Here is a 72,089-nt window from a genome sequence, read left to right on the forward strand (position 1 = left end):
CTGAACTAACTATAACGGGGGAATTTCAATGGTTTTGTACGAGTGAAAAGTCCAGCTAACTATAATGCCCCTGAAACCTATGGTTTTTTCAGTGAATTTCTAAGGTTTTTTAAATGCTAATTCCTAACTATAACGTGCCTGAAACCTATGGTTTTTTCAGTGAATTTTAAAGGTTTTTTAAATGCTAATTTCTAACTATGGCTACAGAGATAGGACATGTGAAGAAAGAAGAAAAAACGCACAGAAAGAAAAAAAAGTAATGCAGAAAGAAGCAACAGAAGTCCTCAAAGACGAAGAAAAGTGCAGGAAGAAGGATAACGTGCAGAAAGAACAAACAGAAGAACAGAAAGAAGCCTTGTTGCAAAATCATCCTGTACCCCCAACTTTTTCAGACGGATACTGGTGTTAACTGAGTCTGACTAACCAGTCCTAGAGCCAGTGCTATGTTAAAAGACACTCAGAATACAGTGAAAACACCTACATACACTAGGTAACACTATGCGTTGGGGTCCCCCTGTGATCAGCATGACCTCCTCTGTAAGCCCCTAGTATATAATAGGGCAGGTGATTAAAACTACCTCTTAAAACGCGCCACAGGGCGTGTTTGCACACGTCATCTAAGGCCCCGTCCCCTCACTTCCCCACTGTGTAAACACGCCCTGTGGCCGTTTTAAGTTGGGAGATTAAGTCCCCTTGAATCCTGAGGGTCCCTAGGGTCCAACTAGACCACTAGGTACCTCCAGTAAGCGCCACAGAGCTGCGTTGCAGAGAGATGTAAAAAGGGGGACAGCCTAGACCACCTCTCTGTAACGCAGCACCGTGGCGCTTGCTGGAAGCACCTGGTGGGCTAGTTGGCCCCCAGGGGCACTCAGGATTGAAGGGGAATTATTTCCCCAACTTAAAACGCGCCACAGGGCGTGTTTGCACACGTTAACTCAGGCCCCGTCCCCTCCCTTCACCACTGTGTAAACACGCCCTGTGGCCATCTTTAGTTGGGAGATTAAGTTCATTTGAATCCTGAGCGTCCCTAGGGTCCAACTAGCCCACTAGGTACCTCCAGTAAGCGCCACAGAGCTGCATTGCAGAGAGGTGTAAAAAGGGGCACGGCCTGCACCACCTCTCTGCAACGCAGAGCAGTGGCGCTTACTGGAAGCCCCTGGTGGGCTAGTTGGCCCCCAGGGTCCCTCAGGATTAAAAGGGAATTATTTCCCCAACTTAAAACGTGCCACAGGGCGTGTTTGTACATGTCACCTCAGGCCCCGTCCCCTCCCTTCACCACTGTGTAAACGCGCCCTGTGGCCGTTCTAAGTTGAGAAATTAAGTCCCCTTGAATCCTAAGGGTCCCTAGGGTCAAACTAGCCCACTAAGTACCTCCAGTAAGCGCCACAGAGCTGCGTTGCATAGAGGTGTAAAAAGGCGCGTGGCCTCAGAACACCTGTCTGCCACGCAGCTCCCTGGCGCATACTGGAGATACCTGTTGGGCTAGTTGGCCCTCAGGGACCCTCAGTATTGAAGGGGAATTAATTCCCCAACTTACAACTGGCCAGGGGGTGCATTTGCAGAGTGCTGCTAGGAGGGGGCGTGGCCTCTGGTGCGATGCCGGTCTTTTATTTATTTTTTTAAGAAGGAGGGCTGTGTGGCCCCACATCTTTTTCTAATTTTCTGGCCCTGGGGACCCCATCCCCCAGGGCCTGCACCCTAATTTTTTTGTTTAAAAAAAAAAAAAATTGGCCCTCCCAAGGCCTTAATTGGCCCCGGGGACCCCAACCCCCGGGTCAAGGCCTTTTTTTTTATTTTTTATTCTTTAGGAGGGGGCTGCGTTGCCCCCCTCCTCAGGCCACTTATGGCCCCGGAGACCCCATCCCCCAGGGCCGGCCTTTGTTTTTTATTATTTAAAAAAAATATATATTTATAGAAACACTTAGGTACATACGGTTTGTCCAGCATGTCCTATCACCATGACGATTTCCGTGTTAATCATTAAAAGGCAACTATGCATAGAATGAATCCACATGGAATTTATTTACACCGCTAGTGAAGCTCTGACGTGTCTGACGCCCTACCGTGCCTAATCCCGGCGCCCCCGCCGGTGGGTACTCTCCAAGTAGACACCCTTGTTGTTTATTTATACAAACATGGGTAGCTATTGACGGGCACATTTAATGTACACGCACACCAAGCCATTCAAAGGGGATTCCACAAAAATTCGACCAAACTATGCAAGAAACCCCCCTCACGGTTAATAAAACACACATCCACCGCCGGATGTGTAATACTTTTTATTTTGCTCTCTGGAAAGGAGACGAACCTCACTTGAGAGTCACAGTGTGCTCCTGGCTGAGCCCAATGCTGTGTTACACCCACCAATGCCCGCCGAGTGCCTCACACCTCTGTGTTGTATTCCACCAGCTAGTGCGTATGCTATGACACTCTCTAGCCCATGTGCACTGTAACACCACCCTGTGAATATGTCGTGCCACACTTGCATTCGCACGGGTTATATTGCCGTGCCTTCCTCGATGCCTATGTTATAACGCACAGCGCTATGCCATACATATTACAATCTGGGATCCATATCTTTGTCACAGTGCATATGCAATGTTACACTCCCCAGCACATATTTTATATTACAACTTTAGAGACTAGTTAGGTTACACAACACTGCCCTGTGCATATTACACTCCAAGGCGCATATCGCATAGCACGAGCTAGTGCCTGTGCTATCTCGCGCTCTCCAATGAATCTGTCATTGCGCACAATGTATTGCATATTATATTTCACGCCCCGGTTCATCTTATATCACACTTTTTGGTGCATAGTTTATACCATATACTATATCTAGTTTTCATTTTCAATCGTGCTCTCAGGACTATGTTCTATATAACACTGCGTCCACCTACCCTTTTCACGGACATTACATTTTGCGATGGGGGTGGAGGGTCAGGGGGTGTTTCTGCCAAGTGAGCCCGGAGTCACAGTCACAAACGTCCTCTTCTTCCTGAATAAAAGTGAGATTATGCTGCATACTTGTTCATATTTTAAGTAGTTCGCACAGACACACATTTTAAAAACAATAAAGTTCCTAATACCCACCTTCTCTGAACAGTTAGCTTGCTGCCCCATCCACCTCCTCCCTATCCTCTGCTGTCTGAATCCATGGATAAAATATCACTGTTTAAAAATGCGAGAAACACGGAGTGCATACCACCCCCCATGTTGTTTGAATCCATGGATTAGCCTCCTCCCTCCTGCCATGCATGGTCTGATGTGCTGCCACTGCCCTCCATTTAGCATGATGTACCAGTCCACTCCTCCTGCCCTCCATTGCCCAATTCTATGGCCCATCATTGACCTCCTGCTTAGCTTCTGTGCTTAGCTTGCTGCCCCTATTCTCCTTCCCCCTGCCATCCGATGTCTTTGTGCATGCCCCTGCTCCATCCCATGGACCTGCCACTCCTATCTACTCTGCGTGTTCTGTTGAGCTGCCACTTCCCTCCCACCTGCCTAGCATTGTCAGATGACTGTAACCTGTCCCTGCCACCTCCACCCTGCCTGTCCACATGCCATGCCCCTATCCCCTTCCTCATGTCCTCCATGGTCCATTTTACTGCCACACCCTTCTGCCCTCCCTGAACTGTTGTTCTGCAACTGCTCCTCCTGCCTGCCCCGTGCGGTCTGTTGTGAGGCCCCTTCCCCTGAACTCTCTTGTCTGTGCCCAGGTCCTGACCCTCCCTTCCATCCTCCATGGTCCTTTGTGCATGCCCCTGCACTCTCCTTCTTGCCCATCATAGCCATTGTGCTGCCACTAACCCTCCTGCTTGCCATGCATGGTCTTCTGTGCTGCCATGGCCCCTCCCACCTTCCCTGTGTGGTCAGCTAGCTGCCCCTGCCCCCTCCCACCTTCCCTCCATGGTCTGTGTGTATGACATCATAGTCTCATTGTTGCTCTCCATGGTGTGTCTTGTTTCTAGTGCCCATACTGCCTGACCTCCATGGTCATCTTGCTGCTCCTGCCCTGCCCCCTTGCCCCAGCCCTCTTTTTCCATGTGCAGACCCCTATTCCCTCCCTCCTGGCTTGCCTGTTCCATTGTAGTGCCCCTGATCCGTCCCTCCTGCCCTTTATGGTCTGTTATGCTGCAGCTTTCTCTCCTGTCTGTCCATTATGGTCAGCTAGCTACCATTGCCTCTTTCCCCTCTGTTCTCTGTTGTCCATGTGCATGGTCCTGTCCCTCCCTATTGCTTTCCATGGATTGTTGTGCTGCACTCCCGTCCCGCATGCCCTGTGTGGTGTATTGTGCTTCTGCAAACCCTGATGCCTGCCCTGTAGGGTCAGTTTGGTGCACCTCTCCATGTCCCTCCTGTCCTCTGTTATCCGAGTCCATGTCCCTACCCCAATTCCTCCTGCCTACCATGATCCAATGTACCATACTTGCAAACATTTTGAACTTGGTAAGAGGGAGATTTTGAAAAAAAACTGGGGTATTGATTTTCCCCTTTGAGTTACATTAAAAAAGAGGAGATTGTAGACAGGAGACAGATCAAGTAAAGCCCATTTGAGCTTAAAAACATTGGACGTTTCCTGGCTGAAACGGGTCTGTTGGCATGTATGGTTGTACTACCACTGCCTCTTCCTTCTGCCCACAATGGTCTATTTTATTGCCACAGCCTCTCTTGCTAGTCCTGTATTGTTGGTTTGCTGCCCCTGCCCCCCTTTCCACTGCCCTCCATAGTCTGTTGTGCTGCCACTGCCCTTCCTGCCAGCTCAGTGTGGTCAAATTGTTGCCTCTGCACTCTCCTACCTGCCTTCAATTTTCAGAGTCCGTGCCCCTGGCCTCTGCCTCTCAACAGTATCCCAATGAACAACTAGATTGCTAACATTCTATATTTATTACAAAAGTATGGAACGCCTGACTTCATCTTGATGTAAGCAAAACTGTAATACCTAGAGTATTTCCTTTAGAAATCACATATATGAGAGGGTCTTATTTGCATCACAATTATGGTTAGTGCTCTAAAAAACTAAAATGAGGACATATTTTCTGAGTTTTCAAATAGCGACAAAGAACTTTTAAATTATTTGTAATCTTTATGTTTTTTATCCAGTTGACCACTTGATTAAATGTTGCACCTAGGGGAGAGGATGTGGTGTTACTTCCAGAGCTGCAGACTTTGCAACTGGGGAACCAGGTTGGAGTTTCTGCTTCAGCTCAACTTTCTGTGATTCTGGTCAAATCACTTAATCTCCCCATGTCTACAACCAGAATGAATTTGATCTTGTGTGATGTAACCAATGCTCATGTAAAACACTCTAATACCTGACAAGTCTGCACTATATAAAACTGCAAACACTAAAAAAATAAGTCGATTACATGCTTCAAGTCAATACCGACGCCCCTAAGTTGGCTGGCGTTTCTACTCCAATACTAATGTTTGCCGACGATACTCTTATAGTATCTAAAACTCTGAGTGGCATGCAAAGGGACCTGATAGTTTTTGTAGATTTTTGTAAAAAATATGGCTTGGAGGTCAATGTGTCAAAGACCAAACTTATGACATTCAACCCGCACCCAAGTTATAGGCCAGGCAAGCTTATTATGAATGACCAAATTCTTGAGGAGGTAAAAAATTTCATCTATCTGGGTATAAATGTGACTCAAAATAATAAGTGGAATAGACACTTGGAACTGTCTATGCTGAAACTTACCGAGATCACGGGAACATTGGTTAATGAGCACAAAAAATCCCCCACTAAGCCGATAAAACCCGTGCTTCAAGTTTACGAGGCAAAAGCCCTTGGCGCAGTGCTGTACGGGGCCGAGCTTTGGGGTTTCGACGTATTATCATCCCTAACAGTTGTCGAAAATAAATGTTTTCGTTGTATAACTGGTCTTCCACAAAGCACGCCTCTGGTCCCACTACGTTATGACCTAGGTAGAAAGGCCATCAAGGATTTGGCTAAACTCCGCCCGGTCTTATACTGGAGGAGATTATGGGTTACACCAGAGCTCAGGCCTTATGCAATGGGCATTATGGATGTAATGCAGGCCGACAAGTTCCACAAGATTGGGTGGCTTAGGAACCTCCGAGAAACCTTGCTAGACCTGGGACTGGAAGGCCTATGGAACGACCCAGTTGCTGCTGGGTTCCCCGCTAAGATGCTTTTGAAAAAGCTCTACTGGGAGCGGGTTAACCACAGGGTGTGGAGCGACTCTATTTCTCATACGATGACTAACCGATTCTTAGAGGCAAAGGCAACCCCATTTTTCGAACCTTATTGGGATTTGATTACCTTACCAAGAGACAGGAAACTCTATTTCCAACTTAGAGCAGGCTCCCTCCCACTTAGGGCTCTAACTAGCGGGTGGTCCGGTGCAAGTATAGGTACCTGTCCTGTCTGTGGTGCTAAAGAAGAATCTGTCGCCCATTTCCTCTTTGTCTGCCCTGTATATGCCAACCCCAGACGATTTTGGCTTTCTCCTTTGTGTAAATTACTGGGCACAAGGAGCTCCGCAACAGCTATTAGAGTCTTAAGCACAAGCACTTTCCCAGTCCACTCAATTGCCTTAGCCAAATACTTGGGATGGGCATGGTCTTTAAGACGTAATGCCCTTCGGGGTACCGAGGAGGCACCCTCGTAGGGCTCTACCCTTGGATGTCATCTGCCAAAAATTCTTAGCTTCACATATTGTTTTATTTTATATCTGCATTGTACTTCATCCTAAGTCTGCTGTAATGTTTAATTCTTTTCTTAAACTTAAATTTTAGCTATTTATAGAAAGTTTTTATACATTTTGTAGCAAATGGGATTTTTTTTATAACTCTGTTTTATGTACATGTTTGTGTCTTGTAAGAATCATTTTTTAATTCGAATAAAGACTATGATGATGATGATGAAAAAAATAAGTGTTTTGCACACTTCTGTCATTGGGCTACATGTGGGCTACATCTGGGTGATATTTGTGCTGCATTTGGGCTCTTTTGTCTCTGGTGGCCATCTTGGGAGATTTATTTGTTATGAAGTTTCCTAATTTCCTCATTTACTGCAGTCTCCTCAGTAGGAAATGCTTTCAGTTTTTACTTTGATTCCATCAAGAAGGTATTCAGATATGTCACACATTTGCCATAAACTCTGAATGTTAGCACTCTAGTTGCTCATTTGATCACTGTAGTAAAGCTACTGCTCACCACTGAAGTCTGCTGCTTGTATTAAAAGTGTATGTTTCAGTCTGCATGTCAGAATATTTTTATGAAATAGAAGAGAATTTGAGAAGTCAAAATGTGCCCTAATTTTTCTTTCTGCAGAACTATTCATAATTTCTATGGGAAAATGAACCCCCTCATTTTGTTCCATTGTAAATTAAATGTTTTAAGTGTTACCACTTTATTCCAATCAAGATGGCTTTAGGTGTGCCATACTTTTATCATAAGTAAGACTGTTAGCGCTCTAGTTGTGCGTTGGAACACTCTGGGACATTCTGTCATTGGGCTATACTTGGGCTACATCTCGGTGATATTTGGGCTACATTTGGGCTCTTTTGTCTCTGGTGGCCATCTTGGGAGATTTATTTGTTATGAAGTTTACAAATTTCCTCATTTACTGCAGTCTCCTCAGTAGGAAATACTTTCAGTTTTTTAGTTTGGTTCCATCAAGAAGGCATTCAGATGTGTCACACATTTGCCATAAATTCTGAATGTTAGCACTCTAGTTGCTCATTAGATCACTGTAGTAAAGCTACTGCTCACCAGGGAAGTCTGCGGCTGGTATTCAAAGTGCATGTTTCAATCTGCATGTCAGAATTTTTTTATGAAATAGAAGAGGATTTGAGAAGTCAAAATGTGCCCTAATTTTTCTTTCTGCACCACTAATCATAATTGCTGTGGCAAAATGAACCCCCTCAGTTTCTTCCTTTGTAAATTAAATGTTTTAACTGTTACCACTTTATTCCAATCAAGATGGCTTTAGGTGTGCCATACTTTTGTCATAAGTAAGACTGTTAGCGCTCTAGTTGTTCGTTAGAACACTCTGGGACATTCTGTCATTGGGCTATACTTGGGCTACATCTCGGTGATATTTGGGCTACATTTGGGCTCTTTTGTCTCTGGTGGCCATCTTGGGAGATTTATTTGTTATGAAGTTTACAAATTTCCTCATTTACTGCAGTCTCCTCAGTAGGAAATACTTTCAGTTTTTTAGTTTGGTTCCATCAAGAAGGCATTCAGATGTGTCACACATTTGCCATAAATTCTGAATGTTAGCACTCTAGTTGCTCATTAGATCACTGTAGTAAAGCTACTGCTCACCAGGGAAGTCTGCTGCTGGTATTGAAAGTGCATGTTTCATTCTGCATGTCAGAACGTTTTAATGAAATAGAAGAGGATTTGAGAAGTCACTCAAAATGTGCCCTAATTTTTCTTTTTTCAGCACTTATCATACTTTCTATGGCAAAATGAAGCCCCTCATTTTGATCCTTTTTAAATTAAATGTTTTAAGAGTTACCACTTTATTCCAAACTAGATGGCTTCTGGTGTGCCATACGTTTGTCATGAGTAGGACTGTTAGCGCGCTAGTTGTTCATTAGAACACTCTGGGAAGCTGCAGTAGAACACAAAGGAATCAACTGACAGTCTCTGCCCTTGTTGGATGTACATGTTTTACTGAGAATGTCAGACTTCATTCTCCCATGACTGAGAAAGATAATGTGAATTTACAGAAAATATGCTCTCAGTTTAGCTTATTGATCACCTTCCAAACCTCTGTGGGAAAAGCATGAGAAAATAGTTTTCTCTCAAACATGATTCATGATATCACAGCAGAAGGCTTTTTCACATGGTAAAATCACCTTAGAACACACCACAATTCCTAAAATGAGTATGGTACCATCAACAAATGATTTATAATGTAACTAAAGTCTTAAAATCTTCTACTAACTGCAAGGCTTTTTAATGAGGTGCTATCATGTATATTGATCCCAAGATGGTTGCCAACACTTCTTGGATGAAGTGCTGACAGCCAATCAGATCTCACGATGAGATGTGTGGTTAGGCTCCGCCCAGATATATATATGATTTTACTTTTGATTTTCTCAGGAACTACTGAACGGATTGACACCAGATATGCAAAAGGCACATCCCTGACCTGAGGACTACCTCTTTGCCAAATTTAAAGTAATTCTGTTTAGCCGTTTGGGCTGTACCTTGGACTAAAGGTCCCTATGGAAAATTGCATGGGAAAAACGCGTTTTGGGACCCCCCTTTTTTCTCAGCCCCCGCTTGACAAATCCCCCCGAGACTTTCAGGGTACAAGCGGAGCGGAGCGCCCCACCTATTTTGAAAATTTCGCGAGGATTCGTCAATCGGCGCCAAAGTTATTCCAAATAGAATGTTGCGTATTTCCTATGGAAACACGGTCCTAACTATAACTATCTACTGGCGACCGCCAGTAGATAATATATATTATCAACTGGCGGTCGCCAGTAGATAGTTATAGTTGGGACCGTGTTTCCATAGGAAAACTGAAAATTGTATTTTGAATAACTTTGGCGCCGGTTGCCAAATCATCGTGAAATTTTCAAAACTAATGGGACGCTCCGCTCTGCTCCTACCCTGAAAGTCTCGGGGTGATTCGTCAAGCGGGGGCTGAGAAAAAAGGGGGGTCCCAAAACGCGTTTTCCCCATGCATTTTCCCATCGGACCTTTAGTCGAAGGTACAGCCCGAACGGCTGAACAGAATTACTTGAAATTTGGCAAAGAGGTAGTCCTCAGGTCAGGCATGTGCCTTTTGCATATATGGTGTCAATCTGTTCAGTAGTTCCTGAGAAAATTGCAGTTAAAAGTACATAAATATCTATAGGTGCGCAACGTGCGCGCACCATGTGCGCACCATAACGTGCGCGAGCGTAATTCTTATTGGTGGTTACATGTCAGTCAACATTCAAATCGGTCGAAATCAGGAAGTGTCGTTCGCCATTTTGTGTGTTTTGTGTGTGACAGTGAAAAAGAAAGGTGGAGAACGTGAAAAGGGGGCAGGGTAGAGAGTTCCTGACCCCCTAGCCTTTGTCAGGGGGTCCCTGAAGGACCCTGAAGGGTGAAACAAACAATTATTTTTTTTCCACAAAAACGCGGGGTGCGCGCACGGTGAAAAATGTTTAAAAAAAACATTTTAAACGAGCCATTCCGTATTACAGGATACAGTCAATCTATAACTATATACATGGGTAGCTTATTGTAAAATAAATATATTAAAAATATAATAAAACATACATAATTTAGCATTTAAAAAACCTTACAAATTCACTTAAAAACCATAGGTTTCACACACGTTATAGTTGGGAATTAGCATTTAAAAAACCTTGCAAATTCACTTAAAAAACCATAGGTTTCACACATGTTATAGTTAACTGGACATTTCACTCGTAAAAAACCATTGAAATTCCCCCGTTATAGTTAGTTCAGATAACTATAACTCACGCGACCGCCAGTCTATCACAAGGATGATGTCATCAGTGATGTCATGAGTGATGCCACTGACCATGTCATGAGTGATGTAATATGTGACGTCATCAGCAGTGGATTGCGGGCGCGCGAGTTATAGTTATCTGAACTAACTATAACGGGGGAATTTCAATGGTTTTTTACGAGTGAAATGTCCAGCTAACTATAACGTGTGAAACCTATGGTTTTTTAAGTGAATTTGCATATATATATTTATATATACACCGAATTCCCAAAACAGGAGAGTAGACGCTGTGTCATTCAGTCAATTCAGTTTATTTGTCAGCTGTTAATGTCAGACGCGTTTAGCCTGCATTGCAATAACGTTTTTTCATTAATTTAACTGATAGTGCTCTTGTGACATGTAAGGACTACAAAACCATAGAAAATGAAGACAGACTTGTAGTTCACCATTAAATTCATCATTTGACACCAAACATATACCGAGCCTTGTATACAAATTCAATTGGTAGATGACATACCAGATGCATGTGCAATATATATTTTTATATATTTATGCATACAAGTTCACAAATATTAAGGCCTTAATTTTCAATATCCTGGTTTGTGATTTATTTGTTCGTACGCGCATTCTGAAAACATGATAAGGCTCTTTAAGCCTCAATATTGCTCAATGTAAAAGATACCATTTACTACCCTAGTGGGTCAAAGTACCATGGTCCGTCATGCGTTGCTCTCATTTTCATCACATGACCCCATCAATTTTTCTTGAATATTTAACGCCTAATTCCATTGTTTAGCTACGCACCAACCTTAGTTCTTAAAGGTAGTATAAAGTGTTGTGTTAGCCCTAGTGGGCTGATGCTCAGAACTATGCTTCGTACTGGAGGTGGTGGGCTCACCGAAACTAAAGTGGAGTTTATATATATATATATATATATATATATATATATATATATATATATATATATATCAAAAGAATCATCCAACTCCAATGAAGAAGAGGCATGCACTCGAGATAGGCAGGAATAAGGCTAATTTATTGTATTTCAGGTCTCCCTCGACCTCGCATTAGATGAGATACGCGTTTCGGCTGCGCAGCAGCCTATATCAATCTAATTGGCGACATCAACAATCCTAGTTAAATACCCCTACCCTTCATTTGAAAATGGATAGGCACAGAAGACAGACTATGTAGTTAAAATCAAATGCTGATTGCTATATTGACTGTTACACGTAAACAAGATATGTCACTGGCAAAACATTCTCATTGCCTAATAACTAAAATGCTGAATGCAACAAAATTATACACATGAATAAAAGCATAGTGCATTATTCTACATTGTTCAAACAAGCATTTAAACATAGTGCGCCTGCTGATATATGCCCTGAGAAGATATTATGATATCTCTCCTGCTCTTGATGAAAGCTTGTCATAATGACTAGCCAGGGTATTTGGGTATTTAACATAGTAGCGCCAACTCTCTGTAAAAACATAAAATGCCCTTCTTTTTTGCATTAGATCAAAAAATGAATTAAAATACGCTTGAATCGAATGAGGTCATGCTGCATAAATTATTAACAATTCTGTGTTAAGACATCTCAAATTTCAAATGAAAAAACCGTTTTGGTAACAGTATCAAACATGATTTTGATTGTCATTTGCAAATGCGTGTTTAAGTGCACTGAGAAACATCTTCAAATTCATGAGATTAGTGGCAACACTGCGGTGCTTTATTTACACAAAGTGTGTTTCTGTCCGACGCTAATGTCAGCCGCCGGGTGGACGTTATTTCTCCCAACCAGACTACAAGGCCCACAATCCATTTGGACGGCAGTGCAGAGTTCAAAAGCTGTAAATACATGACCAGTGCCAGAATTCGAAATGCTCCATATGTGTGCTAGAAAAACTGTTCTGGTAACAATATCGAACATAATTTGAATTGTCACTTGCAAATGCATGTTTGAGTGCACTGAGAAACACATTTTAATTCATGAGATTAGTGGCAGCACTGGGGGGCTTTATTTACACAAGGTGTGTTTGTGTCCGACACTAATGTCAGCCACCGGGTGATTGTTATTTCTCCCAACCAGACTACAAGGCCCACAATCCATTTGGACGGTAGTGCAGAGTTCAAAAAGCTGTAAGTACATGACCAGTGCCAGAATACGAATTGTCAATGCTCCATATGTGTGCTAGAACCTTAAACTAAAATCCGTTTGTCTTTTACATGATTGAGATTACGGGCAATGTCTCAATGTCATTATCCTTCAGCAGCGCGACATGGATCTGTGTAATGGGCACGTAACAAGGTCGGAGGAGACCGATGCACACAAATCAGATATGCCAAAACCGACCTCACCGCTTTTGCATCAGCATCCACGGTGCCCAGTCACCAGAGGACAACAGTATCCTGGGCAAGGCATTTCTTTTATATATATATATTCACTGAAAAAACCATAGGTTTCAGGCCTGATATAGTTAGGAATTAGCATTTAAAAAAACCTTTGAAATTCACTGAAAAAACCATAGGTTTCAGGCCTGATATAGTTAGGAATTAGCATTTAAAAAACCTTAGAAATTCACTGAAAAAACAATAGGTTTTAGGGGTGTTATAGTTAGCTGGACATTTCACTCGAACAAAACCATTGAAAATCCTCCGATATAGTTAGTTGTACTAACTACATCTCGCGCGCCCGCAATCCACTGCTGATGATGTCACATATTACATCATTCATGACATGGTCAGTGACATCACTGATGACATCTCAAATGACATCACTGATGACATCACTGATGACATCCTCCAGTGAATGTTGTTTGGTTCGCTATTTAAATATGTATTATATATATATATAGCAATTTGCATTGAAGAATGAGTGGATATATAAATATAAATATCTGGATGGAGGATTTAGTAGCAGTGTGATTGACTGTTTACTTGACTAATTTATAGTGTCTCACTAAATATATTTAATAGTGACTAAACTGTGTGAATATCTGTATCACTTTGTCAATTTTTGTGTAAACTGCTGCACCAGTTGGTTACTAGCTATGTGAAAGTCTATATTATTTATTGATTATTTAACTGAGTATTTGTATGGGAGAGTGAATGTGTGTGTGGTTCGGTGGGGGGTGTGTGACTGCCCAAAGATGTGTGAATAGTTGATTCAGTAGGTATCTGAAGTTAAAACTACATGTTATAACAGTTGTGTGTGTGAGTTAATACCTTTATGGGTGTGGGGATGAGCCAATATATGTCTCAATGGTACATGTCCAACAAACTAGAAAAATAAAAGCCAGTGTATGTGTCAGTTGTTGTATATAAATATGTATACATAAGACTCCGTGATTGTATGAGTGACTGAATGGATAACTGTATACTTGTAATGTTTTTATAACACACTAAGTATGAGTTATTATCTATATGAATAGATGAAGTGGTGTTTTTATAAGTGTATAGATAAGTAAAAGTAAGTATGATCCATTGTTTGCATAAGTGAGTAGGATGACTTCATAAGTGATTAGGATGTGTGCTGGTGTGTCGATATAGCTGTATGAGTATATTTGATAGTGTTCTATTGATCATTGACAGCATGTATGAGTGAATCTATAGCTAAGTGATTAGATGTGTGTATAGATCTAGGAATCACTGAGTGGGTGTTTCGAAACTTGTATTGGTGTGTCAATGGTTTTACATCTGTCACTCTGTATTTTACAGTGAGTGATGAAAGGTTATACTAGTGTATGATGAGGTGTATCTGATTGTCACGTGGATGATGTCATCAGTGATGTCATTTGAGATGTCATCAGTGATGTCACTGACCATGTCATGAATTATGTAATATGTGACATCATCAGCAGTGGATTGCGGGCGCGCGAGATGTAGTTAGTACAACTAACTATATAGGAGGAATTTCAATGGTTTTGTTCGAGTGAAATGTCCAGCTAACTATAACACCCCTAAAACCTATTGTTTTTTCAGTGAATTTCAAAGGTTTTTTAAATGCTAATTCCTAACTATATCAGACCTGAAACCTATGGTTTTTTCAGAGAACTTCAAAGGTTTTTTAAATGACAATTTTTTATGTATTAATTGTTATACTGATTTTTTTTATACTGATTTTCTACATTTTTTAAACTATTATTTTTAGATATTGTTTTAAAAATTACATTACAATACAAAATATACTTTCTCAGAATGAATTACTTTAGTTTAAATACTTTGCAAATAGGCAATAGATTTTTAAGTACAGTAGTTACAGTTGTTGCAAGGGGCAACACAATTTCAAACACAATGCAACATTGAGCTCAATGTGAATTTCTAGGCAAATGCAATTAGTTACTTTATGGATTACTTTTCTAACCACAGGACTGGATCCTAGATTCAGTCCTTGGACATCTCCTGTAAACATTTGAGTAAAAGCGTTTTGGTTACAGTAGTGATTTTTAAGGAATATTATTGTATTTTAAATGATGACAATTAGAAATATTTTCACATAGAATCACCAATGTTATCCTATGGCAGAAAATTCACTTAGCAGGTAAGTAGTGTTATTGTTACTTTTTCTTACTCAGTGGTGGATCCTGGATCCAGCACTGGTGAATCTCCTGTAAACAGTTGAAAGAATGAGTTTAAGTCATACAGACGATTTTTTAGGAATATTTTTAGTTTGTGAAAATAGACACTGAGAAACTTTTCTGGTGAAAACCACACAATGGATTCCTATGGAAGGAAATACAAGTTACTGGTAAGTACGCTTAGAAATACTTTTCAGGGTCGGTGCTGGGCTAAAAGATGCAGCACTGGGTTCTCTCCTGATAACAGGTGAGTAAATCGGAATTCGTAGTACGGCTGATTTTAAAGGAATAGTTGCACGTTTCAAAAATGGACACTTAGAAACTTTTCCGGTGAAAACCACACAATGGATTCCTATGGAAGGAAATACATGTTACTGGTAAGTACGCTTAGAATTACTTTTCAGGGTTAGTGCTGGGCTAAAAGATGCAGCACTGGGTTCTCTCCTGATAACAGGTGAGTAAATCGGAATTTGTAGTTCGGCTGATTTTAGAGGAATATTTGTGCAATGGTGAAGGAAGGGGGCAGGGCCTGAGGTGACGTGTGCAAACACGCCCTGTGGCGCGTTTTAAGTGGGGGAATTAATTCCCCTTGAATCCTGAGGTCCCCTGGCGGCCAACTAGCCCACCAGGTACCTCCAGTATGCGCCAGAGAGCTGCATTGCAGGGAGGTGTTCAGAGGCCACGCCCCTTTTTACAACACTCTGCAACGCAGCGCCGTGGTGCTTAGTGGAGGTACCTGGTGGGCTAGTTGGCCCCTAGGGGCCTCTGGATTGAAGAGGAATGAATTCCCCAACTTAAAACGCGCCACAGGACGTATTTGCACACATATCACCTCAGGCCATGCCCCCTACCTTCACCACTGTGCAAACGCGCCCCGTGGCGAGTTTTAAGTTGGTGGATTAAGTCCCCTTGAATCCTGAGGTCCCCTGGCGGCCAACTAGCCCACCAGGTACCTTCAGTAAGCGCCACGGAGCTGCGTTGCAGAGAGGTGTAAAAAGGGGCGTGTCCTCATTACACCTCTCTACAGCACAGCCCCCTGGTGCATACTGGAGGTTCCTAGTGGGCCAGTTGGCCCCCAGGGACCCCAGTATTCAAGGGGAATTTGTTCCCCCTCTGCAAACGTGCCAGGGGGCGCTTTTGCAGAGTGGTGCAAGGAGGGGGCGTGGCCTCTGGCCCGATCCCGTCATTTTTTTTTCCTTTTTTTAGAAGGGGGGCTGTGTAGCCCCCCTTCTTTTTCTAATTTATTGGCCCTGGGGACCCCATCCCCCGGGACCTTTTTAAAAAAAATGTTTTTATTTTGTTGGTAGGGTGGCTGCGTGGCCCCCCTCCTGGGCTACTACTAGCCCCCGGGACCCCATCCCCTGGGGCTGTCCCTCTTCGTTGGGGGCCGTGGGGGCGTCCCCAATCCCTCCACGGTCCCAGCCGGCTCCCCGCGTTCTGCGGGAGCCGGCATTGCTTTTCCACATGGGGAGCAGCTAACATGCTGCTCCCCATGTGGAAAAGCAATCAGCTTTGCTTCATTGAAGCAAGAGCAGGTTTCCCTGCTCTTGCTTCAATGAAGCAAAGCAGTTTGCAATGACAGGGCTGGAGCCGCGAGGCTCCCGCCCAGTCATTGCAACCTACAGTGTCCAAGGGGGTGGGCACCCCGGGACACTGCAGGAGCCAGCCCTGGGGGGTGGCGGTCCTCAGGGCCTATACAAGGCTCCAGGAGAGGGGCTGCGTGGCCCCCCTCCCACATTCTCAAGTTGCCCTGGGGTGTGGCGGTCCCCGGGGCTGGGGGGGCCTGAGAGCTCCCCCACATCAAATTGTTTCAAGCCCCGGGGGGTGGCGGTCCCCGGGGCTGGGGGCTCAGAGCCCCCCACCCATTTTCAAGAAGCCCCGGGGGTGGCGGTCCCCGGGGTTGTGGGGGGGCCATGAGCCCCCTGCATATACTATGTTAGAGCCCCAGGGGTGGTGGTCCCTGGTGCTGGGGGGGGCCTGAGAGCCCCCCACACCAAATTGTTTCAAGCCCCGTGGGGTGGCAGTACCTGGGGCTGAGAGCCCCCCCACCCATTTTTCAAGAAGCCCTGGGGGGTGGCGGTCCCCGGGGCTGCGGAGGGGGCCGTGAGCGCCCCGCATATACTATGTTAGAGCCCCAGGGGTGGCAGTCCCTGGGGCAGTGTGGGGGGGAATGGGACCCCTCCACACTTATTTTTTTATTATGCCCCCGGGATTTGGCCCCCTGGGGGCAAATTAGCATATTCAGCGCGGGAGTCCACGCTGAATTGTTTTTTCTATCGGGAGGATGCGCTCATCCAGCGTGCATCCTCCCGTTTAAAAATAATGTGGGACCTTGGGGGTCCTTGTGGGACCCCCTGAGCAGGCCTAGGGGGTCAGGGTGATTCTACCCTGCCCCCTTTTCGCGTTTTGCATCGTTTTTTGGGAAATTTCTTGTGCCTCGGTTTTATCGAGGCACAAGATGGCTCCCAACACTTCCTGATTCAGAGTGTTGGCAGGCAATTAAAATTCAGCTCGTGATCGGGAGGGTGCACGGATCCTCTGAGGCCATAGATATATATGTACATTTAACTCTAATTTTCTCAGGAACTACTGAACGGATTTACATCATTTGAGCAAAAGGCACGAATCTGAACTGATGACTACCTCTTTGCCAAATTTGGTGTAATTCCGTTCAGCAGTTCGGGCTGTAGCTGCGGCTAAAGGTCCTATGGGAAAATGCATGGGGAAAACGCGTTTTGGGACCCCCCTGTTTTCTCAGCTCCTGCTTGACGAATCAGCATGAAACTTTCAGGATAGGAGCGGATCGGAGCTGGCCAAAAGTTTGGAAAATTTCGCGAAGATTCGTCAATCGGCGCCAAAGTTATTCCAAATAGAATGTTGCGGGTTTCCTATGAAAAATAGGTCCTAACTATATCTACCTACTGGCGACCGCCAGTAGGTAATATATATATATAACGTCTTTTTTTTCCAGTGAATATTTATAAATTTATAGATCAAGGTCACGTGTGGTGACCGAAACGCGTTATGCCAAGTTGCGGGAAATAAAGCATATACACAAATGCAAATTGGAGGCCATTCCCAACTGTCTTTTACAAGTGGTTGAATGTTGGGAACAATCGTGGAATATGTATATGTATCTATATCTATCTATCTATCTATCTATCTATCTATCTATCTATCTATCTATCTATCTATCTATCTATCTATCTATCTATCTATCTATCTATCTATCTCTCTCTCTCTCTCTCTCTCTCTCTCTATCTATATATATATATATATATATATATATATATATATATATATATATATATAGTCACACACCTAGAAAATCATCCATTTACACACTTATACACCCACTAATTCTTCCATAGGTCTTTCTCTATATATATTAAACATATTAAAACTCTACAGAAACACAGACTCAATGGATGACGTCATCAGTGATGTCCTCAGTGATGTCATTTGAGAGGTCATCAGTGATGTCACTGACCATGTCATGAGTGATGTAATATGTGGCGTCATCAGCAGTGCATTGCGGGGGGGTGCAAGTTATAGTTAGCTGAACTAACTATAACGGAGGAATTTCTAGGGTTTTGTATGAGGGAAATATCCAGCTAACTATAACACCCCTGAAACCTATGTTTTTTCCAGTGAATTTCAAAGGTTTTTTAAATGCTAATTCCTATCTATAATTTATCTCTAAAGCTATGATGTTTAATGATTTCCATTGAATTTCTAAATTTTTCAATTTCAGTGTGTCAATTCCTTTAATTAAGTTTTTTTTAAATACTTTTTTATCACCTTTTTTTAACTTATTTTATCAATTAATTCTTTTAAAAATTAAAAAATATTTATTTTTATTGGGTTTTTAAAAACAAAGTGTTCATTTTTTAAAATATTTTTTAAAATATTTTTTAAACTATATTTTCAAAACTTTATTATTTATTTATTTTTTCCATTTTTTGGGGATCCGCACACCATGTCCAAGCGCTTTTTTTAAACTTTAAGCCATGTTGCACAGTACCCTGTGCTGCTGTACAATACTTATAAAATACAGCACAGGTGATTGGGGGTCAAGCAACACAATGGAAAAGAGTGGGAAAGACATCAGAGAGGAGAAGGAGGATTGGAGGGTGGTTTGGGTGTTGCTACAGAGAGCAGGAGGAGGAGGGGAGTGACAAACCTGTAAAGAAAACAACACAGGGGGGTTCCTACAACACGAGGGAGGAAGGGTGGATAATACATCAAAGTGCAGGAGCAGGGCGGTTGCGGGGTTTGGGTGTAACCACAGGGAGTGGAAAGAGGGTGTGGTGTGCCACTTCAAGGAGTAGGAGGAGGGTGGGCAGTTAATGACAGCACAGGGAGCGGAAGGAGGGCGGGGGTGAAGGAGAGGGACTGCAGACGCATGCATTGGCGAAAAGTATAAAAGGAGTATCTGCCAGAGCACATGGTCAGAGGAAGGACACTGGCCACAGGAAGCTGTATTTGGTCCATGCTCCACAGCAGGAACAAAGGCTGAAAGCCAAATAGGAAGCCAGAAGCAAGGAGGATGTGTTGACCAATAGGAAGCAAGAAAAAGAGAGTGTATGGGAGCCAATAAATAATAAGTAAAGGTAAGTAATAGGCAGGCAAATTTAAAGATTTGTTTTTCTTTACAACAGATTTTGCAAACACAGCAGAAACGCTGTGCAGGAGAATCCTAACAAACCGCAGAAATACAACCATAATCCTCCCTCCCTTTGACCACTTTTCGCCAACAGCCGCTTACTTCCACTTTCCTCCCAACCCACTCCTCACATCACATCAGGCCTTCCACTGCCTCAAATATTCCCTCACCTCCTAGCCCTCCTCTGCTCCCTTCCAACCTTTCTTTCCGTTCTGGACTGTATCCGGCCTATCCTTTGACTCTCCTTGCTCCTTCTGGCCGTCCATCACTCATCTCTCCCCCGACAGGTTCACAGGGCTCCATGAGACCCTGGGAACCGGTCGTGACAGGATCGGACCTAAAATTAGGCCTCATTGCTCTCCTGCCTTGATTAGATGCCGACGGCTCAGCCCCATTCTCCCTCTCTATCCCCAGTTTCTGTCCTCTGGCGGGTGTCAGACACGAGCTGTCCCCAGTGCCCTGTAAGGGAGCAGTGGCGTCATTAGGGGGGTGCGGGGGGTGCGGACCGCACCGGGTGACACCAGCACATGGGGTGACACCAAAATGATGTTAGTGAGTGTTAAACACAAAAACTTGTTATTTTGTTTTGCATCAACCCTAGTGACGCCGCTGCTTAGCCTCTGCTTTTAAATCCAGGAACCCGTTACCCGGCCGCGCGCCGGCCAAGATCATTATCCAATCAGGCTGGCTTAGAAATACCACGTCGGCGTCCGGACTTTGACGACATCACTCATGTGACGTGCCTCCCGGGGTTGGACCCGCCGTTTTCATCATCAGCCCACTGCCCAGTGACCACGCGCCCATGCGCCCACACTACACGTGCTTAAAATTTAAGCACTGACTGACTGCTGTTTCTTTGTCCAGATCACCACCACCAGGTAAGGAAGCGAGGTGGGGTCAGGGCAGGGCGGCGGAGCGCGACTCCTCTGTGGCTGGGCGGGGGCCTGTAAGTAGCAGACGGCTGTTTGTGTAAATTATAGTGGCTGCACTTGTGTAACTTCTTAGAAGCCACAGTCAACGTGCACGCGCAAAGTGAAATGTGGGAAGTGGTATCATGCTCAGTGCTGCGTCTTCTATGCCGAACACTTGCTGCTACATGCAGAAAGGAACCAATGCGGTTCCCTTCTGGTTCTGGGGAACAGGGGGAGTGGTCCTCCGTGCCAGCTGTGAAATTATCGCAATGTCACATTCTACTGCGTATTTCTAATTTATGTTGTGCAACCTCTTAGTTGGTTGTAAAGTCGCAGGATAAGGATTTCATGTCTGGCAGGATTAAAGAAGCCCCGACTTTTTGGCCAGCGGCCATTTCATGCTGAAATGTGTAAAGCTGCACGATAGTATGCAAAGTTAGACTTGCAAGCAGAAGAATGCAAAAATGCGAATGCCTAGAAGCCAGGGCTGTCTTAATCTTAAGGGGCTAAAAATGAAATGGGACCACTTGGCAACTGATTGCATTTTAACATGTGTAGTTTTAGTTTTCCCATAGTTAACAAAGGTTTTTAACAATGTAAATAAAAAGTGGTGACTATAAAGATGTGCTAGGGCTGCCCCAGTGCTTCGTTTGTGATTTAAAAAAATAAGGGCCGGAATAAGAAGCGATTGGATGTAAGGGGGCAGGCCTTACCTACCTCCTCCACGGAAAGACCCAAACACCTCTGCTAAGTTCTGCTTGTCGATTACACAAGCAGTCTGGCTGAGGAGCAACATGAACCCTGTCTGGGACGGCGAGTAATGGGCCTCCAATTATTTCCACTGTGATTTGTGAAAGCAGAAGGGCGAGCAGTGTGCTGAAAGGTTAAAAATCTCTGTTTTGGTGGTCCTTCTGCTTCCATGACTTTGGAGAACGTAAGAGGGACTTAACTGTGGTAAATTGAGACAGCTTCAGCTGGTACCTGACCATGAGGGAGGTGGCAAAGAGTCTCATTCCCCTGAAATACGTGCTGTGGTACACCACTGGTACAAATTCAGTACTGGAGTCCCTTTAATAGTACCACACATTTATTGACGATGGATAGCTGTCAAACGTCCCCAAGTCACATGTGATACGTTCAGCCAGTCCAGACTTTTTAGCCAACAGTATTTTTTGAATCCATGGTCACACTACCAACAGAATAAAATGCCAGAATGCAATGGGCTGTCAGCTAAAAGCTTGAACTGTGTGGTGAGATACATGCCATGAGGCTTTTGGCTGTTGTGAATACTAGACCATTAAAAGTACCACTAAAAATAGGAGGTAGAGTTCCTTTACAGACACTTTCAGAGCCAGGGAAAATGGGTTATGCAGACACAGAGTGGACAGCCCCTGTAAGGGAAGTACACAGGATTCTAACAGGGAAGGAATTTCAGAGATATTGATTTTGTGTTATACTAGCCATGGTTTTGCAGTATGGCCTTTTCATGCTATTGGCAATCAACGTGACTTTATCGTGACTACGAGGTTTCCATCGCAGTTTTTGATGGTGTTGCAGAGGTTGTGTTCTGGTCCAGAGTTTTAAGAGTTAAGTGATTATAAGTTTCATTGAGGAAGAGTCATTTTGTGAAGCCCTGTGACAAAAGTGGCTATCAAGGAGGCCAATGCAAGAAGGAAGACTTTAGCAGAGACCCCTCGACGAGAGTAACCATTAATGTCTCTAGTGTGTCCATATTAAGTGGATGATGCAGACTCTGTGAAGAAGTTTCTTTTCAAGTGTACAGTGGCCTGTTGATACTTAAACTCTACCACCCAAAGCGTAAAACCATATCCCGAGGGCAGCGGCCAACGTTAGACTCCATCACTCAAATCCACCATTAAAGTGTCCAGACAAAGCCCCAAAGACTGGACTCAGGGAACTGACAACATTGGCATACAGTCCACACAGCACAGTGAATGGGCTCTTGGTCCTTACTCTTGAATTATGACGCCGTGGATATCTGCACCCGTTATTTGGCACTGGCGGACTCGGAGGAGGTCAATCATGGGGTAAGTCGCGAGGGGGTGACACCATGAGTTACCCGCACCGGGTGACACCAACCCTAGTGACGCCACTGTAAGGGAGGACAGGCTCACCTTAGATCTGACGTGTCCCTCATGCACCAACTTATACGAATGGGGCAGTGTTTACCCCCTCTGCTTGCGCCTTGCAAGAGCAAAGAAATAAAATGGACTTGGTTGTTTAGTTAAAAAAAAAAAAAAAGCTCAAAACTGGGGCGGGTGTACCCCTTAAACTCCTTCGCACCGGTGCCATTACACGTGTTGCACAATGGAGAGCAACAATCCCGGTAGCTGCATCACGCCCTCCCACCCCATGTGATTCTTTTCAGCAGTACCTTGGCAGGGCTGTGTAAGCCCCGAAGAAGTGCGCGTCTGCTGCAGCAGCGGCCAGTTAGCGCCAAGACTTCGGCTGAGCGCGCGCCGCACCACCCCGCCAGCGACAGCTTCCGGCAGCGCTCTCAATACTTCTTTATCCAATTGAACAGCACGAGGTTTTTACTGCACCACACTGACATTGCTAAGCGAGTTTCAAACTGTGTAGGCGTCCTACAACAGCGCCCTGTCATCATCGCTCCGGCAATTCAGAAGCGCGAGCTTCCAGTAGCAAGGCCCTTTTGCCAATAGCGCAGTAGGGCATAGCCGAGGGAGCTTTGTTAACACCAGGAGTGCCCGCCATTTATACCCATTTCCTAGCAGTGGCCTCGTCTGCATTTTTCCTAAATGCGTTTCTATATTTAGCCGCTTCAAGAGCTCCATTTCACCTCCAGCCCCCCTTTCCAGTTCCCCCCAGTCCCCATTCTCACTGGGGAGTAGATGAGATTGCAGAACAAATGCGTAAGCAATTGAGTGCATTATGCATACATTATTGCCATTTCATTACCCAGGCAGCGCCCTCCTCCTGTGCCTGGGGGTCCCTATAATAGGAGGGAAGTGTTTAAATGGGAAACGCGGAGAAACGGAGATGTAAACAGTAAACGTCATTAATATTTTATTTTGTGACATGCCACTGGGATAACTGGCAACGGACGGGTAAAGTCTGTGTCGGTGAATGCGGTGGTAAATGAAGTGCGCAAACTGCATCCCGGGGAGTGGTCATGGACATTTAGGTCCACATTGTAAGTGGGCATTTAATACCAATTACCACCCAACTCGGTATAACCGCATCTGTATGCGGGACACATCCTCCACGTCAACAGTGAAGAAATGTGCTTTAAAATAACACTCAGAATTACGAAATCACGCGCAGAAATATGTGTGGTAATACCGATTTTCACACAACTACGAACACAAAAATGCATTTGGGTGTTGTCACACTCAAAGCACCCCTTATGAAGCTGCGGCACTGCTCCCATCCCACCTGGGCCAGGTAGTGCTCCCTTGGAACTCATGACTACGGTGACGTACAAGACAAGGATCTGAAGTCCATGCCCTGGGACTACTCATTTTGAATGTATTTTCACTGCATGAACACGTTGTCTCTGCTATGAGAAGCCTTGATGGTAGAGTTGTCAAATCCATTTGGGTAGGAAGGTTTTCCATGTTTCCTGTCACGAATCGCTTTAGCAAGTGACTGATGGCCCCATGTACTAAGCCCAAGTTGCAAATAGAGGCAGCCAAAGCTCTGGCTTGGCTCTAAGGCCCAGGTTTACAAAAGTGTCAAACAACACTCAAAGTCTATGTGCTGTGTTGTGTGAGAGGAGGAGAGAGCATCACAGCTCTCCATCTACTAAAATATTACACTATACTGCTCCCTCCCTAGTGCTGGTGCACTATTAGGCTGCCAGGTGCCACACACACCTTTGAACCTTAGTGCAAAGGTGTCTGCATGAGTATAGTATAGGTTTTGCACTGGAAGGGTACCCCGCCAAGCATATTGTGGCCTCAAGACTGTCGTAACACTGCCAGGGATGTCTGATCCCTGGTGGTTGCGGTGATTCCAGGGCGGCCCGGCCACCCTGGTCATAACAGGGTGGTCAGAAGACCGCCACTGCCATGCCCCAGCGGATCTGGCGGTCTGTGGTCCACCAGACTCGGAATAAGCCCCTAAGTGATTTGCCCAGAATCACAGGATATTGCGCCAACTCTGAGACTCAAACCCAGATCTCCAGCTCCTGAGTTGGCAGCTCTGGCCGCTGCACCATCTAGGGTCAGGTGATGTCAGTGAGACAGGAGGTTTCAATTTCTAGTGCCACTTAATGTTGGGCTGCACATCAGAATGCACACTGGCTCTGTGCCTGCATTGACATCAAGCCCTGAAGGCTCCTTGGCACCAGGATGCTGACATTCTATTATGGGAAGTTGCTTTTCAATATTACATTTGCCCTAAGCTGGATATGTTTTTGTGTTCAGGGTTAGGACTGGAAAAGAAGGCAACAGAAGACAAATGTCTCCTGTTGACTTATTGCCAAATATCTAGAAGGGGAGGCACAGGGGTCAAGAATTAAAAAAAAATCCTATGGCTGAAGTGGGCTGACCCAGCATATAGTAACAAACAGATATCTGTGCTGTCAAGCCAGTCTTGAAAAAACTGCTTGCTACAAGCAAGCATGTGTTCACTAAAACAATTCTAGGCCTGCTGGTGCTATATCTTATCCTTTGATAACACTTTTGATAGTACAAAATAAACAGAGTCAACATTATAGACCCATCTCGCTACTTCCTGGGGTCAGTTACATCTTGGAAAAATTGATAAATGGTGTTCTCTCTGACTTTCTGGATTCCAACAATTTACTGCACTAGACACAGACTTGTTTTCGATCTGGTTGCAATAAAGAGACATCCATACAGCATTTAAGACTGGATAGTTTGCAGCAATCCAACCCTCAATTGACACAGCTGGTATATTGAAACATGATGAAATGTGGGGCTTATTAAACATTTTCGCCAGAGCTGGTATTGGTTCCCAGTTTGGCTCTGATCAGCATACAGCATTTCGCAGCTGTTTCTATTTTGCAGTGAAGACAGAAAAGGATGGACTGAAATGCGGCCCTGACTAATTTCTAGTGGCTGTTTAATACAAGCATTCTGTCCACCATTTTTTTGTTTACTTCTGTGCGAGGCCCTAAGTGCCATGGGTATGCCCAGAAGTGGATCCCTTGCTAACTGTGCCAACGCAACCACGCTGTACCTGGCTGAAGATACCCAACTAGGGTGAAACTATTCGTGGGTTGCTTGTGTTCTGGTTTGGAGAGGACGTGGCTTGGCAGTGCGGGCGAGACGGTCCATGCTGCAGCAGGATCAAGCCTGATTTTTATATGGCTGGTTCTAATCTGAGGTTGGATGGTGATGAAAAAAACGATGAACGGGGATGCGGATCCAAGTAATTATCAGCGCTGAGATTAATTCAAGCATTTCAAGTATCATTTTTTTGTTTACTTCAGTGCGACACCCTATGTAAGACAGGTCTGCTGATCAGACCTAAACTGGGAACCAATACCAGCTCTGGTGAAATTGTTTAATTAGCCCCACATTGCATCATGAACCTATCCTCGGCCTCTTTTTCTAAGCGAGCCTTCAAACTACTCCTCCTCCTTTTTAATAACAGCACCCTAGTAAACCTTTCAGGGACATTGTCCAGATATTGCTTCCCTACTAGAGCATATATTTCTCGATTTAACGAGAGGAGGGGATGGGGAATCCTCTCCAATCTCCCCACTGGATTCACTAGCTTTGACTAGCTGCTGCGTAGAAGTATCAACATGTTCTATTACCTTTCTAGTCTTGACAGACAACTTGTTGAGGGTAGACTCTAAAATACCTTTGCGGCCCGTGATTGCCCTATAATACTAATGAGTTCTCTCTGTTTTCCTATTAAACCTGGCAGACTGTCCATCAAACCTATAAGAACTAATAGGGGATGTATTAATATGTACAGAAATAGTTAGGAGAATATGGTCACCAAGAAGGGAGTCAGACAATTTCAAAATGTATGGCATTCGTATCGCCACTGAATTTTATTGGACAGCAAACACGCCACCCCTACCTTTGCATGCCCCCTCCTTGATGGTGCTGCTTTACAATCTAAAATAATATAATTATCACAAACCAGTTACCCCACACACCAAGTCTCCTGGAGACAAACCATATCTGCCTTTAACGAACTTAAATAATACGACTTCTCCCTACTATACTTTATTCTTGCAGCATTCCAGGATAGAATTTTTAGCTCATTGCTAATTCGAAGGACGTTGTAGGTAACAACTCTGGGAGACACTAGATAATGCACCAGGTAACCAATTTCATTTGAGGGACTCATCTCGAAAATTCCTTGGGTGGGGAGTGAAGAAGATTCTCTAATAGACATTTGTCTGCCATGTTTCACCTTAAATCAGTCACAGACCCCCCACTAGGATAAGAGGATGGGGGAGGCAGAGGCCTTTTATCCTCAACACACAACCCATCCTCTTCTAAAATTGAATACTGAAATAACATCAATCCCCTTACATTGCAAGCATTCAGAAAATCTTAAAATAAAATTTGCTGTAAGTCTAGAATAAAATATTGCCCTTGATATAATACCAGCTTCAAAAGGTAAAAGGGAACCCAAATTAATATTGCTATCAGATTCTCAATCTCTGAAAATATTTTATTCAAAAAGGACCTATTTAGAATTAAATCTGCATCAAACAGGGGAATGAAATCCAATGTTTAAGTATCCACATTACACCATAAAGGGTCTAACCCTTCTTGCAATAGAGGTCTCCTCTCTATACCAGTTTCCAGGAAAGGAGCAGTCATTGGATTCAACGAAGATGGTATATAAGAGGGATCTCCACGATCTACTACTTACAATGCTGCATGTAGGAAGGTGGATATCTGACTATGGTTACCCCCAACGTTTGGCCTAGTGTCTAGCTGGTTTTTCGACTTAGTTGGCCTGAGATCCTGCCATTCAGGGTCTCAGGCTGTCTGCTCTCGCTTCAAAATGGACTCCATGTACCCTAGGTACATTCCCAATTGGTAAGGATCACCTTATTGGACCCTGTACAGTGTACCCTAGGTACCCAGGGCATAGGTGTACCCTAGGCCTCCCAGGGGCTGCAGCATGTATTATGCCACCCCTGGTCTGGCCTTCCAATCAGACACAACTGGCTGATCAATCAGCTGGGGCAAGGTCGTGTAATCACCCCTTGCTTAGATATAGTATGCCTATATCTACCCTTATATATAGACACATGTGTACCTATCAGTCACTCCTATGGCAGGCCTTAACAATCCTGGAGGCAGAGTGCTTGGTAACATGTGAGATGGTGCTCTAGCATGAGCTGAGCCTGTCTGCAGCTTTCGGAATCATGTCCTTATAGCTGTTCTATGATATAGCCTACCATATACTCTTAAAGTGCCTTATAATCTTAAACGGTTATGGTAACTATGGTTTGGCTTTATCAAAACATGTCGTGTAAGGTGTCTAACACTTTGGAATAATACCCCCATACCATTTCTGGTGATGAGGATATTATTCCTCCCTTCTAGAGGGAGAGACATGTTAAAATCCTACTTTGCTGTTTAACTCTAACCAAAGCCTCAGCATCACAAAATGGATGCTGCTGCCACAGACACAAGTCTGACCTCCTGCTGCTGGGAGTGATCCCGGCCAGGGAGGCTTGGACAATAGGTTTTCTGCTTGGGGAGGTGCTAGCACCTCCCCAGACAGACTTTAGTGTATTGGGGCAGGGAGGGCTGAAAGGAATGAGACATGCCTGGGGCACACAAGGTGTCCCATGCATAGTCGAGTTCAAACCGGTGCTGGGGCACTCCAGCCCCAGTCCTGGCGCGAAACTGGACAAAGGGAAGGGGGTGTAACCACCCCCCTCCCAGGTTCCACCCATAAGGCGTGACCTAGCAGGTATCCCAGCCCCCCAGATTAGTATAAGAGTGGGAGTTGGGCCTCAAGACTTTAGATTATCCTGAACCTGCAACTTGAACAGAAACTCTGGACCTTCGACATTCGACGAAAGAAGAAGACTGAAGAATCTCCCTTGTGGCCAAGGAGTGGCTACCCTGTGCAAACAGGCACCATCAAGAGACTACCCTTTGCTTTGCTCCAGTTCTACGAGGGACCGACTGCAGAGCCTGACCAGAGCCTTGACTTCCAGACTTCTCCGACCCTGATCCACATCCACAGCCGTGCTGAGATCCGTGGAGGCGACGAGAGACGTGAGACCGGCTACCTGGGAAAAGTGGCTAGTATCTTCAAGCGCAGCTTCTGAGGCACCCTCGAAGTTGTGCACAGGGGATTGAGAAGCCCCAACCCCAAGCACCATCTGCACCGAAGATCAGCCCCCCACACTCCCCGAGTCCTGCGTGGGGCCCTTCTGCATTTTCCTGCTTGCCGCGTCTGTCCGGTTGCTTGCCCGCTGGCTAGTGGCCTTTGAGACGACGCACCCTGAAATCTTCAGCGCTGGTTTGGCTCCTCCAGACTGGCTCCCGCTTCTCTGAAAAGAAGAAGCACCCCAGACCTTCCTGGTCTGCACCAGAAGCAAGTCCTCCGTTCTTCGTGGGTTCCGCTTGCCAAGGCTTGGTGAGTCCTAGTCCAACTTCGACGCCGCCGACAGCAAGAGCCTTCGTGGGACAGCTTGCTTCCTGGTCGTCCTCGACGTTCCCTGGTCCTCGTGGCTGCAGCGACAAGCTTCACCTTCACCTGCAATCTTCACGACATCGCCTGGTTCCTTCCTGGTTCCACGTGGTCACTGGCTAGTGACCTTGACTCTGTCCCCTCTGCTTGCAGGTATCCTTTCTTCCTGATCCCAGCCTTGGGATCCACCGGACACTCTTCACTGACTGCCTGTCAGCATCTTTCTTCAGGCATCCATAGGAGTCGACGATGAAACCCGACGCAACTTCACCCCTATGCACCCGCAGCCTGTGGGCTAGGTAACTTGGGTACTCCGGTGCTCATCAGGATAGTGACTATCCTAGTGTCTAGTTTTCCAGTCTCGACTTCCTAGCTACTCCGGAAGTGTCCTAAATCTATCTAATTCAAAACTGTACTATTTCTATTGATTATACGCATTACGCGTGAGTGTTTCCACTCTGCACCTGAATCCCGTGGGCCTCCCACTTCCTAACCTTTGGTAGTATAGTGTAGCCCCAGCGATTCCCTAGGCCTAGGCCTATCCTATTTCCGTGACAGTGGTCCTTATACCACTTACTTAGTATATGGTTTGCGTGGCCCCTATGGCCTAACTGTATTACTTACCTGTGTGACTTAATGTATGTTTAAATAAGACTGTGTTGTACTTACCTCTAATCTCATAAAGAGTGCTGAGGGTTTGTCTAGAATAAATACACTTTATTTTGATATATATCTGTTGTGGTGTCCTTTCATTTGGTATTCAAGGGATTATATATGGTATCACAGCTGGCTTCACATGCCATTCAGAGTTTAGCCTAAGACTGCTCTTGTCCATGCTACCACTAGGATAGCTGGTCTATAAGGTTGACTTTACAACCAATCACCATAAGGGTATTTGGACTGATATAAGGTGCACACTAGAACTAGTGACATCATACATCAGGCCAACTTCTCACATTGGTGAGCAGCGGTTGGGATCTGAGCTTGCTGTTGTAATACCATTGTAATCTTGAGATACTAAATTGAAAGATCACACAGATATTGTTTAGGTACATATAACATAGATTATAATACTTAAGTCCTACTGGACTTAGTGGTTGTAGGTTGAAGGGAGTAACACACCCTGACTACAACTACTAGAGAGGTTTAGTAGATACAACTAGTGTAGGTAGGTGCACACACCACACCCTCACTAGAATCATGCCCCTGGATGGAGATCACACTGATGTTCCCTCAGGAGAGGAGAATCCTAGACAGGTTCCCTCTAGGTATGATGCATTCACTTTCCAGGAGATGAGACAACTGTGTACCTCCAGGAGATTCAAACAGGGTTCCAACCCTACCCTTAGACAGCTAGTGGAGCTTCTGGAGGCCTATGATGCTGAAAGAGCTGCCCAGGACAGTGCCATAGCTGTAGATAAGGGTCTACCCACCACAGAGGAGTCAGATGGGGCTTCAGATGAACAGGTAGACAGCCAGGGCCAAGTAGGAAGACTTAGCCAGGCTAACCTAAGCTTACATGGGAGTTTGCATGGGGTCCCCCCATACAGACCCCCAAGTAGGCTTACACAGAGAAGCAGGAGGGACAGATCCCCTTCAAGGGAATCCATCCACTCCCATGTCTCTAGCATCTCTAGTGCTTCCTCTCACAGGGGAATGACTTCTCCTGAGAGAAAGGAGCATGAAGCCAGAATGAGGGAAGCTAATCTGAGGATTCAGAGGGAAGAACTTGCCCTTGCCAAGGAGAAGCTTGCTCTGGCTAGAGAGCAAAAATTGTGTAGGTCAGAACCCACTGGTGGCAGCAACATTCCTAGAGATAGGGATAGGTCTTATGACCATAGAAACCTAAGCAAGATAGTCCCCCCATATCAGAATGGGGATTACATCCACAAGTGGATGACTACTTTGGAGAGTGCCTGCAAAGTACAGCAGGTACCCCAGAGTCAGTGGGCAGCTATCTTGTGGCTCTCCTTTTCTGACAAAGGTAGAGACAAGCTCCTCACATTCAGTGATGAGGATGCTAACAATTACAAAGTCCTGAAGAGTGCTCTGATAGATGGGTTTGGCTTAACCACTGAGCAATATAGGTTGTTGTTCAGAGACACCCAGAAGACACAGACACAGGACTGGTCTGATTTTGTGGATTGTGCCACTAAGGCTTTGGAAGGTTGGTTAACTGGCAGCAAGGTGCAGGACTATACAGGATTGTACAACTTGATTATGAGGGAGCAGATCCTTAGTAATTGTCAGAACCAGCTTCTCCATCAACACCTGGTAGACTCAGATTTGACCCCTCCCCAAGAATTGGGAAAGAGGGCAGATAAATGGGTCAGGACCAGGATTAGGCCTAAAAATCAGGGTGGTGACCAAAAGAAAGATACCACCAAGCCTCAAGAGAAGGGTGGGGATAAAACAAAAGAGAAATCTTCCTCAGGGCCCCAAAACTCCACACAGGGTGGTGGGTCCCAAGCTCCCTCCTCTACCACAGTTAAAAAGCCTTACTGCCATGAGTGTAAAACTCCTGGGCATTGGAAAACTGACAGCAGTTGCCCAAAGGCTAAAAACAAAACTGTTCCTCCAACTACTCCTGTCACACCACCTATTACTGTCAGCAGTAATCCCCCAGGTGGTGGGAGTGCCCCCAAAAATTTGGTTGGGTTTTCTTGGGGAACACAGGGGGATCCTGGCTTAGCCAATTCCCCTACAGCAGCTACTCTTGTCTGTGATGGTGGCATGGGGTTTGCCAACTTCACTGCCTGTCCCAACACTTTGGGTAGGTACAGACAGGAGCCCTACATCAATGGTAGAAAAGCTGAGGCCTACAGAGACACTGGAGCTAGCATCACTATGGTGGCCCATAGGCTAGTTCCCTCTGAGCAGCTTTTGCCTGGTTTCTCATACCAGGTGACTAACATTGATGGCAAACAGAACAGTCATCCCATGGCAGAGGTATGTCTCAGCTGGGGAGGTGTCACTGGCCCTAAAAGGGTGGCAGTGTCTCCAACCTTGCCTGAAGACTGCTTACTGGGGAATGACTTAGAACTCTCAGCTTGGGCTGGAGTTGAACAAGACACCCATTCCAAAATGGTAGGCCTTTCAAAAAAGGGTAGTGGGGTTGTGCCAGCCACAACCCCTGTCCAAGTAGATTTCCTCCCTGAAAAGGTTGGAAGGGCAGTGGTAGCCACAGCCCAGGTGTAGGAGAGTAGGGTCTGCTATCCTATGGTCACCCCAAATTTTTGCTTTTTGCTTCACTGGTTTTTGACATATTGAGGCTGTGGGCCTGCCAATCAGACCCCCATCCTGCTGTTCTCTCTACTAAATTTACACTATGCACCCTAGGTGCATAACCAATTGGAAGTGGATCACCCTGTGAGCCCCTGTACCAGTGTACACTAGGTACCCCGGGCATTGGTGTATCTAAGGCCTGCCAGGGGCTGAAGCATGTATTATGCCACCCCAGGCTTGGCCTAACAAATTTGACACAACTGGCTGATCACTCAGCTGGGGTAAGTTGGTGTAACCACCTCTTACTTAGGTGTAGTATACCTATACCTAACCTTAAATGGGACACATGTTAACCTATAAGTCACTCCTATGGCAGGCCTTAACAATCCTGAAGGCAGAGTGCTTGGTTCCATGTGAGATGGTGCTCTGGCATGAGCTGAGCCTGTCTGCAGTGGTCGGAACAACTTCCTTCTACTGTTTCCAGATATCGTCATACCATATACTCTTAAGTGCATTATGAACCTCGCGGTTAAATGCTAACTTTGGTTTGGCTTTATCAAAACATGTCGAGTAAGGTGTCATACGAATTGTAATACTAACCCCTCGCCAATTCTGGCGACGGGGTTAGCATTCCACCCTTCTAGAGGGACACGACATGTACAGTACCTGAAACCCGGGTAAAATCAGACATAGCCTCAGCTCCACAAAATGGATGCTGCCACCACAGACACAAGTCTGCCCTCCTGCTGCTGGGAGTCCTTCCAGCTTGGGAGGTGTGGACAAAGGGTTTCCTGCCAGGGGAGGTGCATGCACCACCCCAGACAGGATTTTGTGTATTGGTCAGGTAGGGCTTGAAAGAAACCAGACATGCCTGAGGCTCACAAGGAGCCTCGGTGCATATGCCAGTTCAATCCGGTCCTGGGGCACACCAGTCCCAGGCCTGGGGCGAGCTGGACAAAGGATTGGGGGTGTAACCACCCCCCTTCCTGGTCCCACCCTTAGGGAGGGACCTAGCAGGTAGTCCGGCCCCTAGAATCCGCTTAAAGATAGGAGCTGTGTCCTAAGACTTCAGACATCCTGGAATCAACTTAACTACAAGAAGAAGACGGGAACTTCGACGCTCTGCCGCACAGAGGACTGAAGCCAATCTCCCCTGTGGTCAGGGAGTGACCACATTGCTAACGCAAGCACCATCCAGCGAATCAACGTCTGCTTTGCCGCCGCCTCCCGCCGGAGCCCGAGCCCAGAGACTGACAGGACCTGGACCTCCAGACCTCTCACTGCCCGATCCACAGTCCCTGAAAAGAGGAGACCCGTGGAGGCACCGAGACACGTGGAGCCAGCCATCTTGAAAAGACCACGACAAGCTGCAAGCGCAACAACCGAGGCTCCCTCCAAGTTGTGCTTTGGGATCTGAGAAGCCCAACACCCGAGCAGCATCTGCACCAAAGGTGAGCCCTCCAGCATCTCCACGATCTGCGTGGGGCCCTTCTGCATTTTGCCACTCGACGCGCCTAACCGGTTGCTGGCCTGCTGGCTAGTGGCCATCTTGGCAACGAACTTCAAGAACGACACCACTGGTCTGGTTGCTCCAGACTGGCCCTTGCTCCCCTCCAAAGGAGCAGTCCCTCTGACCTTGCTGGTCAGAACCATCAGCTTATTTCGTTTTCCACAACAATTGCTTTTTCCAAGGCTTGTTTGCTTCGATCAAGTCGCCGACACCGCCGACAGCAAGAGCCTGCGTGGGACAACTCGTGAACCGACTCCTGGACGTTGTCGACCTTCAGGGACCACGTGGCTGCAGAGACAAGCTACACCTTCCTTCCTGTTTGCACCCGACATCGCCTGGTACCCACCTGGTGCCACGCTGGTCACTGGCTAGTGACTGTGAACACTGTCCCCTCTGCTTACAGGTCTTCTACAACTCCGATCCACTCTGGGATCCACCGCATCTCTTCCGGACCGATCGCCTGCAGCATCTTTGTCTTCAGGCTCCATTGAACAGATAGAAGAAACCCGACGCACTTCGAGACCTATGCACCCGCTTCCTGTGGGTGAGGTAAAGCTGGCACTCCGGTGCCCAAGTGTAGAGTATCATCTCTAGTGTCTGTGTTTCGAATCTTGAGTTCATAGTCCATCCGGAAGATCCTTTTTGCAGTAACTTTGTAACTTTTACGCACCCTTTGAAAACCTATGGGAGCTCCCGTGTGACTATTTGCTCTGCACACGCAACCCGTGGACCTCCTGGTCACTAACTGAAGTTAGCTCCTTGTAGGCCCAGCGATTCTAGAGGCCCTAGGCCTTTTCCCTTTTCTGTTCGTGGTACTTATACCACTATTTTAGTATATGGTTTGAGTGGCCACCAGGGCCTATCCATATAAAGTGCAACTTCTGTGTATTCTAACGTATTCTTGTTTAACGATTTGTGCTCCTGTGCTCATAAAGAGTCTAGGGGATACTTTGAGAAATAAATACATATATATTTTCAATATCTGTGTGGTGTCCTTTCATTGGTATAAAAGGGGGTTGCATTTGGTAAAACAGCTTGCTTAACACGTTTCACGAGTTTAGCCTCAAAGACTGCTTAGCCTACGCTATCACTAGGGCAGCTAGTACGAAAAGGTTGAATAACAACCACGCCATAAGGGTTGCTTGGCATGGTACAAGGTGGTCACTTTAACTAGTGAACATCATATACCAGGCCAACTTCTCACATTGGTGAGCAGCGGTTGGATTTGAGCTTGCTGTGTTTTACCATTGTAATCTCTTGGTTACCAATTGAAAGATCACATAGGTACCTGTAGGTACATATAAAACAAGATTAGATATACTTAAGTTCTACTGAACTTAGTGTTGTAGAGCAAAGGGAGTAGCACACCCTGACTACAACTACTAGATAGGTTTAGTAGGTAAACCCAAGTGTAGGTAGATTGCAACACATCCACCTACACTTAAGAGCAATGGCTGGGGCAGAGGGGTCCACTGTACCCATCTCTGTTGAGAGTGACCCCCAGAGGGCACCATCCATCTTTGCTACCCTTAATCAAAATGAGCTCAGGCAGTTGGCAAATATCAGGGGCCTTAAACAGCCCAGGAATCCTACTTCTGCTGAACTCAGAGAGCTTTTACAGGCTGATGAAGATCAGAAAGCTCTCAGGAAAGCCTCCCAGTTAGGCCCCTTCTGAAGATGCTACTGAAGTACCCCTTTCCAATAGCCATCCCTTAGATGAGAATCATACTACAGAGGAGGAAAGTGGTGGGGATACAGAAGGTAGTGAGGATGAAGGGAGAATTAGTCCAGGGCCAAGTGTCATACGTGGCCCAGCTAACTTAAGGCTATTGGGGACTGACAATGGGATCACCCCATTGGATCTCCCCAGTGGACTTAACCAGGGGTCTGGGAGGCAAAGGAATCACTCAGGTGAATATAATGCTTCTCATACCTCTAGAGGCTCTCAAGGTCACTCCAGGAGAAGGATGACCACCCCTCAGAGGAGGGAGCATGAGGCCAGAATGCAGGAAGCCCAGCTGAGGATCAGGAAGCAGGAGCTAGAGGTAGCCCTGATGGAAGAGAAACTGAACAAGGCTAGGCAACCTAGAGAGAGTGGGTCTATACCCACTGGTGGCAGCATTGTCCCTAAGGACAAAGATAGGGTCTTTGATAATAGGAACCTGTCCAAGGTTGTGCCCCCCTACAAAAGTGGGGATGACATCCACAAATGGATAACTGCTCTTGAGAGAGCCTGCAAAGTGCAGCAGGTTCCTGAAGACCAGTGGGCAGCAATCTTATGGCTCTCCTTTGAGGGGAGAGGCAGAGATAGACTCCTCACTGTTAGAGAAGAGGATGTCAGAAATTACAGAGTCCTGAAGAGTGTCCTAGTTGATGGGTTAGGCTTAACCACTGAACAGTACAGGTTAATGTTCAGAGACACCCAGAAGACACAGACTCAGGACTGGTCTGAATACATTGAATGTGCCACTAAGGCTTTGGAGGGTTGGTTGCTGGGAAGTAAGGTATCTGATTATACAGGATTGTACAATTTGATGATGAGAGAACAGATTTTAAATAACTGTCAAAACCAGCAACTGCATCAACACTTGGTTGACTCTGATCTGACCTCTCCCCAAGAATTGGGAAAGAAGGCAGACAAATGGGTCAGAACCAGGGTTAAGCAAAAGAACCAGAACCAGGGCCAAGGGGGTGATCAGAAGAAAACAGACCAAAAGGGTGGAGATCAGAAATCTAAAGACCAGAAGTCTTCAACAGGGCCCCAAACTAATGCTAAAGAGGGTGGGTCTCAGCCTAAAGGGAAGAAGAAAGGTCAAAAGAAACCCTGGTGCAACTCTCGCAAGAATACAACTCACTGGACTAGTGATTGTAAAAAGGGTGGAGCCCCCAACACTGTTGCCCCTAAGGCACCTGCTCCCAGTACTTCTGTTAGCAGTGTTGGTCCCCAGACAAAGGGTATAGTGGGAATCACTATGGGAACTGAAGGAGATTCTGACTTAGACAGAACCCTGACACAGGCAGTCTTGATCTGTGATGGGGACATTGATTTGTCCCTGACTGTGAGCCCCAGTAACCTGGGCAAGTACAGACAGACTCCTTTAATTAATGAAAAAGTGGCTCAAGCCTACAGGGACACATGTGCCAGTGTCACTATGGTGACACCAGGCTTTGTGGACCCTGGACAGTACATACCAGGTGAGAATTACCTGGTGACCAATGCCAGCAATGCCACTACTTCACATATTGTGGCAGTTGTTAACTTCTCATGGGGAGGGGTAACTGGCCTCAAAAGGGTTGTGGTTAGTGCAGACCTCCCAGTAGAATGTTTGTTGGGCAATGACCTAGAGAGTTCTCTATGGTCTGAAGTGGAGTACAGGACACATGCAGAGATGTTAGGTATATCACCACATGTCCTTGCTGTGACCAGGTCACAGGCCAAAAAGTGCCTTACTGAACCACAGGTCTTGGATCCTGGAACAATGGACCAAGCACCTACCAAGAAGAAGAACAGGAGGGTCAAGGCTGTGCCTTCCCCCCTGCCTCAGAGTGATGATCAACCTTCCCAGGAAGCTGATCTAGAGAACCCTGAAGGAACTGTCCCTGAAGAGCTTGAACCTGATCAGGTTGAGTTTCTGGGGACAGGGGTACCTTCAAGGGCTGACTTGAGGCAGGCTCAGTTATCCTGTCCCTCTCTTGAACCCCTCAGACAGCTGGCTGCTGCTGAGGCTGCTGGGAATGCTCAAGGTACCCATAAAGTGTATTGGGATGATGGGCTCCTTTATTCAGAGGCTAGAGACCCCAAGCCTGGTGCAACCAGGAGGTTGGTTATACCTCTGCAATTTAGGGGCTTCCTTCTTACCTTGGCCCATGATATTCCTTTAGCAGGACACTTAGGCCAGAACAAGACTTGGGACAGGCTTGTCCCTCACTTTCACTGGCCTCACATGAATGAAGATACAAAGGAGTTTTGTCGCTCCTGTGTGACCTGCCAAGCCAGTGGCAAATCAGGTGGCACAACAAAGGCCCCCCTAATACCACTACCTGTGGTGGGGGTCCCCTTTGAAAGAGTGGGAATAGATATAGTGGGTCCCATGGATCCTCCCACTGCATCTGGGCACAGATTTATACTGGTGGTAGTGGATCATGCCACCAGGTATCCAGAGGCAATTCCCCTTAGGACCATTACAGCACCTGTTGTGGCCAGGGCCCTGCTAGGAGTATTCTCCAGAGTGGGGTTTCCTAAGGAGGTAGTTTCTGACAGAGGTACCAACTTCATGTCAGGATACTTGACAGCTATGTGGAAGGAGTGTGGTGTCAACTACAAGTTCACCACCCCTTATCACCCACAATGCAATGGGCTTGTTGAGAGATTCAACAAGACCCTAAAGGGTATGATCAAAGGATTACCTGAAAAGCTCAGGCGAAGATGGGACATCCTTCTACCCTGCCTTCTGTTTGCTTACAGAGAGGTCCCACAAAAGGGGGTTGGCTACAGCCCCTTTGAATTGTTGTTTGGGCACCCTGTAAGAGGCCCACTGTGTTTAGTGAAGGAAGGATGGGAGTTACCTCTCAAAAAGCCTAAACAAGACATAGTGGACTATGTACTTGGTCTCCGCTCCAGGATGGCTGAGTATATGGAGAAGGCATCCAAAAACCTTGAGGCAAGCCAGGCCTTACAGAAAGCTTGGCATGACCAAAAGGCTGTCTTGGTTGAGTTTCAGCCAGGACAGAAGGTATGGGTGTTGGAGCCAGTGGCCCCAGCAGCACTCCAAGACAAATGGTCTGGACCCCATACAATCCTGGAAAAGAAGTGAGAGGTCACCTACTTGGTGGACCTAGGAACTCCCAGGAGTCCCCACAGGGTACTCCATGTTAACAGGTTAAAAGCATATGTTGACAGGGCAGACATGGGCTTGCTCATGGCTACAGATGAGGGACAGGAGGAAGAGAGTGACCCTCTCCCAGACCTGTTGTCTCAGAACCCTGAAGATGGCTCAGTTGAAGGAGTGACCCTTGGAGGCAACCTCACTGCCCATCAGCAGACTGAATGTAGACAAGTTCTACAATCATTTCAACACATGTTTTCCCTAATACCTAGCCAAACTGACTGGTGTACCCATGTGGTGGACACTGGTGACAGTCTGCCTGTAAAGAACAAGCTTTACAGACAACCTGACCCCGTCAGGGACTGTATAAAGGCTGAGGTACATAAAATGCTGGAATTAGGTGTCATTGAACCCTCAGAGAGCCCCTGGGCTAGCCCAGTGGTTCTGGTCCCCAAACCTCACACCAAAGATGGCAAGAGAGAGATGAGGTTCTGTGTGGACTACAGGGGTCTCAATGCTGTCGCCAGGACAGATGCACACCCTAATCCAAGGGCAGATGAGCTCATAGACAAACTAGCTTCTGCTAAGTTTTTGAGCACATTTGACTTGACAGCTGGCTATTGGCAAATCAGATTAGCTGAGGAGTCTAAGGCCAAAACAGCATTCTCAACCCCAGGTGGGCATTATCAATTTGTGGTGATGCCCTTTGGTCTGAAGAATGCACCTGCCACCTTCCAAAGGTTGGTGAATCAAGTCCTTACTGGGTTGGATGACTTTTGTGCAGCATATATTGATGACATTGCTGTCTTTAGCTCCACCTGGGAGGATCACCTGATCCACCTGAAGAAGGCTCTTGAGGCTCTGCAAAGGGCAGGCCTCACTATCAAGGCTACTAAGTGTCACGATCCGGCTGGATATCTGCACGAGTGGCGATCCCGCCAGAAACCTGGAAGAACTACAAGTCCCAGGCACCCCGGCAGTCCACGAGTCACGTTGTGGGTGTGCCCCGAGAGCATAAATACACGTCCTTCCTTCACGTCCTGGCCGATTATTCCCGGACGTATCCTGAAGAGCTACGACAGGAAGAGTTCACGGCGAACCCGTACTGTCACCCGTCTACAGAGATACGACCTCTCGACCCCTGTTGAATCTCCGCCTTTCCCGGCGACCGCCAACGTCCCTCGGAACCGGCCGGGGAAAGGTTTCCTGTTCCTGGCTCCCGTCTCCCCTGAGAGACCGGAGTGGAGGCACCTCCCTAAGGTGCCCTTCGTCACCAGTGGAGTACCGGAACGGGTACTTCCGCCTTGGCTCTCCACGCCTCTCGGATCCTCCGAGAGAAGAGGCATAGCGCCAAGAGACCACCACGCCCAAGGATTTCCGGCGAAGCAGCCAAAGAGGTAATTCTTGTTCGCAGACCTGCCCAAGGATTTCCGGGCTTTCACGGTCGGTAGGTGTTGCGCTCCTCGGCTCAAGGATTCGGAGCTTGGCAGTAGTAGCGCCTTCACCTACCTTCACATCTCACCGCGCCAATTGGGCGTCGTTCAGTGAGCTGGAAGAAAGGCTCTTGGGAACTACCAGAGGCCTCTTGGTCCAGCTCACCTCACTCACCGAGCACTCATCCCCCCTGGGGTTTGTCCCCGCTAAGCGGAACTTACCGGACTCCAGTATTGGAGATACTTAGCCTAAACAAACGCCCAGTCACTTCACCGCCCCGCACCTCAGTAGGTGGGAGGAGACAGCAGGTAAGCGACTCACACTTAGGGGGAAACACGGTAAGGGGAGTTCGAGTCAGTCGACTATCACTCATTGTGTGTTTGTTTCCTTTTAGGTTTCCGTCCCCACCGTTCCTGTCTCACTTCCCTCACTCACCTGCCTCCTCCGTCCGCGTGTGTAACACGTCCTCCGGACGAGGGGCAGATGGGAGGTGGAACCCATATAGCATCAGCGTCATTCCGAGGAGAGGAAACCCGCGGGTACGCGACAGAATAATCGGCCCACGAAAATATCTCCTCCCGATCACGCTGATCATGGCTACGTTAGAAGAAGTGTTAGCCTCGCTAGCCCTGATGCAGGCGGACTTAGCCGCTTCCCGGTCGGAAACGGCCGCCTTGCATACACGTATGGATAGATTCCAACGAAACCCCTTCGATGCCGGGGCCCCGTTTCCCTCACAATCCCCTCAGGTAGTAGTAGAAATGCCCGTCCAGGTCCCGTTGGCCCCCCCTGAAAGGTTTCATGGAGACGTACATAAGGTCCAGGTGTTCATGACTCAAGTAATGCTACACTTCCACTGTAAACCGAAGCTGTTTCTTACCAATCAGGCCCGGGTGGCCTTCTTAATTTCTTACCTGGCAGGAGACGCGGCTCAATGGGCCGTTCCCATCGTCCGCAGGGACGAAGCCCTCCTATATGATTGGGACGCTTTCCGCAACGCATTCGAAGACACCTTCGATCGCAGAGCCGACACCTTTGCGGCGGATCGCGACCTGCTAACCCTCCGGCAAAAACCAAATGACTTTCTGGGCTATAGGAACAGCTTTCGTCGGTTGGTGGCAGAAACCGACTGGCCGGAAACCAAGCAGTCGGCTATCTTTTATCAAGGGCTCACCGATGAGCTGAAAGATGTCATTGCCCAGATCGACCCACAACCCCAGACCTGTGTTGCGATGATGGAACTGGCCTCCAGGTTGGAGCATCGTCTCCGTGAACGAAAAGGGGATCACAGAGGAAGAGAGAAGACGCCCGGCTCCTATGACAACACCCGACCTCCTGACCACGCGAGTTCCAAATCGGAACCCATGGAAATTGGGACCGTGAGGGCCTCGTTGACCCTAAGTGAACGCGACCATCGCCGCAAACAGGGACTCTGTCTGTACTGCGGCAAGAAAGGACACTTCCTCCGTGAATGCCCAGTCAGGCCCAAAACGAACAGACCGCGGTCCGGACAAACCGCCCTCGCCATCGAAGAAAAGGGAAACGACAGAGCTTGACGGACCAAGGAGGGAAGCCTTCAAGCCCACACTTCATCCCTTCAATGGAATCCACCCTAGGCCAAGAGCCGGATCACTTCTTCATCTCGCTAACTGCTGTCATCAACCAACGGAACAGATCCATACGAGCTATGATCGACTCCGGAGCCACGGGGTGTTTTATGGATAAAGATGAAGCCGACCGGCTCGGAATCCCGCTTACACGCAAGGAGCCTCCGGAGCTAGTATACGCGGTGGATGGAAAAGAACTGGAGTCGGGGCCCATAAGGTATGAGACTCCGTCTCTTTGGGTATCCATAGGAAACGACCATGGAGAGTGGCTGCAGTTCAACATCATTCAAGCCCCGCGATGCCGACTCATCCTAGGGTTACCCTGGTTACGGAAACACGAACCAACCATAGAATGGTCAACCAATACCATATCGTTCAACTCTGCTTTCTGTAACCACCACTGTATCCAAACGGCCCACCCACAACTCGCGGGTCCGTCTCTGGCCCAACACATCGCCACCGCCGCAGAGAAGGATGTTACGCTTCCCACCTGGTACACGTCCTATCAAGATGTGTTCAGCGTCCAAAAGGCCGAAGAACTACCCCCTCACCGAGAGTACGACTGCCGCATTGACCTGGTACCTGGTGCGGTGATCCCGTGCGGACGCATCTACGCCCTCACCGGGCCGGAGACCACCCACCTGCGAGAGTATCTGGACACGTACTTGAAGTTGGGGTACATACGTCCCTCACGGTCCCCAGCCGCGTCGCCCCTCTTCTTCGTGCCGAAGACTAGTGGCGAACTGCGCTGTTGTATTGACTACCGCGCCCTCAACGCCTTGACGATAAAAAACCGATACCCGTTGCCCTTGATCCCGGTCTTGTTGGAACAAGTGCGAGAGGCCCGTTTGTATACCAAGTTGGACCTCCGAGGGGCGTACCACCTGGTCAGAATGAAGGAGGGCGACGAGTGGAAGACTGCATTTAGAACCCGGTTTGGGCTTTATGAATACTTGGTGATGCCCTTTGGTCTTTGTAACGCCCCGGCGGCCTTCCAGTTCTTCCTCAATGAGGTTCTACGAGACTTTCTGGATAGGTTCGTCGTGGTTTACATCGACGACATCCTGATCTTCTCCAACAACCAAGAAGACCATGTCGTCCATGTGAGGCGAGTGTTACAAGCCTTGCGGAACCACAGACTGTACTGCAAACTCACAAAATGTGAGTTCCATGTGACCACCGTGGAGTTCCTCGGAGTCCATCTAACTCCCACCGGACAGGTGATGTCCACCCGAAAGGTCCAGGCCGTACAACAGTGGCCACCCCCTCGAACCATCAAGGAGATCCAGAGCTTCCTTGGCTTTGCGAACTTTTACCGCCGGTTCATACACCACTTTTCCCAGATGGTGTCACCGCTCACCCGGTTGACACGAAAGAACGTACCGTTCATCTGGACGAACGAAGCCCAAAGGTCCTTCGACCAACTTAAAGATGCCTTCACGTCCGCTCCCATCCTGCGACACGCCAACCCCGACCTTCCCTTCTCAGTGGAAACAGACGCCTCCGACATTGCCGTAGGGGCGGTTCTTTCTCAACGACATCCAGAGACAGGCGTTCTTCACCCAGTGGCCTACATGTCCCGGAAGCTGAGCACCGCCGAACAAAACTACGCGGTTTCCGAAAAAGAACTCCTCGCCATACGGGAAGCGTTCCTAGAATGGCGACACTGGCTACTGGGGGCGCAACACCAAGTCACCGTCTTCACCGACCACAGAAATCTCCAGTTTCTGCGATCAGCGAGACACCTTACTCCACGGCAAAGACGATGGATGCTCTTTTTTGCCGAATATCATTTCCTCGTGACCTACCTCCCCGGCTCGCAAAACCTGAAGGCGGACGCCTTGTCACGTCAAGAAGTGCATCGGCTCCCGGCGGTGGAACCCAAGCAAGCGATCCTGTCTCCCGGACAAGTCATAGGACTCACGGTAACTGAGTCCTTCCTACACGACGTCAAACGAGGGATCTCCACGTTTACCTGGATAGCCTGGATGAAGAGGCACCAGGACTGGCGCCTACAAGGCGGTATCCCCATGCGAGGCACACAGGTTCTGGTCCCCTCTCTCAAGTTGCGACAGCTCGTTTTTCGTTGGTGTCACGAGCTTCCTAGCGCCGGGCACATGGGAGGAACAAAGACCCTCGAGAAGGTTCTTCGACACTTCTGGTGGCCCTCGGTCAGGCCGGACATTTTGCGCTGGGTCAGCCATTGCACCGTGTGCTCCCAGATGAAGGCCGATCATCGCAAACAGCAGGGTCTCTTGCGTCCGCTACCAACCCCCCGTAACCCCTGGGAGAGGATTTCGGTGGATTTCATCGTGGGTTTACCTAAAGACCAGAACTGTACCGCCATCGTGGTAGTGGTCGACTACCTGACCAAGATGGGTCACTTCCTGGCCTGTGAACAACTCCCAACCGCTGGAGCCCTTGCAAAACTTCTGTTGACCAATGTCGTCCGGCTGCATGGCCTGCCGCTTGGTATCGTGTCGGACAGGGGATCTCAGTTTACGGCACGGTTTTGGAAGGTATGGTGTGCCGAACTGGGAATCCAATCCTCCTTATCCACCAGCTTCCATCCCCAAACCGATGGACAGACCGAGAGGCTCAACCAGACACTTAAACAATATCTCCGGTGTTATGTGGACCAGGCATCCAACGCTTGGGTAGACTGGTTGTGGGTCGCGGAGGTGGCTTATAACGATTCCATGCATACCTCTACACAACACACCCCGTTTTTTCTTTCTGCGGGGTTCCATCCTAGGTTCACACCCTTCGTGCTCCCACACGCCGATCTCAGCGTCCCTGACGTACAAGACAGGCTATCCACTATACGTACAACTCTCACCCAGGCCCGCAAAACACTTCTGGTAGCTAAGGCCAGATACAAACACCAGGCAGATAAACATCGTAGGCCCAACCCAGTGTACCACAAGGGAGAGAGAGTATGGCTGTCCACGAAACACATCCGCTTCAGACGCCCTAGCGTCTTTAGCCCTAAATTCATAGGACCTTACCCTGTTGTCAGGCACGTGAACCCTGTGGCCGTCCAACTAAAGCTCCCGGCGCGTTTGCGCATCCACCCGGTGTTCCACGTCTCCTTGCTCAAACCCTCCCTTGGCCCCAGCCGGAGGCGCCCGGCCCCTGTGTGGGTCCGCCACGAGCGGGAGTACGTGGTTCAAAGGGTGTTGGACTCCAGGAAGGTGCGAGGGAAACTCTGGTATCCCCTGGCCTGGAAGGGGTATGGGCCGGAAGAAAATTCCTGGGAGCCCGCGATGGCGCTCCACGCAGACCGTCTGGTGGCGGCCTTCCATCGCCGGTGTCCGGACAAACCTGGCCCCCCACTCGTCGCACCCCTTGAGGGGTGAGAGGGGATGTGCTGTCACGATCCGGCTGGATATCTGCACGAGTGGCGATCCCGCCAGAAACCTGGAAGAACTACAAGTCCCAGGCACCCCGGCAGTCCACGAGTCACGTTGTGGGTGTGCCCCGAGAGCATAAATACACGTCCTTCCTTCACGTCCTGGCCGATTATTCCCGGACGTATCCTGAAGAGCTATGACAGGAAGAGTTCACGGCGAACCCGTACTGTCACCCGTCTACAGAGATACGACCTCTCGACCCCTGTTGAATCTCCGCCTTTCCCGGCGACCGCCAACGTCCCTCGGAACCGGCCGGGGAAAGGTTTCCTGGTCCTGGCTCCCGTCTCCCCTGAGAGACCGGAGTGGAGGCACCTCCCTAAGGTGCCCTTCGTCACCAGTGGAGTACCGGAATGGGTACTTCCGCCTTGGCTCTCCACGCCTCTCGGATCCTCCGAGAGAAGAGGCATAGCGCCAAGAGACCACCACGCCCAAGGATTTCCGGCGAAGCAGCCAAAGAGGTAATTCTTGTTCGCAGACCTGCCCAAGGATTTCCGGGCTTTCACGGTCGGTAGGTGTTGCGCTCCTCGGCTCAAGGATTCGGAGCTTGGCAGTAGTAGCGCCTTCACCTACCTTCACATCTCACCGCGCCAATTGGGCGTCGTTCAGTGAGCTGGAAGAAAGGCTCTTGGGAACTACCAGAGGCCTCTTGGTCCAGCTCACCTCACTCACCGAGCACTCATCCCCCCTGGGGTTTGTCCCCGCTAAGCGGAACTTACCGGACTCCAGTATTGGAGATACTTAGCCTAAACAAACGCCCAGTCACTTCACCGCCCCGCACCTCAGTAGGTGGGAGGAGACAGCAGGTAAGCGACTCACACTTAGGGGGAAACACGGTAAGGGGAGTTCGAGTCAGTCGACTATCACTCATTGTGTGTTTGTTTCCTTTTAGGTTTCCGTCCCCACCGTTCCTGTCTCACTTCCCTCACTCACCTGCCTCCTCCGTCCGCGTGTGTAACACGTCCTCCGGACGAGGGGCAGATGGGAGGTGGAACCCATATAGCATCAGCGTCATTCCGAGGAGAGGAAACCCGCGGGTACGCGACACTAAGTGCCAGATAGGGCAGAGTAAGGTTGTGTATTTGGGCCACCTTGTAGGTGGAGGCCAAGTTCAACCACTGGAGAGTAAGATACAATACATCAAAGACTGGTCCCCTCCAACCACCCAGACTCCAGTTCGAGCTTTCTTGGGCTTGACTGGGTACTACAGGAAGTTTGTTAAGAACTATGGGTCCATTGTGACTCCTCTTAATGATCTGACATCCAAGAAGATGCCCAAAAAGGTTCAGTGGACAGTAAGCTGTCAAAAGGCATTTGAAGACCTGAAGGAGGCCATGTGCTCTGCACCTATCCTGAAAAGTCCTGACTACTCCAAAGAGTTTATTGTCCAAAAAGATGCTTCTGAGTTGGGTGTGGGAGCTGTGCTGTCACAACTTAATGTAGATGGTCAAGACTAACCCATTGCTTTTATTAGCAGAAGGTTGACCCCCAGAGAGAAGAATTGGTCAGCTATTGAGAGGGAGGCCTTTGCTGTGGTGTGGGCCCTGAAGAAGCTGAGGCCATACTTGTTTGGCACTCACTTCAAGATTCAGACCGACCATAAGCCCCTCTTGTGGCTAAATCAGATGAAGGGTGAAAACCCCAAACTGCTTAGGTGGTCCATTTCCCTACAGGGTATGGACTTTACAGTGGAGCACCGGCCAGGTACTGACCATGGGAATGCAGATGGTCTCTCCAGGTACTTCCACTTAGGACATGAAGACGAGACTGGTCAAGGCTAGTTTAATGTCCCTGCGTTTGGGGGGGGGGTTGTGTAGGAGAGTAGGGTCTGCTATCCTATGGTCACCCCAAATTTTTGCTTTTTGCTTCACTGGTTTTTGACATATTGAGGCTGTGGGCCTGCCAATCAGACCCCCAGCCTGCTGTTCTCTCTACTAAATTTACACTATGCACCCTAGGTGCATAACCAATTGGAAGTGGATCACCCTGTGAGCCCCTGTACCAGTGTACACTAGGTACCCCGGGCATTGGTGTATCTAAGGCCTGCCAGGGGCTGAAGCATGTATTATGCCACCTCAGGCTTGGCCTAACAAATTTGACACAACTGGCTGATCACTCAGCTGGGGTAAGTTGGTGTAACCACCCCTTACTTAGGTGTAGTATACCTATACCTAACCTTAAATGGGACACATGTTAACCTATAAGTCACTCCTATGGCAGGCCTTAACAATCCTGAAGGCAGAGTGCTTGGTTCCATGTGAGATGGTGCTCTGGCATGAGCTGAGCCTGTCTGCAGTGGTCGGAACAACTTCCTTCTACTGTTTCCAGATATCGTCATACCATATACTCTTAAGTGCATTATGAACCTCGCGGTTAAATGCTAACTTTGGTTTGGCTTTATCAAAACATGTCGAGTAAGGTGTCATACGAATTGGAATACTAACCCCTCGCCAATTCTGGCGACGGGGTTAGCATTCCACCCTTCTAGAGGGACACGACATGTACAGTACCTGAAACCCGGGTAAAATCAGACATAGCCTCAGCTCCACAAAATGGATGCTGCCACCACAGACACAAGTCTGCCCTCCTGCTGCTGGGAGTCCTTCCAGCTTGGGAGGTGTGGACAAAGGGTTTCCTGCCAGGGGAGGTGCATGCACCACCCCAGACAGGATTTTGTGTATTGGTCAGGTAGGGCTTGAAAGAAACCAGACATGCCTGAGGTTCACAAGGAGCCTCGGTGCCTATGCCAGTTCAATCCGGTCCTGGGGCACACCAGTCCCGGGCCTGGGGCGAGCTGGACAAAGGATTGGGGGTGTAACCACCCCCCTTCCTGGTCCCACCCTTAGGGAGGGACCTAGCAGGTAGTCCGGCCCCTAGAATCCGCTTAAAGGTAGGAGCTGTGTCCTAAGACTTCAGACATCCTGGAATCAACTTAACTACAAGAAGAAGACGGGAACTTCGACGCTCTGCCGCACATAGGACTGAAGCCAATCTCCCCTGTGGTCAGGGAGTGACCACCTTGCTAACGCAAGCACCATCCAGCGAATCAACGTCTGTTTTGCCGCCGCCTCCCGCCCGAGCCCAGAGACTGACAAGACCTGGACCTCCAGACCTCTCACCGCCCGATCCACAGTCCCTGAAAAGAGGAGACCCGTGGAGGCACCGAGACACGTGGAGCCAGCCATCTTGAAAAGACCACGACAAGCTGCAAGCGCAACAACCGAGGCTCCCTCCAAGTTATGCTTTGGGATCTGAGAAGCCCAACACCCGAGCAGCATCTGCACCAAAGGTGAGCCCTCCAGCATCTCCACGATCTGCGTGGGGCCCTTCTGCATTTTGCCACTCGACGCGCCTAACCGGTTGCTGGCCCGCTGGCTAGTGGCCATCTTGGCGACGAACTTCAAGAACTACACCGCTAGTCTGGTTGCTCCAGACTGGCCCTTGCTCCCCTCCAAAGGAGCAGTCCCTCTGACCTTGCTGGTCAGAACCATCAGCTTATTTTGTTTTCCACGACAATTGCTTTTGCCAAGGCTTGTTTGCTTCGATCAAGTTGCCGACACCGCCGACAGCGAGAGCCTGCGTGGGACAGCTCGTGAACCGACTCCTGGACATCGTCGACCTTCAGGGACCACGTGGCTGCAGAGACAAGCTACACCTTCCTTCCTGTTTGCACCCGACATCGCCTGGTACCCACCTGGTGCCACGCTGGTCACTGGCTAGTGACTGTGAACACTGTCCCCTCTGCTTACAGGTCTTCTACAACTCCGATCCACTCTGGGATCCACCGCATCTCTTCCGGACCGATCGCCTGCAGCATCTTTGTCTTCAGGCTCCATTGAACAGATAGAAGAAACCCGACGCACTTCGAGACCTATGCACCCGCTTCCTGTGGGTGAGGTAAAGCTTGCACTCCGGTGCCCAGTGTAGAGTATCATCTCTAGTGTCTGTGTTTCGAATCTTGAGTTCATAGTCCATCCGGAAGATCCTTTTTGCAGTAACTTTGTAACTTTTACGCACCCATTGAAAACCTATGGGAGCTCGCGTGTGACTATTTGCTCTGCACACGCAACCCGTGGACCTCCTGGTCACTAACTGAAGTTAGCTCCTTGTAGGCCCAGCGATTCTAGAGGCCCTAGGCCTTTTCCCTTTTCTGTTCGTGGTACTTATACCACTCTTTTAGTATATGGTTTGAGCGGCCACCAGGGCCTATCCATATAAAGTGCAACTTCTGTGTATTCTAACGTATTCTTGTTTAACGATTTGTGCTCCTGTGCTCATAAAGAGTCTAGGGGATACTTTGAGAAATAAATACATATATATTTTCAATATATATCTGTGTGGTGTCCTTTCATTGGTATAAAAGGGGGTTGCATTTGGTAAAACAGCTTGCTTAACACGTTTCACGAGTTTAGCCTCAAAGACTACTTAGCCTACGCTACCACTAGGGCAGCTAGTCCGAAAAGGTTGACTTACAACCACACCATAAGGGTTGCTTGACATGGTACAAGGTGGTCACTTTAACTAGTGAACATCATATACCAGGCCAACTTCTCACACCAGGCAAAGACAGACTTCCCTGTAGGGATTGGCAGAGCTGTGACAGTCACAGCTCAAACCCAAACTGAGTGCCTCCCTGAAAAGGTTGGCAGGACTGTAATGGTCTCAGTCCATACTCAGACTGACATAGGTGTAGTGAAGCCTGAAACTATGGATCACTCCACACAAACAGAGAGTAGTGGGGAGGAAGAAAAGTCTCCCTCTCCCCAGACATTAGGAAAAGGTCAGCCTCCTCAGGGATCTGACCTCTCCCCTTGTGAAAGAACTGCCCCAGAGGTAGCCAGGCCTGGCCTGGCAGAGCCTCTGATGGCAGTGGCCCCTTCCAAGGTGGGACCCAGTCTGGTGCAGGTAGCCTGCCTCTCTCTACCCTGCTTCAGTCAGCCCAGGGCTGCAGAGGTCAGGGAGGCCAGTGGACCCCAAGAGGGCCCCTGTCCACAAGAACCCCCCCATCAAAAGAATGAGGATTGCCTGGCTAGGAGCCCTAGCCAGGTGATGGGTAAAAACATTCCTGAGGGATCCCCTTTACAGGTAATTAGGGACCTCCCCCAGAGGGATTCTGTTGGGCACAGGCAAACATGGGACCTTAGGGCCCCAAACCTGACCTGTCCCTCCAGTAAGCCCACAAAAGGGACCCAGCCTCCAGCTTTAGGTAGCCAGAGGCTGACCCTGAGAGCACAGTGCAACTCAGTTAAAGAAAGAAAGGCATCCATGGTGGAGGATGATTGGAGGAAGCTGAGGCCTCACTTTGAGGACACTCACTTCAGTACTCCATCTCCACACCAGCCTTTTACTTTGCAAAGACACACCCAAGGTAGAGATTCCCTATGGTGGAGACCCTATGATACCTTTAGGATGAGGGATTGCTTAGTGGACCATGAGACAGGGGGTAACCATGCCAGTGCTGGTTCTTCCTTATATGGCCACTTATGCAATAGAGGCTTACCTTGTCAAGGCCAGCCTTATCTCCTTTCGTTTGGGGGGGGGGGGGTTGTGTAGGAAGGTGGATATCTGACTATGGTTACCCCCAACTTTTTGCCTAGTGTCTAGCTGGTTTTTCGACTTAGTTGGCCTGAGATCCTGCCATTCAGGGTCTCAGGCTGTCTGCTCTCGCTTTAAAATGGACCACATGTACCCTAGGTACATTCCCAATTGGTAAGGATCACCTTATTGGATCCTGTACAGTGTACCCTAGGTACCCAGGGCATAGGTGTACCCTAGGCCTCCCAGGGGCTGCAGCATGTATTATGCCACCCCTGGTCTGGCCTTCCAATCAGACACAACTGGCTGATCAATCAGCTGGGGCAAGGTCGTGTAATCACCCCTTGCTTAGATATAGTATGCCTATATCTACCCTTATATATAGACACATGTGTACCTATCAGTCACTCCTATGACAGGCCTTAACAATCCTGGAGGCAGAGTGCTTGGTAACATGTGAGATGGTGCTCTAGCATGAGCTGAGCCTGTCTGCAGCTTTCGGAATCATGTCCTTATAGCTGTTCTATGATATAGCCTACCATATACTCTTAAAGTGCCTTATAATCTTAAACGGTTATGGTAACTATGGTTTGGCTTTATCAAAACATGTAATGTAAGGTGTCTAACACTTTGGAATAATACCGCTATACCATTTCTGGTGATGAGGATATTATTCCTCCCTTCTAGAGGGAGAGACATGTTAAAATCCTACTTTGCTGTTTAACTCTAACCAAAGCCTCAGCATCACAAAATGGATGCTGCTGCCACAGACACAAGTCTGACCTCCTGCTGCTGGGAGTGATCCCAGCCAGGGAGGCTTGGACAATAGGTTTCCTGCCTGGGGAGGTGCTAGCACCTCCCCAGACAGACTTTAGTGTATTGGGGCAGGGAGGGCTGAAAGGAATGAGACATGCCTGGGGCACACAAGGTGTCCCATGTATAGTCCAGTTCAAACCGGTGCTGGGGCACTCCAGCCCCAGTCCTGGCGCGAAACTGGACAAAGGGAAGGGGGTGTAACCACCCCCCTCCCAGGTCCCACCCATAAGGCGTGACCTAGCAGGTATCCCAGCCCCCCAGATTAGTATAAGAGTGGGAGTTGGGCCTCAAGACTTTAGATTATCCTGAACCTGCAACTTGAACAGAAACTCTGGACCTTCGACATTCGACGAAAGAAGAAGACTGAAGAATCTCCCTTGTGGCCAAGGAGTGGCTACCCTGTGCAAACAGGCACCATCAAGAGACTACCCTTTGCTTTGCTCCAGTTCTACGAGGGACCGACTGCAGAGCCCGACCAGAGCCTTGACTTCCAGACTTCTCCGACCCTGATCCACATCCACAGCCGTGCTGAGATCCGTGGAGACGACGAGAGACGTGGGACCGGCTACCTGGGAAAAGTGGCTAGTATCTTCAAGCGCAGCTTCTGAGGCACTCTCGAAGTTGTTCACCGGGGATTGAGAAGCCCCAACCCCAAGCACCATCTGCACCGAAGATCAGCCCCCCACACTCCCCGAGTCCTGTGTGGGGCCCTTCTGCATTTTCCTGCTTGCCGCGTCTGTCCGGTTGCTTGCCCGCTGGCTAGTGGCCTTTGAGACGACGCACCCTGAAATCTTCAGCGCTGGTTTGGCTCCTCCAGACTGGCTCCCGCTTCTCTGCAAAGAAGAAGCACCCCAGACCTTCCTGGTCTGCACCAGAAGCAAGTCCTCCGTTCTTCGTGGGTTCCGCTTGCCAAGGCTTGGTGAGTCCTAGTCCAACTTCGACGCCGCCGACAGCAAGAGCCTTTGTGGGACAGCTCGCCTCCTGGTCGTCCTCGACGTTCCCTGGTCCTCGTGGCTGCAGCGACAAGCTTCACCTTCACCTGCAATCTTCACGACATCGCCTGGTTCCTTCCTGGTTCCACGTGGTCACTGGCTAGTGACCTTGACTCTGTCCCCTCTGCTTGCAGGTATCCTTTCTTCCTGATCCCAGCCTTGGGATCCACCGGACACTCTTCACTGACTGCCTGTCAGCATCTTTCTTCAGGCATCCATAGGAGTCGACGACGAAACCCGACGCAACTTCACCCCTATGCACCCGCAGCTTGTGGGCTAGGTAACTTGGGTACTCCGGTGCTCATCAGGATAGTGACTATCCTAGTGTCTAGTTTTCCAGTCTCGACTTCCTAGCTACTCCGGAAGTGTCCTAAATCTATCTAATTCAAAACTGTACTATTTCTATCGATTATACGCATTACACGTGAGTGTTTCCACTCTGCACCTGAATCCCGTGGGCCTCCCAATTCCTAACCTTTGGTAGTATAGTGTAGCCCCAGCGATTCCCTAGGCCTAGGCCTATCCTATTTCCGTGACAGTGGTCCTTATACCACTTACTTAGTATATGGTTTGCGTGGCCCCTAGGGCCTAACTGTATTACTTACCTGTGTGACTTAATGTATGTTTAAATAAGACTGTGTTGTACTTACCTCTAATCTCATAAAGAGTGCTGAGGGTTTGTCTAGAATAAATACACTTTATTTTGATATATATATGTTGTGGTGTCCTTTCATTTGGTATTCAAGGGATTATATATGGTATCACAGCTGGCTTCACATGCCATTCAGAGTTTAGCCTAAGACTGCTCTTGTCCATGCTACCACTAGGATAGCTGGTCTATAAGGTTGACTTTACAACCAATCACCATAAGGGTATTTGGACTGATATAAGGTGCACACTAGAACTAGTGACATCATACATCAGGCCAACTTCTCACACTGCAGACCACTCATCCCAGCATTAACTGGACAACAATCAGGGTCCATGGCTTGATGAATTGGTTGCGGGTATCGAGTGGTACCCTCTGCACTTTGTACCCTCTCTAAAACATAATCTCCTTTGGCTCTTTTGAACAAATCTATGGAGAGGTTTTTTTCTTCTTCTCGCTTTGATTTTTCTTACTCTCCACCACCTTTACCAGTGAAGTACTTGATTCACCACCATCATTTAATTCCTGTCTAGGCCAAGATTAAGAAATTGGGAACACATCCTGTTCAATACTCTGAGAGTTTCCATCCAGACTCCTCATACTAGAAATAATATTGAGGATACATTTTGTAGATTCAACTAGACTCTCAGCGTGTGAAACGTTTATTGTAAGCTTCTTAAATTGTGGTTTACCAGCCAGGGAGCAAAAATCAATTTGACAACCAACATCTTTCTGATCATTCTCTACCAGGCATCAAGGCCCCTTCTATTTTTACTGGTTCTCAGGGGCCTTAACAGGTTAAAAATTAAATTGAAGATAAAAGCCTTTCGAAATACAATAAGGAAGCTGATACTTACACCTGTGGATCAGGAGGATGACAAGGTTGTATACGACTTACATTGAAGTCAGGGGTTACAGAGAGATGAGATATTAAAGAGGAATTATTTGAAAGAGTACTACTAAAAAGTTGCAATCCCAAGGGAAGCATCACAGAAGGTTTACCTACTGTTTCCACAGTCTTACTATTATCTTGTAAATCGTGTCTCCCCCATAAATCTATGTCCAAATCTGTTATGGTAAAATCCTCATCCCAGATATATGCCACTGTTAGAAGACAAGGAACTTCTTGAGGAATTATGTGGAGGTTATCCATTACAATCACAGAAACTGATTAGGGGGTCCTAAGGAAATCAGTGGGGAGCTAGACCAATGGGAGATGGACTGGAAATTCACCCAGAACACTGTATTGTATCCTTCTGCAATGAAGGTAACTCTTCCACCAGGGAACCAGGCTTCATAGAACTAATAGGATGCAAATTAGCGTTAGCATTAGGCCCTCACCCCTTTCTATTCCACAATCAAATTTGGCTGCTCTTGCAATGGTTTTTTCTTTTCCCACAAGTTGAATATCTGGTTTTTGCCTTTCAGCATCGAACAGAGGCATCTTTGTTCCAGACAGGATTTGAGTTAGTCTTTGCACAGGCCCTGCCCTGAAGCAGGTGACCCGATCTCAGCTTTCTTGTAGTCATTATTAACTTTGGTATCTTTCAAGGCTTCACACTCTGAGGACTCTGACTCTTTCTAATTAGTGTCTCCTAAAACTTTAGGCACTAGAATCCCTGAGACGACTCAGGACAACTGACCAATCGATGAAATAGGCAGCTGGAATTAAATAAAGGGCTACTTTCGTGCCTCCATTCCATGGGAGCTCTTTTTTTTCTCAGAATCAAAATTCGGGTTTTAAGTTTTCAATTTTCAAGGGGGCTATACTGGTCTATACTCGGTAATAGCAACCTGGATAGGAAAACCCCGCCACAAGCCGCACCTGGACCTAGTCAGGCTGCCTCCACTGGGACCGGCCTCTCCCTCTATGCCACGGCACCTTTTACTGGGCACTTGCGTAGCCCTTTTACCATCACTAGTTCTTTGCAGACCCGGAAGTGCACCAAGTACTCAAGGCCTACTTCGCCCTCCCAATGTAATTGCTTTCTGCCCAATTGCTTTCTGTCAATCCCTTGCCGTTCCCCTTTCACCTGCCCAGCCCTCCAATATGACAAATTCACCCCTATTAAACTTGTACCCCTACAATCATTTGCTCTAAAAGGCCTTCGCAGCTAGCTTTCCAGCAATGGATGCCAGAGAATATCCCCTTAGCTCCCAACATCATCACAAATTTTAACATGTCCTTTTCATCCCTTCCTTGTCACCTTTCCTCCACCTTGCTCCGTCCTTACAATTCTCTCCAGGACTGTTTAAATGAAATCCTCAACAATACCATTAACAAACCTTTTGCCAAGCACTGCACTGTCATCTGACTAGCGTCCAAAGTTTCTCCAGCACCGTCTCCCCAGGTTGCTTTGCTTCTGGTGCCAAACCAAGGAAGCTTGGCCACTGCAATAGTGGCATTCCTATGGGGGCTTGGTGGGGTGGGTGTTGCCTGTAAATGTGCTGCCACCCCCCTTTGTGCTCCATCATTTGCAACAGCTGCAGCTACCAAAAGCAGGTACTGCTGTCTCAGCAGGGAACAGCAATGTTGCTCATGTTTACTTTTCATGTTTTACTTACTCTTGCATTCCCTAAGAGTATTTGCTATTTCCAGGATGGTGTGTTTCTGTAATTATTTCATGCAACTTAATACCCATGTATGGTGCTTAGTGTGAAAAGAGTTGCTCCTTTTTAGCTCTGTGAGTTCAGCTTTTCAGTGGGCCATGGTTGAGAGCTATGGAGTTTAGGCTGAATGCATTGCGAATTTCTCACCCTACCTATCAGTGGGCTTTCAGAGGTTCAGAGGATTTTCTAATCCAATCCTTGGCCTCTCTGCAGAGCACAGAGAGCGATGGTCAGGTGTGCCAATTGGAGTTGTGGTTATATGCGTAAATGTCTGAAGGAGTGCACAGCTGTGAAAATATTGACAAGGTGAAAGTTAAAGAAATGTAGTGCTTACAGGTGAGTGGGTGTATTGTGTGTTTGAGGTGGATTGATGAAGTGAAGGAGGAGCAAGGAAGGAGAAAAAGAGTGTGCACGTCTAACAAAGAGACAGCAGATGAGAGTGTTGTGAAGAAGAGAATAGGAGTGATAGACACACTCAGAAGACCCACTTCCACAGACCATAGTAGCGTTTAATTCACAGTCTGCTTATAACGTTTAAATTACTTTGTGTGTTTATCTATTACCCAGTGGAGGTTGCCTCTGGGTAGACTCGGTAGTTATAGTTAGGATCGTGTTTCTATAGGAAATGGTAGGTAGGTAGGTAAAGCTTTATTCGATATAAAATATCATAAAAGCACAACATACAGTGATAAAAAAAGGATCAAGATAGACATAAAAACAACAACAATGATCGTGAACATCTTAAAAAGTTATAAAAACGGTTAAGAACAGCATATAGGAAACAGAGACAAAGTGCTTAGTGCCTTAAAGTTCGTTAAAGTGCAGATAGTGGTCGATCACAAAAGTGGATCAATGCAGTTGCGCTGAAATTTTTTTCTTACGCAATAGCCAAGCACAGCCCAAGTACTTGGCAATGCCGCAGACAATAGTAAGGGACGAGGTATCAGTCTGCAGAATGCGTAGCACAGTACGATAGTCACGGCATCCCAACATTCTACAGATCGGACGTAACCATTTGGCTCTTGGCCTTCGATAATGGTAACAAGCAAATAAGAAGTGAGGAGTAGACTCACTAGGTGCTGTGCAGCTCGGACAACCAGCAGATGAAGGTAAGGATCCCTTCCAGCCAGCAGTCACACAATTAAGGGGGAGGGACCCTAATCTGAAACGTACATACAGGGATCTGTCCAGTGGGGACTGGATGAAGTCAAGGTATGCCTCCAGTTTACAAAAGGGCTTATGTTCGAAGAAGGCCTCACTCAGCTTCCCCAGTTTGGGATTATTCAGATCTCTTGTATTTACCCAACTCCAATAAGCTTCCTTAAGATCCTGTTTTGGAGGGGGTACCTGGGATACCCAGGAGTCTTCATAGCCAATAAATTTCAGTGTTTGCTTTATGTGAGTGAACCTTTTTAACCTCCGCCCAGTGTCTGCTAATAAGAGATCATTTAAACCTGCTGCATATTTAGCAAGTTCAGGGGTCCTCCGCAGTCTTGCCCAGAATAATAGGGGTCGTAGACGTGCAATGTCCTGAATAGAGTGTCTCCCCAGGTCATGCAGCAAAGGTTTTAGGGGGGATGATGTTGGGACAGAGATGAGGTTCCTCATAAATTTGTTCTCCGAGACAACCAAATCGTGAATGTTTTCATGGCCCCAGATTTCAGCCCCATACATAGAGCTAGACAGTGCCTGAGCCTCATATACCACAAGAGCCGGTGCCACAGGTCGACTAGTAGAGAGATGTTGTTCTCTTATAATGGCACCGGAAACCCTCTTGTGGCACAGAAGCATCTTAGTCAGATGTGCACTCCACTTCATCCCTTTTGCAATACGTATCCCTAGATAATCAAAAGAATCTACAATGTCTAGGGGAGTGCCATCAAGAGTAAAAGTATAGCTAAAACGTCTCGGAGGGTTTATAACCATTAGTTTATTTTTTTCGGTATTAATAATGAGCCCATAGGATTTGCAAAAAGAGGCAAATCTGTCTAGGTTTCTTTGTAGGCCAGCCGGGGATTTTGAAATCAGGAGAGTGTCGTCGGCGAACAGGAGGGTGGGGATCTTTTTGCCAGCCAGGACTGGCGCGTCGGCAGGGACCTCTCTGAGGAAGTCCACCACCCCGTTAATGTATAGAGAAAACAGGGTGGGAGCCAGCACGCAGCCCTGGCGTACCCCCCTATTCACCGCGACACTCCCTGTAAGCTGGCCCTGGGCCCCCCATCTAATATTGGCATGATTATTTTCGTGTAAAAGCTTTAAAAAGGCAAGAATCTCATGGGGAACACCTAATTGAAATAAAACCTGCCACAAGCGTTGGCGGGGAATTAAGTCGAAAGCCGACTTTAAATCAATAAAAGCTAAATATAGGGTTCCCTTGCCTAGAACTACCGTTTTCCAATATATCATAAAAAATCTAAAAACTTGATCCATAGTGCCTACCTTTTGTCTAAAACCTGCTTGGAAGTGTGATAAAACATCCCCATTCTCAATCCAGCATCTCAGTCTCATTAGGAGAACCCTGCCAACCACTTTCTGTATTACGTCAATTAGACTGATGGGTCTATAGTTAGCAGGGTCCTCCTTGTTGCCTTTTTTAAAAATTGGTACCACCACCGCGGCTTTCCAGGACTCAGGTACTATGGAACCCTTAGCTATGGCGTTCATGACAACAGCAATAAATGAGGCCCAGGGAATTGGGTCGTGTAGAAGAAGATCACCTGGTATGCCATCAGGCCCAGCCGCCTTACCGGGGGCAATACTTTTGATGGCCAAAATAGTTTCGTGGGTCCCAAAGTTAGTCTCCGCTGGGAACTCAACAATGGGTGGCAAATCATCCGCCACCGATGTGTCAGAGACAATATCACCCTCATATATAGCAGAGAAATGGTCGAACCATTGCAGCTCCGCTATATGATTTGGGATGCTTATTGTTTTGGCCCTTTTGGCTCTGTTCAAAATGTCCCAGAAGGCTGTAGAATTCCGATTTAGAGCCGCCTCCTTGAGTTCCTGCCAATGATTTTCTTCCCAATCCCGTTTGGCGTCTTTCAGGGATCTTGAATAGTCTTGTCTTGCCTTACTGATTTGATTTCTATCCTGTTTCCTTAGGGCTTGGGACAGGGTGACTCTGGCCTTTTTGCAACCTTTAGAGTACCAAGGGTTACCGCTCCTCGAGGAGTCCACCTTGGGACGGGCTTTCTCCCCCAGAATAAAGAAGTCCCCTATTTTACTGATGGTGTCAAGATAGACAGAAGCTATGAGGTGGGGATCATCCATTTTGGTGCTGGCATCGCAGAGTTCGGTGTGTTTTCTAGCTAAAAGCTCTTTGATCGAAGCGAGCTTCTCCTCATGTTGGGAGATCCCATGCCATTTAACCCCTTCCATGCCCATGACGGAACGGTTTCGTCATGAGCATCGGTTGCGCTGTGCTCATGACGGAACCGTTCCGTCAAGGGCCCGCCCGCGCTCGAACCCTTCAGCACCGCGGGGGAATTCCCGCAGCGCTGAAGGGGTTAAGGCGTTGACAGCACCCTGCCAGTGATACCTCCTTGGTTGCCATTAGGGGGGGTTCATTGGCCACATTAGGTATTGTCATCCAAAGGTCTTTGGTTTGTAGACATAGTGGGTTGTGATCGCTATCTATTGTGTTTTTGACAACCATATCTATGATGAGCCCCCAGGAATAGATATCGACAAGGATATAATCGATGCGTGATGGCGAGATTAACCTGTTAAAAGTAAAGGCACCACCCTTGTCAGATATGGATCTGCCATTCACTGCACGTAGATTAAATTCTTGAGTAAGTGCATTCAATTGAATGGCCCTTCGTGACCATTTCTTAATCGGAGCGAGCTCCAGGGGCGGAATTCCCCAAGTAAGATCTGAATCACTAAGCCCGAGTAGATCTTCTGTGGCTAGGGGTTCAAAAGTGCAGTTGAAATCTCCACAGATGATAATAGTGGAGTTCCGGTCGATATGGGTCAGTTCATGTTCCAAAGCAGCCACTGTCTGAGAGATCTGTCCACCCGTAGAACCTCTGGCGTAAATGTTAAAGAGATCTAGGGTGGGGCCGCCGTGTGGACCTTTTATTGTCAAATGAAGCAGATCGGGGGAAACATTATTATGCCACTGAACCTGCCAATTGTGCTTAATATTTAGCCACACATGTAGTCCCCCCGAAGGGCGACCTTTCCCTGAGCTTATGGCCGGTAGAAAATAAGTGGAATACCCTGATTTATATAGCGGGGTTGTACTCCATGTCTCTTGAAATGCACATACATCGAATGCGCCGATAAAATCATGCCATTCCGGGATCAAAAGCTTTTTGGTGAGCCCCGCAACATTCCATGACACAAGATTAAGAAGGGGCGTAGGCTTGGCAAGTGTAATGGTGGACTGAGTGACAGGGGGCATCTCACAGAACAGGGAGGGCAACGAGAGGGGGGACAAACTTTCAGGGGCTATGATAATGTGATTAGGAACAACAGTAGCCGGCTCCATAAAACAAACCTTGGATGAAGGATTTTGGGCCAGTCAATCAACCCTATTTAAGTTGGAGTCATTACTAAGAATCCTCTGTCTACCCACTGGTAGAGCATTACTTGGGACCCAAGGCGGAGTGCGCCTTATCTGGATACCGGAATGGTCCGGGGCTGAAGTACGGTACTCGAGGAGTACCAAGTTCTCGGCCAGGGTGCTGTTAGAGAGAGTAAGCTCAATACAGTCAAATTGGCTAGTGTAATGAGACAGTCTTCTGGCCTTGGTAATGTCTTCCCGAATAATGGACCTACAGCCCCTGACATGCCTGACCCAGTGTATAGCTTTGTTTGTAAGGGAATCCGCATTTTCGTAAAATTGATTGTTAGTAAGTCTTGGTACCCCAGCCATATAAACTACGGTTGGGTTAGACAACGAACCAGCGAGAGTAGGATTAAGTGCAGTGTTGTCTCCGGGACATGGCACAGACCTCTGGCTACTGGGTCTCAAGGATCCAGTCCCTACAGCTAGGTGTGGAGTAGGGGTGGTAACTTTATCAGTTCTCTGATTATTAACAGTATCCCTATTTGGTGGTATACTCCGTCTAGTGGGGGGCAGAGTTGGCTTTCTAGTGGAATTAGTTGTGACATAAGGTAGATCTTTAGCCCTGTGAATGATTGGCAAGGAGCCGGTTTGGACGGGGATTAGAGGTGCAAGTGATGTTGGCACCGCAGGGCTACTATGCGTTGTAGACTGCATAGGAATTAATAAAACCCTCTTGCTCAGTTCCATGACTATGTTCTTCAGGGATACTATCTCGGACAATAGCTGGTCAATTTTTTGTTCCAACGAGACCCCATGCGAGCTAGGAGTCTGAGCTACTTCAGAGGGCGAGGAACCAACCACTTGGCATGCAGATGTATCCTCCTCTAGGTCTTCCAGGATAGCAAACCTATTAGAGCAAGTGAGGTCGAGCTGGATAATGGAAGAGGGAGATTCGATGACTGGTATGGGGTCCTGTGTAGCCTGTTTGTCTTCCTGATAGGGCTCATGATCATGAACTATAGGTGTAAGGGAAGTCGGTGCATTAGGAGGGGCTTCCCTGGCTTTAGTAAACATACTAGGGATCTTGCGAGTGCAGATACTAGTTGACAAATCTTTTGTCAAGACCCCAGTGCTAGAAGAAACAGAGCTAGAATCCTCTAGTATGACTTGGCAATTGTCAACAATAGCTTCAATCCTATCAATCCTATCTAGAATGCAGTTACCTGCAGCGTGGTTAACTTTTTTTGCTTTCTTTCCCTTTTTCGAGACATTACCCCCACCTCCTTCCATGGATTTCCTTTTGGCCATGATACAAACACAAGGGGGATGAAGGATATCAACAATACCACAAACCTAGGGACAATATAAAATCAAGGGGCAGTATACTACAACAATACTTAGTTCAGGCTCTCACAGAGGGTGGTGCTGCATAATATATTATAGGCACAGTTTTTCTCTGGGGGTGGGAGAGTCTCAGCAGTACAGTACCTTGGTGTGCCAACTAGCACGTACGAGGGGTGGCCCGGCCCGGCCTCCTCCGGCCCCGGACGGCCACAGACGGTCCCGCCCTTGTCCCGGGCTTCTCCCGGCGCCGACCCGCGCGCGATCCCGCGTCGCGGTGGCTCCCGCTGGCTTTATGCGCCTTCAAGCGCGCTGTGATTACGTGGGCGGGTTCGTCCCGCAAGGGTTGCTGGGAGCAGTAGTCTCCCTGCGCACAGCGGCCGTGTGGGTGGTAGATACGGCAGCGGCAGGGAAACGCTGTGATGTGCTGGTGTGGGCGTCCTCCGTTGTTACAGGGACAGCGTGGCACAGGGAGCAGGTAGGCTGTATGGCAGCTTCAGCAACGGTCTGAAAAATGCTGTGGTTTAAAGACCAATTGGTCTAAATAAACATTATTTTTGAACTGAACTGAACTGATTAAATGTAGCGCGATGTAAGGCACCGCAATGGAAGAACTCCTGCCTTCTTTTGCTGGATTGCTATTATTCAGGCACTGTCTCCCCTCCGCCCTTTACCTTGGGGGCCTCTGTGCTGAGATCGTGTCCCGGTGATATCTGTCCCACTTCTGCTCTCTGCCCTCAATTCCACCATTACCACTGTTCTGGGAGGCAAGGGGGGGACCTTTCAAGCGTAATCTCTTCACACACTGCAGAAAGACAGTCAATCAGGAGCGCCGTGCTGTACTTGAAAATGGCGCTCGTCAAAGTAATTAATTCCGGGATCGAGCAGGGCTGAGGCAGCGTCCCGGTAAGCGCTCAGTGTCTCCTCATGCCGCGCGAGCCTCCGTACTGAGGGGGGGGGGGGGAAGAATCCTCACACTCGCGCCCCCGGCAGCCCGCAATAACGATCAGGATCGGGTCCCAGTCTCAGGCGGCATGCGCGTCACCGCGAGCCGCGTACTCCCGACTCCGGCAGTTTTGTGAATCTTGCGGCGTTACTATCCTTACTGTACTCGCACCAAGTCCCGGAGTCGTCAGATCAGGGGATTAGCCCGGCCCGGCCTCATCCAGGACGAGCCTCTGTTTGCCCCTCCCCTCGCCAACAGGATCCAAGGGAGCAAGCAAAAAGTGCTTCGTGCAATACTCCAGGGGCAGGGATTGATGTAAAAGTGCTTGGTGCTCAATAAAGTTCAGTTTTGTCAAAGGCGCATCCCAAAACCATATATATAAAAGCGTATTAAATCTACAGACTCTCTCATTCTGCAATCGGATAGAATCAACACAAACCTTAGCTAATGTCCATTACTCCGGACATCCTGCATGGAGTAAACTTGCTAGTAGGCGTTGGAAGCAGACATACGGGTGTAGAATAAGTTGTCCGTTTCATTGGGTGTACATACACACCTGTGTTAGGTGAGGAATTTGAATTTGTATTTTCTGTGTTATTCACGTCACTGCTGATTCGGTGCTTCTGTTGTGGTGGTGGTACTTTCTGCATGCTTCACAGGGAACGAGACCTGTATTTATACCGGCAAGGATAATCGTTTGGCCATATTGTATTGTATATGTCATTAGAGTTCATTATATTTTTTTCATGTAGAATGCTGCTGTTGTTTTTGTCCTGAAGAGGCCATAAGAAATATATCGGCTGAAACGCGACCGCGTTGACAGTATTTTACAGAAGGACTGCAAATTAATTGAATTATTTGTGGATGTAACAGTCTCACATTTCTTTCTTTTGAATTATTTGGAAAGTGATGTTCCTATACGCAATGTATGAACCTTCTGGGTAGTCCACACTATTTAAAGGTGGCTCCACAATAGGAAATACTTCATGGTGGACAGTAGCCTTAGTTTGCTTTTGTTTTAGAGATGTCATTTGTAAATATATGTGCCTTTTATATGCTCAATTATAAAATGGCTAAATAAGAAAATGTGAATATATACACATAAGACAGGATAATTAAAGGTATGCTTGTTTAAAATATTTCTCTATTGTTTCCTCCTTACCAATTTTTTCTAAATTAAATTCCATTCTTGATGAACAGCATGGATTTTTTGAGGACTTCCTGGGAATCTCTGGATTCATTGATAGGGAAGACTAGCTGCATATCATCAGCATAGTTGTAAATTTGCGCTCCAATCTGATATAACGCAGCAATAAGTGGGCGGATATATATATTGAAAAGATGTGGGGATAGGGATGAGCCCTGTGGTACCCCACATTTCAAGTTTACTGTGCCTGATTTGTACGGGGAGAGCCAAACTGACTGTTTTCTATCTGCAAGAAATGATTGAAACCAGTTCAGGGCCGTGCCACTGAGAACTGCTGCAGCCAGACGGTCCACGAAGATGTCATGGTTGACGGTATCGAAAGCTGCAGACAGGTCCAGGAGAATCAATGCTTAAGTGCTGTCTGCATCTGCCTTCCCCTTTAGCTAATCCATTACAGATAGCATAATCGACATCGTGGAGTGGGGATGCGTGGAAACCTGCCTGATATGCGTCTAAGAAATTGTTCTTTTCAATAAAGGAGCTGAGACTCTTAGCTACATGTGTCTCCAACACCTTAGCTGAGAAGGGGAGGAGGGATATTGGCCTTTAGTTATCCAGCCTCGGAGGACCAACTCCTTGTTTTTTCTGAAGTGGAACAATCACTGCTTCTTTAAAAGCTTGTGGAACTGTCCCTTGGGTTAAGGAAAGATTAAGAAGAGAGAGTGATCTTTGGAAATGCTTTAAAGATTAATTTTTGTACTTCAGGTGGACAGACATCGTTTGGGGAGCCCGATTTTATTTTGTTTAGGTACTCCAAGAGTTGGTGTTGGCCTATGCATGGGAAGGTGGTCATGGTGTCATTGTTGGAATTTTCAAATCAATTTCCCACCGCCTGATGTTTGGTATCTATGGATTCCTGAATTTTCTCTATTTTGTCAATTAAGAAATTGCTTAGGTCGTTGCAGAGTTTCTGTGTGGCGGGTATTGATGGGGTAACACCATCAGGATTTGATAATTCCCTTACTGTGTTGAAGATATCTTTGGTTTTATTAGTTGAGTTCAACACCTTGTTGGAGAAGAATATTTTTTTTGCCTCTATTATGGTGTGTTTGTAGTTCCTGAGAATAATTTTATAGTGTTCTTTGGATTCAGGGGAGTAGGATTTACACCATTTACGCCTGACGTGTTTGGAGTTTTGCTGATCTTAATTCTTCCGTAAACCATTTAGGTGCTTCTTGTCCCCTAATGTGTGAGGTTTGAGTTTTTACGGGAGCATGAGAGTTGACAGCCTTTCTTTGCCAATCTGTAATTTCTCGCTCCAGGTTATCTACATTATCCTTACTTTTAGGAGGCTTATTTTTTAAGGTGTCACATAATGCTTCCATATTTATATGAAAATCAGTGTTGACTCTGCTCTAAAGGGAACAGTACAGCCTGGAACACAAGCAACCCAGAACTGTATCGCCCTCCTTAGGGTTCACCAGCCAAGTATAGCTTGGTTCCAGTGAAACAGTGTACATGGGACCCACATCTGGGTATACCTGTACTACTTAAGGCGACACACCAAAGTATACAAAAAGTAATGGATGGAATGCTTGTTTTAATCTCAGCCACTGGTAATTACTCAGCGCTGCATCCCAACCCATCTCTATTTTGCACACCATGCCACCTCATGTTTGATTATTGTCCTCATGTTTGGACACAACTATATACATATCAGTTTTGACCCTGCTTCAATGGGAACTGTCTGGCCTAAACAGCCAAACTAGGTCCTCCCTGAACTGGAACGCCAGCAAACCAGGACTGGTTTCACCCTCCTTAGCGCTCATCAGCCAGGTATAGGTTGGTTCCAAAGACAAAGTGTGCACAGGATCCACGTCAGGGCGATACAACAAATTAAACAAAAAAGTGATGGATGGAATGCTACTGGTAATTACTCGGGCCAAATTCCACTCCATTGTAATTTTGCACACCATACCACCTCAATTTGGACTCAGTTATGTGCAAATCCGTCTTGACCCTGCTAAAATTGGTAACAGCCCATCCCGAACTGCCAAGCCAAGTCCTTCCTGACCCGGAACACAAGCAGCCCAGGACCGGTTTCACTCTACATAGGGTTCATCAGCCAGGTAAAGCTTGGTGCCAGTGACACAGTGTACATGGGAGCATGTCTGGGCATACCTGTCTTACTTAGGCGAAACACCAAAGTATACAAAAATTTGCTGGATGGAATGCTTGAATTATCCCAGCCACTGGAAATGACTCAGGACAGCATCCCAATCCATTACTATTTTGCACACCATGCACCCTCAGTTATGCACATCTATATACAGTTGTAGTAGTTGTAGTAGTAAATCTTTATTGCATAATTAGTTAAAAAAAAACCTTAGCAATATAATACATAATAAAATACCTCTACAAAAACACATAAGACAACTCACTTCTGTTCCATGAGGTCAATTAAAACAAACTATTTTTTGCATTACTATAAATAATTTAAAATATAAAACAATGTGAGCATTTAAGAAGCAGTAAAAGCGTTAAACTGCAGGGTGTCCATTTGTAAGAGTCCATTTTTGAAACAAGTACTAACTATTAGCATAGAGACCTGGCCACACCGGGCGTGTAGGATTAAGTGTGGTCAAGGTGAAACTAAGGTACATTTTATGCCTCCATCGTTGGTTAGACACGAATATTAGTTTGAGCGCAATTTGTGGCTGTTGCTGAGTGCCCATGTGGTTACTTCTCCAGCGATTCCTGTCTCCCCTACGGAAGCAAAGCCCTTGCTCCTGATCATCGTTTCTGACCTCTGTAAGAATTTAATAATAGCACAATTCAACCTGATGTCAGTAGGATCAAAACAGGTGATCACCAACTTCCTGCAAGTCCTAATGCCCCGGGTTTCCCACTTCAATTGCAGAAGTTCGCATTGGTCCCCCATAACAGAATGGCACAGGCAATGGACATGGACAATGTTCTCCGGTTCTTGCTTGCATAATCTATAAGCTTCTTGCCCGGGCCTTTTCCTCCATGGGGGGAAGTGCTTTAGTAATGGTAAAAGACCCAGCCTGTACTTCAGGAAAAGCACCTTGACCCTGTTGCCGTAGGCTTAACTTAGATAGCTCTGTGGCTTTAGCCTGGTATAGGATTGAAGTGTCATCCACCCGTGGCTGCGTTTGGACAGTTTGTCTTTGTCCTCAAGCATTGACAGCAGCTGTGCAATGGATTTGGCTTGTTTTTGAGCTCCTCGTGGCAAGCGATAGATCCCAGACATTTGTTAAGCCAAGTGAATTTAGGGCCTGATTTAGGTAGGTATATGCCGGGGAGTACAGTCGTAGTGTCAGATCCTGCCAGAGATAGCTACCCTGGCAGCCCACCAGAGTCCACCTGAGCCTGTGACAGCAGGATACAAAAGCCACCGTCCGAGCCAGAGACTGTATGGGGATGCCAAATTCCAGACTTATTTGTGCAGGCGATGTATTAGGAGGTAGCTGGAAAATTGACCTGTATATTTTAAGAACTGTTTTGCCCAAGGTGACGCAGTCCCTTCCCCTGAGAGCCGTGCTATATATGTGTAGGTGGGAAGGATCTTACCTTGTGCTACCTGCAAGATGGGGGTAAGCGTGGGTCCTTGAAGTTTGTTATAGAGAGACCTCAGGCTGACAGACAATGCATTGCCCTTTTTTCCTGATTTCCTCCAGATGGTCACTGTAACTTCCAATCCCATTAAATTCCAAGGTCATGTATCTTTTTACTGATTCAATTATTTCCCCACCCCAAAATCTAGGTAAGCATCTTTGCCGGTTTTCCTTGCACTGTTAATGTTTTATTTTTCCTGCTGATGGTCAGTCCCTTTTTCCCAGAGTAGGCGAGGGTTGCGTTAAACAAGCGCTGTAAACAGACCTTGGTTCTGCTTACAAGGACTAAATCATCCGCACACAGTAGGTTCGATAATTGAAAGCCCCCTAGCTTGGCCGAGTTGAAGATCACATTGTTTAGAAGGGCCATAAGATCTGCTAGTAACAAGTCAGGCAGGGTTGGGGCCAAAATGCATTAATGTTTTAAGCCCTTTTGTGGTTTTCATTTCCCTTGATAAATGGGAAATGTACCCTACCTTAATCCTAACCCAAGCTATATGCAAATCAGTCTTGACCCTGCTTCCAGGGAACAGCCCATCCCACACTACCAAGCCAGGTCCTCCCATAATTGGAACACAAGCAATTAGGGAGATTTTCTGCCCTACTGAGGGCTCATCAGCCAGCCATAGCTTGATTACAGTGACACAGTGTGCACAGGGCCCACTTTCTTAATACAGGGCACGTGTTCCCCTCTATATTACTGCAGCTAACTACTGTGCTTGTCCCAGTGGTGAGCTAAACCCATTGAGCATTTGCTATTGACTTCTGAGCCATAGTTATGTGTAATTTCTGGAATTTTCACACAATGTCTTACACAATTGTACTTCAACATGCAGGAAAATTACTGCTACTTTCAGCTTACTGGCTTACTGGCCTATGTCCTTCTACAAGCTGTAAGTCAGTGAAGTTTTAGGGCATAAGCAAAGTGGACAATTGCCCAAAGCCCATTACAAGGGGTCCCATGCAAAGTTGTCAGTACTCTTTCTATGTCACTTTTTGTGCCTACCTATAAATATTTAGCCTGTCTCTTTACCCCCAACTGTCTATGTCCGTCTCTCTCTTTTAACCCTCTTATTGCACCTCACTGTTCTATTTCCAGTTACCTCCCTGTATGTCTCCTGCAACTACTTTACCTTTCTCTAAACCTCCTATTACCCTATATTTGAATCTCTCTCACTCCAGCTCTCTGTGCCAAAGTTCCCCACCTCTCTCTCACCCCTCTCTCTACCGCATGAATCTCTACCTCCTTTCTCTTTACCTCATTTATCTCTCTACCTCAAATCTCTCACTTTATCTCATCTCTACTCCACCTTTCTCAACACACAACCTATCTTACTTCCATATCGCTATCTCTTTCTCTATCATTATTTCCTCTCCTCTGTACCGCTTATATTTAATCTAATTGTCACTACTGCATCTCTCTCTCTATCACTCTCTTTATATATTTTTGGATCACAACTATCTATAATGTGCATATTCATCACACTCTCTCTCTACCTCACCCTCTCTCTCTGTCTCTGTATCAATCTTGTTTTGTTTTCTACCTCTTTTCACTCTACAAGTAATGTTTCTTTCTACACTTCATACACCTCTCTCTACCAGTCTCTTTGCCTCAGTTCTCTCTTTACCTGACCTCTTTCTACACCTTGCTTCTCATATTACCTCAGTGGTGGCTCGCACAGGTAAGGGGTGGAGGAAGTCGACAGACGACGGGCTAAGTAATATTAAATAAATAAAACCACGTACTTTGTGCTCGCCGATGCGGTGAGCGCAAAGTAAGTGGTTTTATTTATTAATATGTATCTTATTTAATATTATGCACTAGTTCACTAAACAGCCACCAATTGACCCTTAGCATGTCTTTCCGACAATGGAAGGAACAGGCTGGTTAAACACTGAATTCCATGTCAAATATTGCTTTTGCAAGACAAAGCAACTTTATATGCATGTGCAAAAAGGAATGACTTTATCTTTTTTTTTTTTTTTTTTTTTTTTTTGAAAATTTTATTGAACAATAAATCAATTACAAGCATGGGCCTACAACCACCAGGGCCGGCCGCTAGATTCAGAAAGGATCATACAGATGTTAAGGCAGTAGTCGACTCCCGGGGCCCAGCCCCGTACATGGCTCCGGATAGTCCTAGGGAAGCAGGATACATAGGTTTAACATAAATAACAAATAAAAACAAAAGGCGAGGCGTAAGGGCAAAAAATGTGGGTCAGGCTACATCCAGGGGACTCTACTTCAGACCTTCAAATAGCTATCGAGAGGAAGGAGTACTGATAGGTCGGGGGGGGGTCACGGGAGAGGAACGTCTATATTCGGTTATTACAAAAGTCGCAAGGAACCATCAAGGGTCAGGGGGACAAAGCAATATCGGTGTCCACTAGGGGGGGAATACAGATACCCCCACGATACGCGTTCCATTGCCCCCAGATTCTACCCCATGCCCCCGGTTTACCACGAGCCACATACACAGTCTTCTCCCTGAACATGCACCAGTCCATGCTCTCCTTCCATACGGACACGGTGGGAGGCCGCTGGGAACCCCAAAGCTGCGCTATATCTCTCTTGGCAATCATGTTCCCCAGGGCCGCCCACCGAGTCTGAGCCGCGTTATAATCATTGGGCTCCCACACATTCAGGACACAGCGACGCACCTCCGGCAGCAGCACAACCCCGGTGACTTGTCCCATGACCACATGAACCCGGCGCCAGTATTCCGCCACCTCGCGACACTCCCAAAGGATATGGAGAAAGGTGGCTCTGAGTCCACATCCCCGCTTACAGAGCCCGTCTTCAGAAAATCCCATCGAGACCAAACGGGGACCCGTCAAATACACCCGGTGGAGAATCTTAAGTTGGACCAGGCGGAGACGGGCTGGAATGGCCACTTCCTTGGGGGACGACAGTGCGGACTGCCAGTCCTCGTCGTCCAGTTCCACCCCATCCCCCGTCCACGCCTCCCGGAGGCGCACCAAGAGGTCAGCCCGATTATTGATAAGTTTTTTATAAATTAATGAGATAGTACTGTCGGGGACATGACCATCGAGTATGCGGTCCTCGAGGGACGAAGAAGCCGGGATCTTGGTCCCCTCCCCAAAAACAGAGAGCAGGGCATGCCGAATCTGGGCGTAGCGGAAGAACTCCCTTTCCATAAGTTCGTATTCGCTCTGGAGCGCCGCGAATGTTTTAACCGCACCCTTAATCCATAAGTCTCCCACTCTACTAATACCAATCGTGTCCCAACGTTCAAACCCCTTCGTTGTCCAGAGGCTTCCCAGGCGGTCGGAGGCAAACAGAGGAGTAGCACATGTTAATCGCTCACTCCAGCCCAGGGCTACATTGGCCGCCTTCCAGATCCGTACCGCAATCTTAGTAGGGCCCGTAAGGGTCCGTCCAGCCGAGCTGGAGTAAAGTGCCCTGTTATAGTTTCCGCCGGGAAGCAGGAATTTATCCATCTCATACGCCGGATTCAAGCCAGGCGCATACGTGGCATGGTTAATGGCCGATAGCTGTGAGGCCCAATAATACCTGCGAATGTCGGGAAGCGCGATGCCCCCGTCGTACCAGGGGAGAGTAAGCTTTGCCAGAGCGATACGCGCCCGTCCGTCCCACACCAGTCTCCTCTGCAGGCTCTCCACCTCCCGAAAGTAGGACACAGGAATAACATCGAAGGAGTTCTGAAGTGCATAGAGAAATCTGGGAAGGGACATCATTTTAAACAGTGCTGCCCGACCCAGCGGGGACAAGGGCAGCTTACACCACCGAGCCGTGTCCTCCCTCAAACGCCGAAGTGGAAGCAGGAGATTCTGCTCATAGCGAGCCACCGGGTCCCTCGAGACGTATATTCCCAAGTATTTAAAGCCGGACAGAGATAATTGGATCGGAAGCCGAGGCGGCAAGAGAGGAGGGTCACCGGAGATAGGATAGACACAGGATTTAGACCAGTTGATCGTTAGACCCGAATTTCTCCCAAAGGAAGTCAGAACATCAAAGAGAACATTAAGCGACTGCCGCGGCGAGGTGAGATACAGGAGAATATCGTCCGCATACAACGAGACCCGATCCTCGAAGCCCGGGGCCCACCGGATCCCTCTGATCGAGGGCTCCCAGCGGAGCCAAGCAGCGAGCGGCTCCAAGGCAAGAGCAAAGAGCAGAGGGGACAACGGGCACCCCTGCCTCGTACCCCTACCGAGAGCGAAGGGCCGAGAGACCCGCCCATTAACTACCACCTGAGCCATGGGTCCCGTGTAAGGAAGCTTCACCCAGCCAAGAAATCCCTCCCCAAAGCCGAATTTGGTCAAGACAGCCCAGAGGAATGGCCACTCGATGGTGTCAAAGGCCATCGTGGCGTCTAAAGAAACCAGCACGGCTGGTTCGGAGAGGTACTCCGCCCTGGCGAGGGCGCCGTGAAGACGCCGCAAGTTAAGAGCGGTGTTACGGTGAGGGATGAAGCCGCATTGATCAGGATGAATCAAATCGCAGATGACGCTCAACAAACGATTGGCAAGGACTTTAGCCAGGATTTTAGGCTCTGCATTTAGCAGTGAAATAGGCCTGTAGGAGGCACAGCGATCTCGTGGCTTACCGTCCTTGGGGATCACGACTATCGTAGCCAGACGCTGGTCGTCAGGA

Source organism: Triturus cristatus, chromosome 9 (genome assembly GCF_964204655.1).
Source record: "Triturus cristatus chromosome 9, aTriCri1.1, whole genome shotgun sequence".
NCBI classification, from domain to species: domain Eukaryota; kingdom Metazoa; phylum Chordata; class Amphibia; order Caudata; family Salamandridae; genus Triturus; species Triturus cristatus.